At 39.6% G+C, this 72,089-nt stretch overlaps 5 protein-coding genes and 2 pseudogenes across 5 annotated transcripts; all 7 read right to left on the bottom strand.

Annotated features, from left to right (window-relative positions):
* Positions 1–1,861: 1,861 nt before the first annotated feature.
* On the bottom strand, positions 1,862–2,380 carry LOC104423955 (protein HYPER-SENSITIVITY-RELATED 4-like). The gene has a single exon (XM_010036377.2). It carries the CDS (start codon positions 2,378–2,380, stop codon positions 1,862–1,864), a length of 519 nt encoding a protein of 172 aa, XP_010034679.2.
* A 911-nt stretch (positions 2,381–3,291) lies between these two features.
* Positions 3,292–5,486, bottom strand: LOC104422719 (AAA-ATPase At3g50940). Its single transcript, XM_039303959.1, is given in 4 exon segments — positions 3,292–3,840; positions 3,979–4,403; positions 4,751–5,242; positions 5,245–5,486. Coding segments are annotated over 4 exon segments (1,497 nt in total). The 5' UTR covers positions 5,369–5,486; the 3' UTR covers positions 3,292–3,384.
* Positions 5,487–22,095: 16,609 nt separating this feature from the next.
* Positions 22,096–25,059, bottom strand: LOC104423953 (AAA-ATPase At3g50940-like). The gene is made up of 3 exons (XM_039303478.1): positions 24,422–25,059; positions 22,778–23,205; positions 22,096–22,645 (listed from the first exon to the last, which is right to left on the bottom strand). The coding sequence occupies exons 1-3, from the start codon at positions 24,933–24,935 to the stop codon at positions 22,226–22,228; spliced, it is 1,362 nt and encodes a 453-aa protein (XP_039159412.1). The 5' UTR covers positions 24,936–25,059; the 3' UTR covers positions 22,096–22,225.
* Positions 25,060–30,588: 5,529 nt separating this feature from the next.
* LOC104422718 (AAA-ATPase At3g50940) lies at positions 30,589–33,514 on the bottom strand. Its single transcript, XM_039302973.1, is given in 3 exon segments — positions 30,589–30,960; positions 31,095–31,495; positions 32,580–33,514. Coding segments are annotated over 3 exon segments (1,572 nt in total). The 5' UTR covers positions 33,379–33,514.
* Positions 33,515–36,403: 2,889 nt separating this feature from the next.
* Positions 36,404–37,892, bottom strand: LOC120288812 (AAA-ATPase At3g50940-like). The gene is made up of 4 exons (XM_039302972.1): positions 37,871–37,892; positions 37,599–37,731; positions 37,409–37,510; positions 36,404–36,740 (listed from the first exon to the last, which is right to left on the bottom strand). The coding sequence occupies exons 1-4, from the start codon at positions 37,890–37,892 to the stop codon at positions 36,404–36,406; spliced, it is 594 nt and encodes a 197-aa protein (XP_039158906.1).
* A 729-nt stretch (positions 37,893–38,621) lies between these two features.
* On the bottom strand, positions 38,622–40,909 carry LOC120286103 (annotated as a pseudogene).
* A 20,126-nt stretch (positions 40,910–61,035) lies between these two features.
* LOC104423951 lies at positions 61,036–69,293 on the bottom strand (annotated as a pseudogene).
* Between the last annotated feature and the right edge of the window lie 2,796 nt (positions 69,294–72,089).

Genomic DNA, 72,089 nt, shown 5'->3' with positions numbered 1-72,089 from the left:
TATGTGAAATTGGCCAACCCGATCTCATGCGCGAGATATGGTTCGTCGATTTGGAAATCAATATGGCTTGATTTGCTGTGGTGTTACTTAAATTAGTTTTCTTTAAAAAAAAAATCAAAAAATGTAGTTTTAGGGTTTGCATGTTCATAATAGGAATTTTATTTCGAATTTTCAAAAATAAAAAAATCAAATCAATTAATTTAGGTTGCTAGTTCTTTTTTTTAATTTGGATTGCATGTTTAATTATTTGGCAATTATTAATTTCGAAATTTAAAAAAAGGGAAAAAAGGAAAAACACAAAAAAAAAAAAGTCATTATGCATATGTCATGTAGAATTAGGGCATTCTTTGCACGTCATTGCATGCTAAGATTGCATATTATAGGTTTAGATAATTTCTCCTAAATAGATTGCATGCTTATTAGGAAAATAAAAATCATGTGCACGTCATATAGAATTAGTTTCATACAATGCACGTCATTTAGTGATTTTTGTTAGATGCATTTAATTAGAAATTGCCTGTCATTAGAATTAGGTCATTAGATTAATTTAGATTGCATATTTAAATGTTGCATTTCTTTAATTTCGAATCTCATAGAAAATACAAAAAAATTATTATTTAGAATAAATCATCTCATGCTTAGGATAGACTACATGCTTAGTTATGTCATATTGCTTAGGTCATATAACTAAGTCATGTTGCCATGTCATATCATTTCATGTTAAATTAGTGGCATGCATTGCATATTGCATGATTTTCATTAATTAAGTGAAAACAAAACAAAAATTGCGTGTAAATTAGAAATCATATTTATGACTACTGATGTGAATTCTAAACTAACAACGCAGATGCTTTCGTTGCTACGAGGTAAGTCCTGCAATTTATTCATTGCTTTCTTGGATGTTAAATTGGTGGTTTGCGCACCCGCATGATCACCTCACATGTTAGAATTTAAAATCGATTCAAGCTGCCTGCAAAAACATTTTTGAAATTAAAAGAATGGTACCGAAAGGGCATTAGAGAAATCTAGTGTAACCAAGTCCCCGTACCCATAATCTCTGGTTCGTAGAAGTAAAGTAAATCTCCCATTACTTTACTTGGGTTTCTAATCGACCCACCAAAAATAGATTAGTGGCGACTCCTAATTAAAAATCATTTGCATGTTAAGAACTTGAACCAAAAGTCGTGAATTGGTATGGGCTTGGGAGAGCCCGAGTTAAGTCTAGGCTTAACAATCCATTAGCCAAACCCTAGGTGGTTTAAACCCCGAAAAAATTGGGTCGCGACAACCACCAATATGGACTGATTCATGGTGGCGACGAGTAGCCTCCTGAGCTCTGCATTGGTGTGGAGCCCACTCAGTTGTAGCACGGCCGTGAGTAATTAGCAATTGCGGCGACCAGGCTCGATTTCCCCGTTCCAGGGTGTCCGTACAATAAGTACCCTCTTTTCCACGCTTCGCCAGCTCTCCTGTACTACTCCTTCCTCCTTACAAAGCTGTCGAGTTCGCCGATAATCTTCTTCTTGAGCTCTACGTGCATGGCCAGTGTTTGGAATGTTGCCGGGTGGCGTGCCTGGGAAAGGGCCTGTAGAGGAAACAAATTGTGATGGAGACACAAGATTCAGTCTCCTGCTGAAGAAATTGAGCTCATAATCATTGAGAAGAAGGTGCAAGCTGGTTCTAGTGAATTTTGATCTTAATGTTCTTTAGGATTTTACTGATTAACTTTTATGTAGTAAGTACTTATTTTTTACTGGACTTTATATGATACCTCCGACTTAGTCCGATTGAACTAAGAAGTTTTTGTGAATTTATCGTCACAGCTTTTCACTTTAAATTCTAATAGTAGAATTGAACATAGTTAAAGATAATTGGCGTTGGAACCCGGAGTGCATAGCTTCAGCCTCTTGTTCCCCTGCTTTATGGACTTGGCCTCGTCGATGAGGAAAGGCAGATAGGATTTGACCACGATCTCCCTGTTTTTCTTGTGAAAACTAAGCTCGAAGTGCTGAACTTCGTGCTGAACCGTGGAGCCTTGATGGACTTGGTGGCCCGAGTCGACCTGTCTCAACACGAAAACCCAATTGAGTTTGACCCCGTGAAACGTATCCACCGGCATTTGATTCTGGTCCATAGCCAGAGTGAAGTGGTTCTCCTTCGGGGACTTGATCACTTGCACGCGCTGCATCGAAAGGGATTGCTTGGTGGCCAGGAGAACCTGGGCGGCCCCGAAGAGGTCGTTTTGGCTGTACCCATCGTACTGTCCGATGACCATGGTCATTTCGTTGCAGAAGCAACAGAAGAAGCCGTGAATCTTAGAGAAGAGGAAGCCCTGGAATTCGGGAGGGAGGAACAGTCGAACCACTGACTGCACCACCATCACGGAGGCCTCGGCAGACAGCACAGCCTTGGCCACCGCGACGCGGTTCTTGGAGTCGCTTGGAGCAGGGGTCGCCAATCTTTTCAGTTCAATATACGGGGGACAGACGGTATATGACCGGAGGAAATCGGGAGATGACAGTGGCGATGAATAAGATAATCGGAGATCGACCAATTATTGTAGAATTTTTTAGGGTGTGAATGGGAGATCAACAACGAACTCTCTACAAATGCATGGAATTATTGGGCTGGTTCCTGGCCTGGACTGTTCCTAGCCCAAGCCTTGGTAGGCTTTCGTTCTTGCCCCCACGGGGCGCCGCTCTTGGCCTTTTTCTTTTGCGGAGTGATGGCAAATATTGAAACCAGATCGACCAACCCCGTGCGATTATCTTATTCAATGGTCGCATCTCGAGGTAAGTTAGCTCCATTTTAGGATGATCTATTTAAAGCTCTCTCCTTAACTCCCCCCGCATGATGCGAATACGACCGATGCTAGTAGGGAACCTTTCCTAGCTCGTTTTGCTTTTGCGAAACTTGTCGTGTTTCTAAGGAAAGAAGCATGTACCCATGAGATGACTCTAGCAACGGATGACTAGGAACCCATCGAGAATTAGGCTGAGTCCAATTGAATTAGAATCCAAGCTCAGACAAATAATGCTTTCAGCCAACCCAAGTATATTTGAGATTCCGTGGAAGGTCCAAACCATGAGAAAACATTAATGCCACATTATGTGTCCTTGACGCGATATAACTATATAAAGCAAATTATACTGTTAGCATGATTTGAATATTCGATCATGAAAAGATTGCATGGTTGACAAACCATGTAAATCGAGTTCGTCTAAACCGTTGACCATTTGATTTTACCATTTGACTCACATAATTAATAATTTGGATGACCATGTAGTGACTTCATACAATTACTTTATATTCAATGATCACTTTCTTTATAATAATCTAAATTAAAATCAATCAAAACATACCAACATAGTCGATGTTTATTGGTTACTCTTCAATTATTTCGCACTTATCGCTTTCCTCTTCAGTTCCTCCATTTTCTTCAACCAATTGGCACTGGCAAACTTTCTCCTTTATGACTTCTTCATTTTTTTTCCACTTGTGATCAGCGAGGAAGGAAACCAAGTCCTTGAGAGCGACCTCTGGTTCGTCGCTCTTCATCAACTGCTCTGCCACTTCGGCTGGAGTGACTCTCGCTGTTGTGATTGAACTCTCGATTTGATTGAAGAGCTCGTGGTGATCAATCCCAAGATAATTAGAAGCAAGAAGCTTGAATCCACAGGGGGTGCAATAGGACATGTGAACGTGCACGTCCATGCGCCCTGGGCGCAATAGGGCTGAGTCTAGTTTCTCCTTGTGGTTGGTAGTGAAGACTATGATCCGCTCATCGCCACAGCTCGACCAAAGCCCATCGATGAAGTTGAGGAATCCCGACAGCGTCAGCTGTTCCACGATACAAAAATTAATGTCGTAGTGACAAACAAGTTAAATGTCAAGAACAAATCATAAGCATAGCATGCGACAAACTGAAGTAAACCTTGTACCAAAAATGAAAGCCAAAAAGAAAAAAAAAAATGGTACATCTTCTCGTGGATAATCGGTGGACATCATATTCATGCGCGCGGCTCGGGTTTCGGACTTCCTATCTTGCAACTCAATGGTGCAATCGATGTCCTCAACCACCAATATGGAGTGATTCGCGGTGGCAACAAGCAGTTTCCTGAGCTCCGCATTGCTCCGGAGCCCGCTCAGCTCTAGGTCGTATATGTCGAAGTTCAAGTAATTGGCCATCGCCGCAATCAGGCTCGATTTCCCTGTGCCAGGGGGTCCATACAATAAGTACCCTCTCTTCCACGCCTTGCCTACTCTCCTATAATACTCTTTCCTCCTCACGAACCTCTCGAGATCGTCCATGATTGTCTTCTTAAGCTCTAGGTCCATGGCCAGTGTCCCAAATGTCGCCGGGTGGTCGAGGTTCACTGAGGCCCATGCATCTGAGAGAGGACCTGTAGAGGAAAAAAAATGTGAAGCAGATACAAAATTCAGTTTTCTGATGAAGAAATTGAGAGCAGAATAATAGTAGGTAAGAAGGGGCAAGACTGGTTCTGGTAAATTTTGACCTTAATGTTCTTTAGGCTGTCGCATATGAACTTTTCTGTAGCAAATGGTTTTTTTTTGGATAGGACCAATTAATTGCATTTTTACAATGTCTATGGTACTTCTGACTTGTCCATTTGAATAAAAAAGTAACGTCAATTTAGTATATTTACTCCTTTCCACTTTTCTAACAGCAGAATTAAACATCTTTACAGATAATTTCGTCGATTCGAACTTTATGTTCGATGATACTTACCGCCATAGACGCGGACGCGGTCAAAGCTTGGAGTGTGTAGCTTCAGCGTCTTCTTCCCCTGCTTCATGGACTTCGCCTCGCTGACGACGAAAGGCAGGTAGGAATTGAGCACGATCTCCTTGTGTTTCTTGTGAAAAGTGAGCTCGAAGTACTGAACTTCGTACTGAACCGTCGTGTTCCGACCATGATAAACTCGGTGGCCCGAGTCGATCTGTCTCGATGCGGATACCCACTTGAGTTCAACCCCTTGAAAGGTATCCACCAGCGCTTGATTTCGGTCCATGGCCACGGTGAAGTGGTTCTCCTTCGTAGGCTTGGACACCCGGATGCGTGTCGTCGAAGGGGATTGCTTGGCAGCCAAGAAAACCTGAGCTGCCTCAAAGAGCTCGTTTTGGACGAACCCGTCGTACTCGTCGACAACCATGGTCATTTCATTGGAGAAACGGGAGAAGAAGCCGCGGATCCTGGAGAAGAGGAGGCCCTGGAGCTCACGGGGACGATTGTGTGAACCATGGACTGCACCACCATGGCCGTGGCTGTCACGGAGGCCGCAGCAGACAGCACTGCCTTGGCCACCGCGACGGCGTTCTTGAAGTCGGACGGAGCAGGGGTCGTCATCTAAGCAGCTCGGCAGTAGACAGTAATCGGCCGGAGAAAACCGCGAGATGGAATCGTTGATTGGACGAAACCTTTTGGGGTGAATGAGAGAGCAAGGAAGCGAGGGTTGGATCTCTGGAGTTTATAGAGTGAGCTTAGTAACATTTTTTCTTTTTGTGGAGTAAAAATCTCTATGTTTAAGTCAGTCTTTGACAAAGCGACGCCGAAGCACAAATTACTTGAAAATTGGGGTGTTGCCTTCTTGACCGAGCTGGTTCATGAACCCGTTTAAAGTCAAAGTCTTCGCAAAGACTTTAGCTTTGCCCTTTCGAATGCCGTGATATTTCGTCCTTCTTGCACCTTCCTTTACACTTTCCTCGTATCTTTTTTCTTTTCAGGGTGGTGGCAGATGTCAAAGCAACATCAACGAGGCGCATTGTTATCGCGATTGCATTTGTATAAACAGCATATGCACCGATACCATGAAATGTCTAATTTAATGGTCGTGTTTCGATATAAGGCGAAACCACATGTACATCACACGTTCTTGTTTTGACATATTTTGAAGGCATTGGCATTGAGAATGTTCATTCGCATGTAACTTTCGAGTCGGAATATTTTTTAACTATGGAGGTTGTGGGATACTTATGAGCCATCGATTTCATAAATTTGGTGATATTTAGAATGACCTATCTCTAATGATGGTTTTGCCCTTAATTCTCGTGGTAATCTCTGAATATCCGGGGACATCTGGGAGTAATCATCACGCTCTGCATTACGTGTAGAAGTTGGAGGAGTGTTTGACTTCTAGACCTTCTTTTTTCTATGGTCGAAGACTTCTAGATTTCGATCCGAGCTCTATTTATTTTAGAAATGATTCTTTTGTCTAGTTAGGAAGTGGGAACCTTTTCTTTAGTGCGTTTTGCTTTCGCAAAGATTGTTCGTGTTCTTTAAAAGAAACCCTAGAAAAATTTAAGCAAATAATAACCGCATCCGTCCTCATCGCTAGTCAATTGAATTAGGACCACTTACGTGCTCGCTTTCTCAAGGCCATCCCCGGAGCGCCGCGTGTCTCGAGTAATTAATCGGTATATGTCTGAGGGGGAGGGACATAGATCACGCAAACCGAGTTCGTTTAGATTGTTGATCATGTGGAAATTATAATATACCCATATAATCAATGATGCAAGTGGCATTTATCGCATGATTATGCAGGCTAGTTGTGAGAAATTTATTATTTGACCCGTATAATATACTCATATAATTAATGATGCAAGTGGCATTTATAGATTATGCAGGCCAGTTGTGAGAAATTTATTATTTGACTCGTATAATATACCCATATAATTAATTATGCAAGTGGCATTTATCACATGGTACATAGATTATGTAGGCTGAGAAATTTATTATTTGACCCGTATAATATACCCATATAATTAATGATGCGAGTGGCATTTATCGCATGGTACATAGATTATGCAGGCCAGTTGTGAGAAATTTATTATTTGACCCGTATAATTAATGATTCAAATCATGTCATCTCACTTGATTTGTGGATCATAAAATAATAAAAAAATAGGATCATATAGTAATTTCTCATCGATGATTTCTATGCCGAAATCCTCAATAATCACTATCTTTATAGTTGGCTCACTTCCTGGTGTATCCTCGTCAAGTTGTATAATTCATGTACAAAATGAGATTTCATGTGCAAGATAAGTGCGAAAGAGATACTGTGGTAATTCCTTGTGTTGTATCCAAAAACAATGGAATGGAAAAGAATTTGTTTTGGAATATCAAAAACGTCCTCAAAATAGATAACACCATAACGATGCAAGAATTACCAAAAAATATAAATCTATTATAATTGTGTCAATTCAATCCTAAACTTTTTTTTTTTTTTTTTTTTTTGCCAATTTAGTCCTAAACGTTTTACAATTGTGCAAATTCAATCCATCCGATCAAAATTGACTAGCCAACACTGACATGGACACCAGCCAGGGACAGCTGGCCAGTGAACACTGATGTAGCAATTTTTTTTTTTCAATTTTTTTTCTTTTTTTTTTTTAAAATATTTTTCCCTTTCTTCCCCTTCTTCTCCTTCCTCCGGCCGATGCTGACCATCCAGGCGAGGGCTAGCAAGGTTAGCCTCACCGGCCACCGGCGAGGCTCACCCCCACCGGCCACTAGCGAAGGCAAGCCTCGCCCAACAACGGTGAGACCGCCATCGTCAAATCTGGCGAGGCTCGGCCTCGCCCAGCCATGGCAAGGTCGAGCCTCTCTAAATCTGGCGACGGCCACCTTGCCAGCCACTAGCGAGGTCGACCACCTCGCCGCACCTCACCAGCCCCGCCTGCCGGCGGTGCCTAAGCCAGCCAAAGAAAGGAGAAGAAGGGGAAAAAAAGGAAAAAATTAAAAAAAATATCAAAATTTTAAAAAATATCAAAAATTTTAAAATATATATATCAAAAAATTGCCACATTAGCATCCATCGGCTGACATTGACATAATTGTAAAAGGTTTAAGACTAAATTGACCCAAAAAAAAAATTTATAACTGAATTGGCACAATTACAATAGATTATGACTTTTTTGATAATTCTCCCCCATAACGATAGTGCCATGAAGAAAAATGGTAGGAATATCAATAAATACAGGCTAAAACATCAGTTTATCTTATCGTAAGTTTCACAGTTTCCCTTCATCTTCACGTTCTTTTAATATTATAATGCAATTAAGTGTTAAAGAGAGGAAAAAAAAGAAGAAGTGAAATTTGGCTAAAGAAAATAGATAAAATTGTAGAAAGCAAGAAGTTACCTACCCACTCTCTCCACTAAAAAATGCACGACATCCTTAATTATCTCTACTGTACAACAACCAATTTCATCTTCTTCCTCAAATCTGTGATTTTTTTTTCTTGTGTTATTGAAAGAATTGCAATAGGAACTTTAAGAATATGGCTCAACCTATTATGTACGTCAAGATTCAGCCTGTTGATAAGGGTAGGACTGGTTCATTGTCCAGGTGAAATAGTCTCTCCGGAAGTGGTGTCTCCAGGTACAGATGGCTGTGAATCTGTTAGATTCAGTTAATCAAGAATTTGCAGAGGGAGCGGAGATCACATTCTCCACTGATGATGATAGTTTCTCTCACTCTTCTGGGACTGCTTCTGCCTTCTCCTCTGGACCATAGTGGGGATAAGAACGTGCTAAAAGTTGGCGCAAGGGTGACAAGTGCGCTAAAAGTTACGAAAGACACTTAAGTGCCACATTCGAAAAAAAAAAACGGATCACTTAAGTGCCACTCGGCCCAAAATCCGGCCAAAAGGCCGGCGTGGCATTTTTCCGAAGAATTTCCGTGCGAAATGAACCCAAACGACGCCGTTTTGCACGCCGACGTGGCAAATAATGCAAAAAACGGCGTCGTTTTGGGTGACGTGTAAAAAATAATAAAAAAATTAAATAAATTAAATTTAAAATTAGATTTAGTTAAAATATTAAAAAATAAAAATTTTAAAATTAGATTTAGTTAAAATATTTAAAAAATAATAAATTTAAAATTAAATTTAGTTAAAATATTAAAAAATAATAATTTTAAAATTAAAAAAATATAAAAATAATTCAAATAATAATTAATTTAAAATTACATTTAGTTAAAATATTGAAAAAATAATAATTTTAAAATTAAATTTAGTTAAATATTAAAAAATAATAATTTTAAAATTAAAAAATTTAAATAATTAAAAAAATAATTTTCGAATGAGATTTAGTTAAAAATTAAAAAAAATTAAAATTAAATTTAGTTAAAATTTAAAAAAATTATAAAAATAAAAAAATTATTTTAAAATTATTTTTAGTTAAAATATTTTTAAAAATAATTTTAAAATTAAATTTAGCTAAAATATTAAAAAATAATAATTTTAAAATTAAAAAAAAATTAAAAAAGGGGGCCGATGGCTAAGGCTCCCTCAACCACCGGACCCCCTTTTTATTAATTTTATTAATTTTATTAATTTTTTTAAATTTTTAATTTTAAAATTATAATTTTTTAATATTTTGCTAAATTTAATTTAAAATTATTATTTTTTAATATTTTAACTAAATCTAATTTAAAATTATTATTTTTTATTTTTAAAAAATTTATTTTAAAATTTTTAATTTTTAATATTTTAACTAAATTAAATTTTAAATTATTTTTTAAAATTTTTAACTAAATCTAATTTTAATTTTTTTAAATTTTTTAAATTTTTAATTTTAAAATTATTATTTTTTAATATTTTAACTAATTTAATTTTAAAATTATTATTTTTCAATATTTTAACTAAATATAATTTTAAATTAATTATTTTGAATTATTTTTAAAATTTTTAATTTTAAAATTTTTAATTTTTAAGTATTTTAACTAAATTTAATTTTAAAATTATTATTTTATAAATATTTTGACTAAATCTAATTTTAAGATTATCATTTTTTAATATTTTAACTAAATCTAATTTTAAATTTAATTTATTTAATTAATTTATTATTTTTATCCATGAGTCCAAAACGACGTAGTTTTTGCATTATTTGGCCGTGTCGGCATGCAAAACGGCGCCGTTTTTGGCTCGATTCCCGCACGAAAAATGCCACGTCGGCATTTTGGCGGATTTTGGCGGATTGGCACTCAAGTGATCCATTTTTCCGATTTTGGCACTTAAGTGTACGCTTTCGTAACTTTTAGACTTAAGTGTCCTGTGCTAACTTTTGGCACAGGGGTCCTTGTCCCGACCATAGTGATTGGTTCAGCGCATCCGAGTGCAGCTGATAGTCATCTGTGTCTTTGCCTTCATCCTTCTCCTTCCATAGTCATCTTTTTATGATTATGTCATACGGTTGTAGTGAACTTTTCGTTCTGTTTGACAATCTAGAGGTGCTACAGGTCCCTCTTTGCCAATACTGATAATGATGGGCGTTCTAATGGGGATGCGCTGTACATACATTTGCACGTGAGATTAGGCATGCGCCAGGAGAATTCATCCACATATAGATGGTAGGCCTAGAATTACCTCTGGATGAACTAATGGATAATGCATGTGAATAGAAGGCATATGCAAAAGCCGGAGAAATCTTGATGCAAAATTCATTCTGTCGTTGGCTTTTCTTGTAGAAAACTATTTACACAATCACCTCATCGGATATAAATTAGTGGGCATCTTGAATCTTCCATGTATGTTTTTGCTGATTTCTGTGCTGTGGATTAACGATGGCATCAGAATCAAGGCAAGAGTTTTAAGGCACGTTTCTACATGCTACAACAGTACTAATGAACGATAATATACCTTGATCGCCAGAGTGGATTGAGCGCTACGGATTATAACATAGAAAGCAGTGGAAAGGAGCATATCTTAACTTCAGAAGCTGGGCTTAAAAGATTGAACATGCTGTCAAGCATCGCTGCATGTGGTAAGTTCTCTCGATGGCCCTCGCTATCATCGCCGGTTGACTTGTCCCTTGAGCTGGGGAGGCCAGAAAAAGGATTTTCTAGGTACTGATTGAACAGCAGTAGATTCCATCCGAAGAAGAACTGGGAAAGGATTTGAGACTGCTGGCGGCGAGGCCAACCACGAGAAGAGATTAACTCCTGGAACTGCTGCCAACTTCCTGGAGGAGAATGCTACTGTAGACTGGCTGAATGGACCTGAAAATGATTACCTGCATGGAAGGTTCATCCTTTTCGAAGGCAAAACCGTATCATGGGAAGCAGTTCATTCTAGCGGAGGAAATCCTGGAACGAGAAGAAGACATATTCTTCTTGACAATGACAGATTAAGGCATGTGAGTTCTGTGCTGTCTCCGTCAGATGCTGCTCTGCTAGGATCCAAGGGGAACGGAAACGGTTGTTGCATAACAGAGGAAGAAAACGAAAGAGGTCCTGTGGGAGATGCAGGGGGAACAAGATACCGCAGTGACAGTGACAGGAAAGTCGACGAAGTGTACGCTGAGCATACAAAACACACTCATCCTAGAATACCTCTTAATTTTTTTGAGGAAAGACGAACAATGTAGAATACTTTCTCCCTGACACATTGGTATAAAGGAATCGAATCCTCTTGATTCAATTTCTTATGAAGCTATTGCATCAGAGAGATTCAATAAATTAGGCTAGATGAATTAAGAACTTTCATTTCAATACATTAGCATTTCATGGTTGATACTGAGTAAATTAATTACATTTCCACCAAAAAAAAATAATAATTACTTTTTTCGGTGAAATGTCCACACATCTTATCGTAAATTTTATTTCATGTTAGAATTCAAAAATGACTACATAAAAATCAGTGATTCTCTCAAGTATTGCCTATGTTTAAGATCTATTGGATCTTCAAAACAAGTTGCAATCTCACGGCCGGGGGAACGGCGCTGTCCTCAACCGGGGGAACTGGGTCAACCTATGGTTAAGGACAGTGCCATAAGGCATGTCAACCCAGTTGTAGGTATTTAACCTACCCTCCCTTACTCCAGGCATGAGAAGCTATTTTACCTGCCTACTCGATAGTAGCCAGAACCGAAGTCCTGACGTGATGTCTACTTTCACCACCATGAGACTCCCTAATTCATTGTCTATCTTTGTCTTTCCGACAGAGAGGAAATAGGAGGACAGCGCGGGGTCTCTCATCCCAGGGCGGTTTTCCCATTTGTTTCCTCCATGAGCCTTTTAAAGACCTACTCATGTCCAATTGGCCAAGGTTGATAACAATCAAAGAAAGATATTAAGGCAAGTAAACCAAGTTCAATTGTAATTTCCAATGTTTTCACACATCATCTTTCTTTATACAAAAAAATCTATAATAATCTTATTAAAATCGATGGACGGCACAATCCTTATCTCTTATCTAATTTTCAATTAGTTCATAACTTCTGCTTTCCTTTTCACTCCATCCATTTTTTCGACCAATTGGCACTGACATACTTTCTCCTAAATGACTTCTTAATTATTTTCCCTATTGTGATTAACTAGGAAGGAAACCATGTCCCTGAGAGCGACCTCTGGTTCGTCGCTCTTCAACAACTGCTCCGCTACTTCGGCAAGAGTAATTCTAGTTGTCTCGAACAAACTCTCAATATGGTCGGAGAGCTCACAGCTATCGATCCCAAGATAATTAAAAATGAGAAGCTTGAACCCGCACAAGGTGCAATAAGGCATGGGAATGTGCAGGTCCATGCAAATTGGGCGCAATAGGGTTGAGTTCAATTTCTCCATGTGGTTCATCGTGAAGACTACGATCCGCTCATTGCCGCAACTTGACCAAAGCCATTGATGAAGTTGAGGAATCTCGACAATGTCACCTCTTCCATGTGAAAAGTTAAAGTTGTAATGACAAACTTAAGTTAAATGTCAAAGACAGATAATATGCATACTACAAAACAATTGAACTAAACCTTATGCTAAATAAAAAGAAGATCGTACTTGATTTTCTTGCGAAAAAGACGGGTTGACGTAATATCCATGCATGTGGCTTGGGTTTCTAACATCCTATCTTGCAACATCATGGTGCAATCGATGTCCTTCACCACCACTATGGACTGATTCCAGTGTTGATGAGCAGCCTCCTGAGGTTCGCATTGCTCCGGAGTCCACTCAGCTCTAATGGTATATGTCGAGTTTCAAGGGATTGGCCATCCTCGCGACCAGGCTCGATTTCCCTGTGCCGAGGTCCGCACAATAAGACCCTCTTTTCCACACCTTGCCGACTCTCCTGTGGTGCTCCTTCCTTGTCATAAACCTCTCGAGATTGTCGATGAGCTTCTTCCTGAGCTCCAGGTCCATGGCCAGAGTCTCGAATGTCGCCAAGTGGTCGAGATTCACCAGGGCCCACACACCTAAGAAAGGACATGCGGAGGGAAAAATTTGTGATGGAGATTCAACATTCAGTTTTCTGTTGAAGAAATTGAGAGCAGAATTTTAGGAGATAAGAAGGTCCAAGACCGGTTCTAGTGGATGTTGACCTTGATGTTTTCTGGGATACTGCGTATGAACATCACTGTAGCAAGTACCTATTTTTCGACCTGAATAAAGATATCAGAACTGCCAAAACTTTCATATAGTGACCAATTAAGTATCAAAATTTTTTCACTTACTTAAATGTCACAAATTTTAAAAAATTGATCACTTGAGTACTAATTCCAATTTACCTCATGGACACCAGTCATCCAACATGATGATAAAAGTTGTCTAACATGGCTTCACTGGTATGATGTGGACAATTTTTTGATATTTTCAATATTTTTTAATTTTTGCTTCTTTTTTTTAGGGCCAACAAGGGTCACCTGTGACCCTCACCAGCAACGAATCCCTCACCCTTAGCCATGAAGTCCTTGTGCGGCCATTGAGGCCTTGTTGGCTATTGGCGAGGCCACAAGGGCCCTTGCCAGCTCTAGGCAGTCGCAAGCAACATCACCTTACCTAGGATCAATGAGATCACGATGTCCTCGCCTAGGGCCCTCATGACCAGATCTGGGAGAGGGCTGCCTCACCGCAAAGGCCCTAGGCGGGGGTGTCGCAGACTCAACGACTATAGGTGACGCCACCCAAAGCTGGCGAGGGCATCGCGACCTTGCCGTCTACGAGTGAGGCCTCGATGACCTTGCCCAGGGCCTTTGCAACCGAGGGTGAGGGTTTTGCAGTTGACGAGAGTTGTCCGTGACCCTCACCAACCCTAAAGGAAAAAAGCCAAAAAAAAAAAAAGCAAAATCAAAATAAAATCAAAAAAATCCATGTAGGGATGATTTGTCAGAATTAGCATTTAAGTGATCAATTTTACTCCAATGTGATACTCAAGTGAGCGGAAAAAAAAAGAAAAAGTTTTGGCACTAAAGTGAGTATTGTACAAAAGTTCTAGTACTCCTAGTGTTCTTCTGTCTTTTTCGGCCAATCTGATTGAATTGAAAACTTTTGTAAATTTAGTATTTTACTCCTTTCCACACTTCTAATAGTAGAACTGAAAGTAGTTACTGATGGTTTCGTTGATTCCAACTTAATGTTCGACCATAATTACTGCCATAGCCGCGGTCGAAGATCGCAGTGTATATCTTCAATGCCTTGTTCTCCTGCCTTATGGACTTGGCCTCGCTGACGAGGAAAGGCAGGTAGGACTTGCGGACGATCTCCTCATGTTTCTTGTGAAAAGTGAGCTACTGAACTTCCTGCGGCGGCGGCGAGTTCAGGCCTCGGTTGCCCGTCTCAACGCAAAAACCCACTTGAGTTTGATCCCACAAAACGTATCCACCAGCATTTGATTTCGGTCCATAGCCAGACTTAAGCCGTCCTCCTTCGCGGGCTTGGTCATTGGGACTCACCTCATCGAAAGGAATTGCTTGGCAGGCAAGAACACCCGGGCTGCCTGGAAGAGCTCGTTTGGGTTAATCACATCATACTCGTCGATGACGATCGTCATTTTGTTGGAGAAGCAAGAGAGCAAGCCGCGGATCCCGGAGAAGAGGAAGCCTGAGTTCGCGGGGGAGGAATGGTTGAACCACCGACTGCACCATCATACATAATATAATTGAATTGTCAAAACAAAAATTTGATTCTTCTTACGAATTTGATATTGGAAATCTGCACCATCGCAGTGGCCGTGACAGACGCCACGGCAGATGGTGCTGCCTTGGCCACCGCAACAGGGCTACTGAAGTAGCCTGGAGCTGGGGTCGCCGTTCTTTTTCCAGTCCAATCTCTCCGGTATAGAGGGCACTCGACCGGACGGAATCGAGAGATGAAATTGGCGATGAATATGAGAACGGAAGATCGATTTCTTGCTGTGCAGTTCTAGAGGGTGAAGGGGAGACCAGATGATAAGGCAAAGGCCACTTGTCCACAGCACATTCCGATTCAATTTTAGTTTAATTCGGCAGTATATAAACTTGTTTACTGATTGGCTAGAGCAATTAAAGTTGAGTTTAATTGACAAGAAAAGTTATGGGGGTCCAAACGCGGTATCGATTTTGTCAATCACGTACATCTTGAATATTTTTATTTAACGATTCCCCCATGACTCGCGCTGCACCAATGCGAATAGGACCGGCGTTAGTTGGACCCTTTTCTCTGCTTTTGCAAAAGCCAGTCGTGTCATAGGGGCAACCCTAAGATTACGTTTGGCAGTCGGGATAAAATTTGGAATTATCATATCCTATGTTTGATGCTCACTCAGAATAGGATAAAGTCAGATATAAGAGGGATATAGGCAGGATAAAATTATTTCATGAGAGAGGTGTGATAAATGTGGATATAATTTCTAATGTCCATAATAGGAAAGTTATTTTTCTCGAATAACAAACCTATTAAATTAACAAATTTAAAATTATATTTCAATATAAAAAATAATTTGAATTCTAATTTAAGAAATTAAAAATAAAAAATAGAAATTTATTTTAAATTAATCTTATTTAAATTTATTTATTCAACTTTAATTTTATTTTATAATAAACATTCAATATATAAGTTAAATATTTAAATTTATTATATATTTTAGGTATTTTTGTATTTAAGGTATATTAGTATAGTTTATTATTTGATAAAATTTTATTAAATAATGACAAAAGGGAAAAAAAGAAATAATAAAGAAAATAATATAAAAAGAGGAAAAATAAATTAAAATTAATGTTACGAGAGATTTTCACCATCTCTGTTTATGAACATTTAGGTTCATTTATAATGATATGCCATTTATATAATAAAAAAATGTACATGATATGATGTAAATATATTCGACTTTAATACTACGATTCACCAAACAATAGACTGAATATAAAAATATCCTAGGATTTCATATCATATCCAATCCAGTCCTATCCTAATAGAAATCCGGACGAGCAAATGCAGCATAAATGATTACATCAAACATAAATCTCATCTGATTACCCAAGTGATGACCTCATTTGTCCTTACCCCTTCTTAATTAGAATCCAGCTCATCGAAAGGTATCACTAAGTGAATTGACAAATATTGTGAAAGGTCTTTAGTTGATTTTGGTTAGAAAAGTAAAATGACATTATCTAGAGTTATGGAAATTGGTGGCAATTTCTACCGATTATGTAAGATAAAGATTTATTTGCAAAAAAAAAACTTGAGTTCATTGATTGATGGAGATCCCTTACAAGAGTATGATGTGGGTATTTGTAGCTCACTATCGACAATATAGAACAATACTTTTTCAATTCATAGAAAGAAGTAACTTGTTAATCCTATTAGGATTATGAGAATTTACTCCATGCAACACTTATTTATAAGAATTTATTCGGCAATGCTTATATGCAAGAAACAAACATCCTAAGTTAGTGGCAACAAATATAATTACCCAATAGTTATATTTATGTTGATTGCTCATTACTTATGACTTTGTCCATCCATTTCTCAAGTCTAGATGAGAGGTCCTATCAATAACTTTCATGTTGTGTGTGGTCAAAAAGTTCACTAGCGTGTTTTCGATTCTTCAAGTTTGTTGATCGTTTTGATAAAGTGTCTCCATCGACTGAGTTTATCATTTGTCAATAATAATTAAAAGTTTGGTCATTTTTTTATGTCAACATTTATAAAGAATCGAATGATTCATCAACCATTCGATTTTTCAAATTAAATAATCAACGGTCATCAATTATTCAGCAAATTTGATTTTTCCCTACTTAGTTGAACTATTGAAAATAACAAAATCAATAGTGTTAATCAATAGTGTTATGGCATGGTGTCACTTGCAATATTTTTGTTTTTACTAAATTTTCTTTATTTGGAATTACACGGTTTTCGGTTAATTTCATTAGGCCATCTTTCAAAAGGTTGTCAAAAATTTCATTCAATTTATTAATGTTGGACGATTTAACTCAAGTGCGTTAAGCACTAGTCATTATTTTTTCTTTTATTTTGGCAGGGTTTAAAGATCGAGGCTTGTCGAAAACCATTTTTGCCATATTTATGTCAATGTTTCTATTCGAGTCATATTCATACTCCAACTCACAATTTACATTAAAATTATGTTTTGTGTAAAGCATTCATATGGCCCTTCTCTGTGTTTCTTCTAAAAGTTGCTCAAGTGGTTAGTTCAATTCGGAAAGTTTATTTTTCCTGCTTGTTCTTCTATCATTGCGACCAAATGACTTTACCGAATGAGCAATGGGTTCTTCCATTGGAAATATGCATGTTGTCGCCCACATGCTCGATGAAATGTCCATCTGAATTTCCCCTTCTGATTTTCCCATTAGTTGTACAGGAATCTTCAGCAACGGTGACTTGAATAATTGGTTCGACCAGTTAAATCACAGCTAGTATGTAAAGGGTTTATTCGGTATTAGCTTACACTTGTCGTGAGCGTGAGGAAGAGAAAAGTTTAAGCCAATCATCGGCTGTTGTGTTTAACTAAGGGTACGAGGTGAGCAGCCAGTTGATAGGCTTGAGCAGTACTTTTGAAGCCACCCTACCTCACCTCAGGTTTAAGGAGCTATTATACTCTCCTACTCAATGGTAGCTTGAACTAAGATACGAACGTGGTGTCTATCTCCACCACCGATAGGTCCCTTGATTCCCAATCAGGCTTTTCTTCTAGAATGAGTGAGAATATGGGAGGTGACATTGCAGGGTCTCCTACTCCAAAATGAATTTCCCGCCTGTTTCTTTTTTCTTGAGCCTTTTAAGGACCTACTCAAGTCCAATAATTCCCTCTTCGTGACTTGGAGAAAATCTTACTAATCAGCTACCGGTTCAGGAGTTTAATATGCCCATAAAGACGAGTTGCATTAGAGCAAGACATAAGGATGTGAACCCCTTCTTCAATTCACTTTCTATGGGCCTAGTTGCATATGGTCATTTAAAATTTTACAAATTACTAGAAATGACTTCAAAAGCCAAACCCGTTTCATGATTTATGGATGGCCTAGGCCAGACTTTCACCACCATTTTAACACTATCATCTATAACTGAACTCCGAGCTCCCTCACTAACTTAACAAGTCAGTCCATGGAGACGCCTATTCTTCAAAGACCACGATTTAAGGGAAAAAATTGCTAAAAGTAAATCATGAGTCATATTGAACATGGGTTGCCAAATTTGCATTTTAGGGTCCGACTATTTTCGATCCGATTCGAACCAACCTAACTCGTCAACATGACGAGTCTAGTTGTCATATATCATGATGTTGAAAACAAAGAACTTTTTAATAATCTGAATAAAATCAATGGAAACATACCATTACAGTCAATATGTATTATTTATTTTTCTATCAGCTCGCCCTTGCTGCTTTCTTCTTCGCTCCCTTCAATTTCTACGATCAATTGAGACCGGCGAACTTTCTCCCTGATGACTTCTTCATTTTCTTTCCTCTTGTGATTAGTGAGGAAGGAAATCATGTCCCTGAGAGCAACCTTCAATTTGTGGCATTTCATCAATTGCTTCGCTACTTCGGCCAGAGTGACTCTAGCCATCACGATTGCGCTCTTGATCTGGTCAAAGAGCTTGTGATGATCGATCTCGAGATAATTAGAAGCAAGAAGCTTGAACCCGCAAGGGGTGCGATAGGAAATGGGAACATGCAAATCCATGCACCCTGGGCGCAATAGGGTTAGGTCTAGTTTCTCAATGTGGTTTGTCGTGAAGACTATGATTCGCTTATTGCCGTAGCTTGACCAAAGCTCATCAATGAAGTTGAGAAATCCAGACAACATCACCTATTCCATCAGTAAAAAAAATTATTGTCGTAGGTACAAACATGAGTTAAATGTCAAGAACAAATCGTATTCATAGTATGCAGCAATTGAACTACACCTCATACTTAAAAAGAAAGCAAAAAAGAAGAAATTGTACTTAATATTTTCGCTGATAACCGATTAACATCGAATTTATGCTGGCGGCGCGTGTTTCTGAATTCCTATCTTGCAAATGAATGGTGTAATCGTTGTCCCCGACCACCAATATGGATTGATTCGCTGTGGCGACGAGCAATCTCCTGAGGTCCGCATTGCGCCAGAGCTCACTCAGTTCTAGGTCGTATATGTCGAAGTTTAAGTAATTGGCCATCGCGGCGACCAAGCTTGATTTCCCCATTCTAGGGGGTTTGTACAATAAGTACCCTCTTTTCCACGCCTTGCCAACTCTCCTGTAGTACTCCTTCCTCCTCACAAACCTGTCTCGATCATCGATGATTTTATTCTTGAGCTCTAGGTCCATGGCCAGTGTCTGGAACGTCGCTGGGTGGTCAAGGTTCACCGGCGACCATGGGCTCAGGAATGGATCTGTGGAGGAAACAAAGATGGACATACATAATTCAGTTTTCTGTTGAAGAAATTGTCGGCAGAATCATTTATAAGAAGGTGCAAGACTGGTTCTAGTGAATTTTGACTTTAATGTTCTTTAGGATTTTACTTATGGACTTTTCTGTAGCAAGTAGTTATTTTTGGCTGTACTTTTTAAATTGTATGTTTACAATTTATGTGATACTTCTGACTAGTCTGATTGAGCTGAAAAGTTTTTTGTGAATTTAGTATCACTCCTTTTCCACTTCTAATGGTAGAATTGAACATATTTAAAGATAATTACCGTCGGAGCACGGAGTGTATAGCTTCAACGTCTTCTTCCCCTGCTTTATGGACCTGGCCTCGTCCATGACGAAAGGCAGATATGATTTGTCCACGATCTCCATGTGTTTCTTGTCAAAAGTGAGCTCGAAGTACTGATCTTCGCGTGGAGCCGCTGAGTCATGGCCTTGATGAACTCGGTTGCCCGAGCCAACTTGTCTCGACACGAAAACCCACTAGTTTGACCCCATGAAACGTATCCACCAGCATTTGATTGCGGTCAACAATAGCCAGAGTGGAGTGGTTCTCCTTTGTGGACTTGGTCACTCGCACGCGCCGTATGGAAACGGATTGCTTGGCCGCCAGGAAAACCTGGGCCGCCCCGAAGAGCTCGTTTTGGGCGTCCGCTTCATACGGTTTGATGACCATTGTCATTTTGTTGCAGAAGCGAGACAAGAAGCCGCGGAACCTGGAGAAGAGGAAGTACTCGACTTCATGGGAGGTAAACGGTCGAACCACCGGCCGCATCACCATCAAGGTGGCCGTCACGGAGGTCGCAGCAGACAGCACCGCCTTGGCCACCGCGAGGGGGTTCCTGAAGTCGTTCGAAGTTGGGGTCGCCATTCTTTTCAGTCTACTCTGTTTGGTATTAAGATGGTATATGAGAATTGGAGAATTGGAAGTGGATATGTTACCGTCAACGAGAGTCGGTCTTGGATCTAAAAGGAAGAGCCAGCGACATCCTCACGGGAAGTCCCAGCTGGAAAGCACAAAGTTGCAAAACCACGCCCTTCTCGACTAAGCTGATTCATGCACTGTTCTTAGTCCAGGTCTTCGTACCCTTTGATTTTGACATTACAAGCAGATCGACCTCCCATCCAATCATCTAATTCAATGGCTGCATCTCGAGGCAAGGCAACACCCCGCACGTCCCACTTCAATTCAGTTTAATTAGATAGTATAAACCCGTTTATTGACTCACGTGGACTATTTTAAAGATCAAATTTCCAATAAATAGGTTCATTTAGAATGATTTATGGGATAGGTACATTATAAATATTAAAATTTATTATGAAAGTGTAATTGAATTATAAAACTTCTGAAAAGTGCTATTAAATCATAAAATGTATCAAATTATTTTTCTTAACTCTATCTAACTTAATTAATGAAAAATGGTGATGTGACTTTTTTTTTATTACTTTCTATTTCCTAGGTGGCACTCTGGTTGCTAAAACAATGTTATGTTAGTCCAAGTTCATTTTTTTTAATATGAATTTTATTAAAAATAAGAAAACTTTGGGGGAAAAAAAGAGAGGAAGAGGCAGGCAAGGGTTTGTAGCCCCTTTTGTAGCCACTGTCCTACATCACCAGGATGGGGAATGGTCGGCAAGAGTTGCTGGTCCCGTTGGTTGCAAATCCTCACTTGCCCTTTCTACTCTTATTTTTTTAAACATTTTCTTAATTTTAAATTTAATTTAAATATAATTTGTATTTAAAATCAAATTTGAACTAAAATAACGTCATTTTAGCTACATTATTGCCACGGAAGAGAAAAGTCAGCATTTTCCGTTATTCAAATTAGACGGCAATATTGAAGTGATTCCATCGCACTAATTTAATAAATTTTAAGATTTCATTACACTTTCTATAAGTTTCAAAACTAGATTATACTTTCGTAACATGTTTGAGGACTTCTAGTACACTTATTTCATGATTTATTTTACTATCTCTCCTTAACTCCCCCTGCACGATATGAATAACCAGCGCTAATTGGAACCTTTTGTCCCTCATCTGCTTTTGCTAATTCCCTGCATGGAGGATTATCGTATCGAATGAGAATTAGTTGAATACTCAAATAAGTCTGGACCCTCTTTAATATTAAAAGAAAAAGAGAAAAAGAAAATTACTATCTCGCCCATAGTGAATAAAAAGACCGTAATGACCTTGACCCCATTGGTTGGTCTAAATCGGGTAGGTAATGAGCCCAAGCAAATTCAATATTTCATGAAAGGCCCAAAACATGAGATTATCATTAGTGTCTGATTATGTGTCCTTGACGCGATAACTACATGAAGAAAATTATACCGTCGGCATGATATGAATATCAATCACTAGACAATATCACATGGCTCATATATTATATAAACTAAGTTCATTTAGTCTATTTGATCATGTGATTTTATCATTTGACTTAGATTATTAATAATTCGGATGATGATACAATAGCTTTCCATCAATCACAAATGATTGAATCCATAATAATCGAGATATTTATAATAATCTAAGTTAAAATCGATGGAAACATATCAACACAGTCGATATTTATTGTTTATTCTTCAAATTCTTCACCCCCCTCCATTCTCTTCAATCAATTGGGACTGACCAGCTTTCTCCTCAATGACTTCTTCATTTTCTTTCCTTTTGTGATTAACAAGGAACAAAATCATGTCTCTAAGAGCGACCTTTGGTTCATCGCACCTCATCAACTGCTCCGCTACTTTGGCCGGAGTGACTCTAGCCGTTGTGATTGCACTCTCAATTTGGTCGAAGAGCTCGTGGTGATCGATCCCAAGATAATTAGAAGCAAGAAGCTTAAATCCAAAAGAGGTGCAATATGACATGGGAACGTGCAAGTCCATGCGCCCCGGGCGCAATAGGGCTGGGTCTAATTTCTCAATGTGGTTCGTTGTAAAAACAATGATCCGCTCATTGCCACAACTCGTCCAAAGCCCACCTATGAAGTTGAGGAATCCGGACAACGTCACCTATTCCATGAGAAGAAAATTAATGTTGTATGACAAATAGGAGTTAAATGTCAAGGACAAATCATATTCATGGTATGCAACAATTGAACTAGACTTTATACTTAAAAAGAAAGCAAAAAGAAAAAGTGGTACTCGATCTTTTTGCTGATAACCCATCGGCATCCGATTCATGTAGGCGGCTTGTGTTTCCGACTTCCTATCTTGCAATTGAATGGTGCAATCAATGTCCTCAACCACCAATATGGACTGATCCTTGGTGGCAACGAGGAGCCTCCTCAGCCCTTCATTGCTGTGGAGCCCGCTCAGTTCTAGATCGTATATGTCGAAGTTCAAGTAATTGGCCATCGCGGCGACCAAGCTCGATTTCCCCGTTCCAGGGGGTCCGTACAATAAGTATCCTCTTTTCCACGCCTTGCCAACTCTCCTGTAGTACTCCTTCCTCCTCACGAACCTATCGAGATCGTCAAGGATCTTCTTCTTGAGCTCTAGGTCCATGGCCAATGTCTGGAATGTCGCTGGGTGGTCGAGGTTCACCGAGGACCACACGCTCGAGCCCGAACCTTTAGAGGAAACAAATTGTGATGGAGATACAAAATTCAGTCTTCCGCTGAAGAAATTGAGGGCAGAATCACAGTAGATTTTGACCTTAATGTTCTTTAGGATTTCACTTAAAGAATTTTTTTGTAGCAAGTAGTTATTTTTGGGCAGGACTTTAATTTATATGATTCTTTTGCCTAGTCCAATTGAGCTGAAATGTTTTTTTTTTTTTTTTTTTTTGTATTTAGGTTCTGTTCATTTTCCGAAAAATATCATGTTTTTAAAAAACATTTTTCAAAAAGTTAATTTCAAGAAAATGACAATAGTTTTTGGTATTCTATTAAAACTTGAAAATGAAGTGAAATTTTTTTTTTTACCATTCGGTATCTCATTTGATTTTCTATAAAAAAAAATTACCACAAAAATCAAATTTTATTTTTTAATTGACCAAAAAAATTAATGTTAATCTTTTTACTTTTTAAAAAACGAATTTTTTATTTTTATTTTTAAAAAATAGAATTATTTTTTCATTTTCTTTTCCTTCCTCCTTCCTCCGCTGGCATGTACCTTGGCAATGGCAAGCTACTTGGCAACTAGCCAAGACGCAAGTTGGAGACCTCGAGGCTTGGTTGATCCAGGCGAGCCCGAGCTCCACGAGGATTCATGGCTCGCCAAATCTAGGCGAGCTCGAGGTGAGTCAGGCGAGCTTGGGGCTCACCGTATTTGGCCTCGAGCGAGCTCCAATTGGCCAGATTGCCTCACCACAAGTTGGCAAGCTCAAACTTGGTCAGTATTTGACGAGCTCAAGCCTTGTCGCCCTGTGATGAGGCTCAAACTAGCTTGTGGCTGGCAACCAACAAAGGAAGAAGAAAAAGAAAAGGAAAAATAATAAAAAATTAAAAACTCGATTTTTAAAAGAAAAACATAAAAATAAAAGGAAAATGCATTTGATGAAAGAAAGTAAGGTAAAAGAAGTTATGGAAAATATTTTCCTTCTTCTAAAATATTCAAAAAAATTTCCCTACTCTTAAAGGTCTTTTTTTTCAATAGCATAAAATGTTTTTCTTAACTAGTTTATTTTTCACGAATCAAACATCGAAAAATTTGAAAAAAAATTGTGGAAATTATTTTTTGTGAAATGAAAGCCTTAGTATCACTCTTATTCCACTTCTAATAGTAGTACAGAACATATTTAAAGATAACTCCGATGATTCCAACATAATGTTCTGCAAAAATTACCGATGCATTTCGAAGTGTATAGCTTCAACGTCTTCTTCTCCCGCTTTATGGACTTGGCCTCGTCCATGACAAAAGGCAGATAGGATTTGTCTACGATCTCCATGTGTTTCTTGTCAAAAGTGAGCTCGAAGTATTGCTCCCCGTGTTCAGCCGCTGATTTCCGGCCTTGATGAACTTGGTTGCCCGAGCCGGCTTGTCTCGACACCAAAACCCACTTCAATTTGACCCCGTGAAATGTATCCACCAGCATTTGATTCCGGTCAATAATAGCTAGAGTGGAGTGGCTCTCCTTCGTGGACTTGGTCACTCGCACGCGCCGTACCGAAACGGATTGCTTGGCAGCCAGGAAAACCTGGGCCGCCTTGAAGAGCTCGTTTTGGGCGTACCCATCGTACGGTTCAATGACCATGGTCATTTTGTTGCGGAGGCGAAGCAAGAAGCTGCGGATCCCAGAGGAGAGTAAGTCCTGGAATTCGCGGGGGATGAACGGTCGAACCACCGACCGCACCACCATCAAGGTGGCCGTCACGGAGGTCGCAGCAGACAGCACGGCCTTGGCCACCGGGGTTCCTGAAGTCGTCCGGAGCCGGCGTGGTCGCCATTCTTTTCGGTTTACTCTGTTTGGTATTAAGATGGTGTGGGAGAATTGGAGATGGATATGTTACTGTCAACGAGCGTCGGTCTTGGATTTAAAAGGGAGGGCTAGCGACATCCCCACTGGAATACCCAGCTGGAAAGCACAAAGGGACAAAAGTCACAAAACCACGCCTGATGCTTTTTGTGTTACCTACTCGACTAAGCTGATTCATGCACTGTTCTTAGTCCAGGTCTTCGTACCCTTTGCTTTTGACGTTACAATCGGATCGACCAATCCCATCTAATTATCCAATTCAATGATTGCATCTCGAGGTAAAGGCAAAACCACGCACGTTCCACTTCAATTTAATTTAATTAGATAGTATAAACTCATTTATTGATTCGCGCTCACTATTTTAAGATCACATTCCTAATAAATCAGTTATATTTAGAATGATCGATCATTAGATACAATAAAAATCTTAAAACTTATTAAAAAATATATAATTAAATTTTTAAATTTTTAAAAAATACTATTAATTCATAAAACTTATCAATGTGGTGCAATCATGTCATTATATTAACTCCATCTCATTTGAGTCATGAAAAACAATGATGCGGTTCTTTTTATTATTTTCTTTTTCTCCGTGGTACCATCATGACTAAAGCCACGTCATGTTAGTCCAAATTCAATTTTTTAATATTAATTTAATATTAATTATATTAAAAATAAGAAAACTTTGGGGAAAAACAAAGGAGGGAGAGGGGGCAATGGTTTGCAACCCTTTTCGTCGCTACCATCCTAAATCACCGGGATGGGGAATGGTCGGCAAGGGCACCAGCCCCAAGGGTTGCAAACCCTCGCTCGCCCTTTCTGCTTTTATTTTTTTTTAAATTTCTTAATTTTTAATTTAATTTAAATACAATTTGTATCTAAAAACAAATTTGAACCAAAATAACGTCATTTTAACTACGTTATCGCCATGTAAGAGGGAAGTCAGCATTTTCCGTAGTGGAATGATTTGATTGCACCAATTCCATAAATTTTATGATTTAATTGCACTTTTTAAAAATTTCAAGACTCAATTGCACTTTTATAATAAGTTTTAAAATTTGCAGTATATTTTTCTCGTATATGTCCTTAACTTGCCCTGTACTATGCCTTTTGTCCCTGGTTTGCTTTTGCTAATCCCCTGCATGGATGATTATCATATCAATAACAATTAGTTGAATGCTCCAATAAGTCCAAACCTTCTTTAATATTAATAGAAAAAGAGAAAAAGGAAATTTTCTATCTTGCCCCATAGAGAAAAAAAGACCGAAATGACCTTGACCCCAATGGTTGGTCTAGAAATCGGATAAGTAATGAATGTTTTTCAGCCGACCCAAGCAAATTCAATATTTCATGGAAGGCCCAAAACATGAGACCATCATTAGTGTCTGATTATGTGTTGTTGCCGCGGTAACTACAAGAAGCCGTCGGCATGATATGAATATCAATCATTAAAAAATATCACATAGCTTGTAGATCATATAAACCGAGTTAATTTATTCTGTTTGATCACGTGATTTTATCATTTGACTCAAATTATTAATAATTTGGATGAGGATACAATAGCTTTCCATCAATCACTTTTGTGATTGAATCCATAATAATCGAGATTTTTTTAACACTCTTAAGTTAAAATCGATGGAAAGTACCAACATAGTCGGTGTTTGTTGTTTATTCTTCAATTAGTTCGCACTCACCACTTTCTTCTTCACCCCCTCCATTCTCTTCAACCAATTGGAACCGACAAACTTTCTCCTCATTGACTTCTTCATTTTCTTTCCTCTTGTGATTTGCAAGGAAGTAAACCATGTCTTCAAGTCGCTCTTCATCAACTGCTCTACTACTTCGGCCAAAGTGACTGTCGCTGTTGTGATCGCACTCTCGATCTGGTCAAACAGCTCATGGTGATCGATCCCAAAATAATTAGAAGCAAGAAGCCTAAACCTACAAGCGGTGCAATAGTACATAGGAACATGCAAGTCCATGCACCCTGGGCACAAGAGGGCTGGGTCTAATTTCTCAATGTGGCTCGTCGTGAAATCTATGATCCACTCATCGCCACAACTCGACCAAGAAGGTGCGAGCTGGTTCGAGTGAATTTTGATCTTAATGTGCTTTAGGATTTTACTGATTAACTTTTATGTAGCTAGTACTTATTTTTGGCTGGACTTTATATGATACTTCCGACTTAGTCCGATTGAACGAAGTTTTTGTGAATTTAGCATCACAGCTTTTCACTCCTAAATTCTAATAGTAGAATTGAACATAGTTAAAGATAATTGCCGTCGGAGCCCGGAGTGCATAGCTTCAGCGTCTTCTTCCCCTGCTTTATGGACTTGGCCTTGTCGATGAGGAAAGACACATAGGATTTGACCACGATCTCCCTGTGTTTCTTGTGAAAACTAAGCTCGAAGTGCTGAACTTCGTGCAGAACCGTGGAGCCTTGATGGACTTGGTGGCCCAAGTCGACCTGTCTCGACACGAAAACCCACTTGAGTTTGACCCCGTGAAACGTATCCACCAGCATTTGATTCCGGTCCATAGCCAGAGTGAAGTGGTTCTCCTTCGGGGACTTGGTCAGTCGCACGCGCTGCATCGAAAGGGATTGCTTGGTGGCCAGGAGAATCGGAGTCGTCCCGAAGAGGTCGTTTTGTTGTACCCATCGTACTGTTCGATGACCATGGTCATTTCGTTGCAGAAGCGAGACAAGAAGCCATGGATCTTGGAGAAGAGGAAGCCCTGAAACTAGGAAATCAATTTCTCAAGTCTTGATGAAAGCTCTTGTCGATAACTTTCATGTTGTGTATGGAGATAAGTACACTAATTGTGACATAAGTTGTGTACGGCGCTCACTTTGGTGCCAAAAGTCCGCCAGATCACTTAAGTGCCAAATCGGAGGAAAAACAATCACTTTGGTGCCACCGACGACAGATTCCGGCCAAAATGATTACGTGGCTTTTATATTTAAAAAAAAAAAATCGAGAAGCCTTTTAAACGACGTCGTTTTCCGTCTTCCTTAAGAAAACGACGTCGTTTTGCCATCCTACGTGGATAACCTCACAAAAATGACGCCGTTTTTTATTTTATTTTATTTGGAGATTGAAATTAGGGTTTTTTTGTCTGCCATTGCTCATCCGCCGTCGCTCAACCGCCGTCCCTCGTCCACCATCACTTGGCTGTCGTCCCTCGGCCACCGTCACTCAGCCGCCATCCCTCGACCTCCATCGTAGTTGCTTGCCATAGCAAGACAAAAGAAAAAAAAAAAACAAACAGAAAATCCCAAGAGAGAGGGAGGTGTTGACAATGAGGGCGAAGGAGGGGATGGTGGGGCCACGGCCGCCGCCTTCGTAGCAATTGACTTCGTTGACAACCTCCGTGGCGTTCCAGATCTTCGCAGCTACCATTGGCCAGATCGCCTGTGCTTCTGGAGATTCTTCAAGCTCGCGTTTCCTCTGCACCCAACGATATTCCTTGAGAAAAGGCGGTGGTGGGGCTGAGATTTGGGGATTTGAAAGGTTGATAAGGTGATTGAAAATGGGGAAAACTACTGGGGGAGGGCGGAGGCGAATGCGTGGTTTCTTTTCTGGAAAATTACTGGTGTTGCCGGTTCTGCGCTACTGGTGTTGCTAGTTCGGCGCTGTTGGTGTTGCTGGATCTGTTCAAGGAAGAAGACGACACAAAACGGCGTCATTTGGGGATTTAGGGTTTTGAATTTGGGGGAAAGACACAAAACGGCGTCGTTTTGGTGTTAGGATGCCAAAACAACATCGTTTGAAGGCCTAAGTGATCCAATGGAAACTCTGGCGAGCCACATCAGCATAAGAAATTAATAAAAAAAAGGTCACGTCAGATTTTCGGCCGATCAGATCGGCATTGGCACCAAAGTGAGCATTTTTCAAATTTTTTGACACTTAAATGATTCGATAGAAACTTTTGGCACTAAAGTGAGCGCCATACACAACTTATGGCACCATTAGTGTACTTATCCCGTTGTGTATGGTTAATGATTCCACTAGCGAGTTACCTATTCTTCAAGTTTGTTGATTTTTTTGATAAAGTATCCTCATCAACTAAGTTTGCCATTTGTCAATAATAACCAAAAGTTTGATCAGTTTCTTTTTTTTTTTTTTATGTCGACATATTCCCTTTTTTAAAGAATTGAATGATTCATCAACCGTTAGACTTTTTTAATTAAATAATTAAAGGTCACCAATCATTTGGCAAATTTGACTTTTCCTTGCTAAATTGAACTCTTGAAAACAACACAATTAACAGTGTTATGGCTCCATAAATCGTGCCACTTGCAATATTTTTGTGTTTACTAAATCTTCTTTGTTTGGAATTACACGGTCTTTGGTTAATTTAATTAGGCCATCTTTCAAAAGGAAGTCAATTTATTAATGTTGAACGATTTAACTTGAGTGTGTTTAGCACTAGTCATTATTTTTTCTTTTATTTTGGCAGGATTTAAAGACAGAGACTTGTCGAAAACCAATTTTGCCATATTTATTTCAATGTTTTTATCTGGGTCATACTCATATTCCAACTCATAATTTACATTAAAATCACGTTTTGTGTAAAGCAATCATATGGCTCTTTTATGCCTTTATTCTAAAAGTTGCTCGAGTAATTAGTTCAATTCCGAAAGTCGATTTTTGCTGCTTGGTCTTCTATCATTGCGACGAAATGACTACCGAATGAGTATATGGGTTCTTCTCTATTGGAAATATGCATGTTGTCGCCCACATGCTCGATGAAATTTCCATGTGAATTTCCCCTTCTGATTTTCCTATTAGTTGCGTAGGAATCTTCAGCAACCAACGGTGACTAGTATAATAGTTCGGCCAGTTGAATTACAGGTAGTATGTAAAGGGTTTATTCCGATTAGCTTACACTTGTCGTGAGCACGATAAAGATAAAAGTTTAAGCCGATCATCAGCTGTTGAGATATGTAATTCCTTCTTCACGACTTAGTGAAAATCTTTCTGGTCAGCTGCCAAGACATAAGGGTCTGAACCCATTTTTCAGTTTACTTTCTATGGGCCAGGTTGCATCCGGGTCATTTAAAATTCTACAAATAAGTGAAAAGAGTTTAGAGACCGAACAATTTATGGATGGCCCGGACCGGACTTTCACCACCACTTTAACGCTTCTGTCTATAACCGAACCCCAAGCTCCCTCACCAACTCGACAAGTCAATCCATGGAGCCGCCTATTCTCCAAAGACCACAATTTTTAAAAGAAAAAATTGCTAAAAGTAGATCTTGAATCATGTCAAACATGGGTTGCCAAATTTGCATCTTAAGGCCCGACTATTTTTTACCCGACCTGACCTTTCCCAACCCATCAGTATGACGGGGTTAGTTGTCATACATCATCATGCTTAATACAAAGAACTCTATAATAATCTAAATAACATCGGTGGAAACATACCATTGCAGTCGACATGTATTATTTATTTTTCAATCAGCTCGCCCTTGCTGCTTTCTTCTTCACTCCCTCCAATTTCTACGATCAATTGAGAGCGACAAACTTTCTCCTAGATGGCTTCTTCATTTTCTTTCCTCTTGTGATTGGTGAGGAAGGAAACCATGTCCCTGAGGACGATCTCCGATTCATCGCACTTCATCAACTCCTCCGCTACTTCAGTTGGAGTGACTCTAGCCATCGTGATCATGCTCTCAATTTGGTTGAAAAGCTCATGATGATCGATCCTGAGATAATTATAAGCTAGAAGCCTGAACCCACAAGGGGTGCAATAGGACATGGGAATGTGCAAATCCATGCGCCCTGGGCGCAATATGGCCGGGTCTAGTTTCTCAACATGGTTTGTCGTGAAGACTATGATTCACTCATTGCCGCAGCTTGACCAAAGCCCATCGGTGAAGTTGAGAAATCCGGACAACGTCACCTATTTCATTAGGGAAAAAAAATATTGTTGTAGGTACAAACATGAATTAAACATCAAGGACAAATCATATTCATAGTACGCAGATTGAACTAGACCTCATATTAAAAAAGAAAGCAAAAAAGAAGAATTTGTACTTAATCTTGTTGTTGATAACACATCAACATCGGATTCATGCTGGTGGCTCGTGTTCTTGGATTCCTATCTTGCAACTGAATGGTGCAATCGATGTCCTCGACCACCAATATGGACTGATTCGCAGTGGTGACGAGCAATCTCCTGAGGTCCGCATTGCTCCGAAGCCCACTCAGTTCTAGGTCGTATATGTCGAAGTTCAAGTAATTGGCCATCGCAGCGACCAAGCTTGATTTTCCTGTTCCAGGGGGTTCGTACAATAGGTACCCTCTTTTCCACACCTTGCCAACTCTCATGTCGAGGTCGTCGAGGATCTTCTTCTTGAGCTCTAGGTCCATGGCCAATGTCTGGAACGTCGCCGGGTGGTCGAGGTTCACCGAGGACCATGGGCCCGAGAATGAACCTAAAGAGGAAACAAAGATGGAGATACAAAATTCAATTTTCTGTTGAAGAAATTGAGGGCAGAATAATATATAAGAAGGTGCAAGACTTGTTCTAGTGAATTTTGACCTTAATGGTCTTTAGGATTTTACTTATGAACTTTTCTGTAACAAGTAGTTATTTTTGGGCTGGACTTCTAACTAGTTTGATTGAGCTGAAAATTTTTTTTATGAATCTAGACTCGCTTAAAAATATCACGTTTTCGAAAAATATTTTTAAAAAAGCATTTTACAAGAAAATAACGATATTTTCTTGTTTTCGATAGAAATCTAAAAATTAATTGAAAATATTTTTCACCATTCGGTATCTAATTTGTTTTTCTAAGAAATTACGAAAAGAATAAATTTTTATTTTTAATTGACCAAAACAATTAATTTTAGTTTTTATATATTTTTAAAAATTAAATTTTTATTTATTTATTTTTCTTTATTTTCTTTTCCTTCCTCCTTCTTCCTTCTTCTTCCTTCTTTCTCCTCCTTCCTCTGCCACTGCGTGCCTCAACAATGGTTGGCTCCTCGACAACCGACCAAGACGCGAGTCAGGAGCTTGAGGCTATGCTGATCCAAGTGAGCTCGAGCTTCACCAAGGTTAACAAGCTAGAGCTTGCTTGAGGCAAGTTGGGCTCAAGGCATCGCTGGCCTTAACAGCTTGTGACGAGACTCAAGTTGCTTGTGGCCGGCGACTAACCAAGGAGGAAGAAAAAGAAAAGGAAAAAAAAATGAAAAAATCAAATTTTTAAAAGAAGAAAAAAGAAAGCATAAAAATATAAGGAAAATGTGATTGGTGAAAGAAAGTATGGTGAAAAAGTTACAGGAAAGTAGAAAAATTTTACCCACTTTTGAATTTTTTTTTTTCAATAGCAGAAAATGTTTTCCTTAATTAGTTTATTTTCACGAATAGAGAGTTGGAAAACCCGGAAAACATTTTCGTGGAAGTTAGGGAACCTTAATATCACTCCTTTCCACTTCTAATGGTAGAATTGAATATATTTAAAGATAACTCCGATGATTCCAACAAAACGTTCTACAAAAAATTACTGTTAGAGCTTGCAGTGTAAAGTTTCAACGTCTTCTTCCCCTGCTTTATGGACTTGGCCTGGTCCATGACGAAAGGCAGATAGGATTTGTCCACGATCTCCACATGTTTCTTGTCAAAAGTGAGCTCAAAGTACTGATCTCCGTGTTGAACCGTTGAGTTTGGGCCTTGATGAACTCGGTTGCCCGAGCCGACTTGTCTTGACACCAAAGCCCACTTCAATTTGACCCCGTGAAACGTATCCACGAGCATTTGATTCTGGTCAATAATAGCCGCAGTGGAGTGGGTCTCCTTCGTGGACTTGGTCACTCGCACGCGCCGTACGGAAACGGATTGCTTGGCGGCCAGGAAAACCTGGGCCGCCCCAAAGAGCTCGTTTTGGGCGTACCCGTCGTGCCGTTCGATGACCATAGTCATTTCGTTGCAGAAGCGAGACGAGAAGCCGCGGATCCTGGAAATGAGGAAGTCAAAGAGGAAGTCCTGGAATTCGCGGGGGATGAAGGGTCGAACCACCGACCGCACCACCATTGAAGGGAATTGCTTGGCAGGCAAGAACATTTGGGCCGCCTGGAAGAGCTCGTTCGGGTTGATCCCATCGTACTCGTCAATGACCATGGTCATTTCGTTGGAGAAGCGAGACAGGAAGCCACGGATCCCAGAGAAGAGGAAGCCCCGGAGTTCACGGGGGAGGAATGGCTGAACCACTGACCGCACGACCATCATGGTGGCCGTCACGGATGCTGTGGCAGATAGCGCCGCCTTGGCCACCACGATGTGGTTCCCGAAGTCGTCCGGAGCTGGGGTTGCCATTCTTTTTCCGGTCCGATCTATTTGGTACAGGCGGCACTCGACCGGCAGAAATCGGGAGATGAAATTGGCGATGAATATGAGAACGGCAGATCAAAATGAGAAGGCGAAGACCACTTGTCCACGGCACATTCCATTTCTATTTTAATTTAATTAGGTAGTGTGTAAACTTGTTTACTGATTGGCTAGAGTGTTTAAAGTTGAATTTTTATTGACAAGAAAAGTTAGGGGGGTCCTCACGTGGTATCCATTTTACCAATCACTTACACCTTGAAATATTTTATTCAACGATTCCTCCTTGACTTACGCTGCACCGATATGAATACGACTAGTTTCGGTTGGACCATTTTCTCTGCTTTTGCAAAAGCCTGTCGTGTTCTAGGCAACCCCAAATAATTAAGTTTGAAATAAATTTCCTCTGATTGGACCTAACTGGTCCTAAAAGGCTCAAAAGAGACGAACAGCTGAGAGATAAGTCTTGGGATGGAGGGCCCCACAGTTATCACCTCCCGTATTCCTTCTTACTAGGGAAGAAAAATAAAAGTAGGAATTGAGGACATGACGGTAATAAAGGTAGACACGATGTCAATATTTCGGTATTGATTATTATCGGATAAGGGAGTATAATAACTCTCCACGTCTAGGGTGAGTTAGGGCAACTTTAAAACTGTTGTAGCAGCTGAGCTTCACTCAGGTCTTATAACCAACCACAAGTGTTGTATCCCAGGTTGTAACCCAAGTGATGAACTCATCGTCCTCATTGCTTGTTAATTAGATTAAGCTTCATCAAAATGTGTCGAATAAGTGAATCGATAAAGGTTGTGAAAGGTCTTTCGTTGATTTTGGACTGGAAAGTAAAATGACAATGTATTTAGAGTTATGGAAATTAGAGGCAATTGCAGCCGATCATATAAATTACAGAAAAATAAAGGTAGATAAATATGCAGAAGAACTCGAATTCATTGATTGATTGATGGGGATCTCTTACAAGAGTACGATATGGATATTTATAACTCACCACCAATGGTTAAAACCAACAGTTTTATAATTTAAATAAAGAAGTAACTATTTAATCCGATTAGCGATTATGAGAAGTTACTCCGTGCAACACTTATTGGCAAGAATTTATTTGGTAACACTTACCTGCAAGGAACAAAAATCCTAGTTAGTGGCAATAGATATAATCAACCAACAATTGTATTTTTATGTTAATTGCTCGTTGTTGATAACTTTGTCGATCCATTTCTCAAGTCTTGATGAAGGCTCTCGTCAATAAGTTCATGTTGTATGTGGTCAATGACTTCACTAGCGAGTTATCTTTATTGATTGTTCTGATTAAGGGTCTTCATCGATTGAGTTTGCCAATTATCAATAACAACCACAAGTTTGGTTTTTTTTTTTTTTTTTTATGTCAACATATTAAAAGAATTAAATGATTCATCAACCATTCGATTTTTAAAATTAAATAATCAATGGTTATCAATCATTTGGCAAATTTAATTTTTCTCTACTAAATTGTTCTCTTAAAAACAACACGGTTAATTGTGTTATCGCTCCATAAATGGTGCCACTTGCAATATTCTTTTGTTTTCTAAATCTTCTTTATTTGGAATTACACAGCCTTCAATTAATTTAATTAGGCCATCTTTGAAAAGGGAGTCAAAAATTTTGTTCAATTTATTAATGTTGAACGATTTAACTTGAGTGTTCGTGTTGGTATTCGTTCTCCCATGCTTCGATATGATTGAGAGTTTGAATCCTCGCGTTACTAGCGATTTAAGTCGGGGGTTGTTGGACCAACTTCCCTCGAGGTATAGTCGCTATTGGGCTTCCACTACGGAGGCCCGTGAGACCCCGAATTGGTGTAAGCCGACAAGGGCATGCTCCGGCAGATCCTCGGTCACAAAAAAAAAAAAAAAAAAAAAAAAAAAAACAATTTAACTTGAGTGTTTTTAGTCCTAGTCATTATTTTCTTCATTTATTTAGGCAGGTTCTAAGGATCGACAAAGGTAAGACTTGTCGAGCGCCATTTTTCACCACATTTATTTTGATATTTTCATTCTACTCGGACTCATAATTTTCATTAAAACCACACTTCGTGTAAATCATTCATGTAGCCCTTCTATCTCTTCCTTCTAGGACTTGCTCAAGTAATTAGCTCAATTTGGAAAGTCGATTTTTTCTGCTTGGTCCTCTATCATTGCGATGAAACGACTCGACCAAATAAGTGATGGGTTCTTTTCTGTTGGAAATATGCATGTTGTCGCCCACATGCCTGGTGAAATGTCTATGTGAATTACCCCCTCTGATTTTGTTATTAGTTGCACAGGAATCTTCAGGAACGTTTGCTAGTATATAAAGGGTTTATTCGGATTAGCTGATACGTGACTTGAGGAAGAGAAAAGTTTAAGCCGATCATCAGCTGTTCAGACATGTAATTCCTTCCTCATGACTTGGAGACAATCTTACTGGTCAGCTGCCGGATGCGCCACTTCAAACCGATAAGTTGCATTGGAGCAAGACATGGGGGGTGTGAACCCGTCTTTCAATTCACATTCTATGGGCCAGGCTGCATGTGGATCATTTAAGATTTTACAAATAACAGGAAATGAGTTTAAAGCCCAAACTCTTTCATGACTTATGCAAGGCCCAGGCTGGACTTTCACCGCCACTTTAATTCTCTTGTCTATAACTGAACCCCGAGCTCCCTCAGTAACTCGACGAGCTAGTCCATGGAGTCGCCTATTCTTCAAGACAACAATTCATAAAGAAAAAATTGCTAAACATAGAAACCAAGCCAAGTCGGATATGGGTACCCAAATTTACATTTAGGATTGGATTGTTTTCAAATAGGGTCTGACTCGACTTGTTAGTTTGACGAGTCTAGTTGTCATATTATCATGCTTAATACAAAGAACTCTATAATAATTTAGATAAAATCGATGGAAACATACCATTACAGTTGATATGTATTATTTATTTTTCAATTAGCTCACCTTCGCTGCTTTATTTCCTCCAATTTCTACAATCAATTGAGACCACGAACTTTCTTCTTGATCACTTTTTCATTTTCTTTCCTATTGTGATTCGTGAGGAAGGAAACCATGTCCCCGAGAGTGGCCTCTAGTTTGTCGCATTTCATCAATTGCTTCGCAACTTCGGCTGGAGTGACCTTAGATGTTGTACTCGCACTCTCGATCCGGTTGAAGAGCTCATGAGATTGATCCCGAGATAAATGGAAGTGAGAAGTGCCACAACCCAAGAAATTGATGCGCTCCAAAAGTTTCCCAAGTAAAGGGTTGTGACCCATCCATGAACAAATGACTCTCCAGTTTCCGGAAGTCCTAGGGTGTTCTAAAATACTCCTTGGAAAGGGGCAATACGATAAGTGTACATCTAAATAATGAGTGCGATGATTGTGGGTGATTTAAACCCCACCGTTAGATCCAAGAAGAGATATACGGCTATGGTTGGCTTCATACTTGCATAAATAGGTACCTCCTCTCCCTAAATTATATCATCTTACTCACAAGTGAAATATACTAATAATTTTCTTTTAATACGATTTTTGTGAGTTGAGTGTGAGTAAGGCTGACTTGGAAAAAGACCTAATGCCGCACGGGTTAGGGAATATTAGATCAATTGACTCGCAACAAAAGCCTGAACCCATAAGGGTGTAATAGGACATGGGAACGTGCAAATCCATGTGCCCGAGGCGCAATAGGGCTGGGTCTAGTTTCTCAATATGGTTTGTTGTGAAGTCTATAATTCGTTATCACCATAGCTCGACTAAAGCTCATCGACAACGTTGAGAAATCTAGACAACCTTAATCATTCCATTAGGAATTTCTTTTTTTTTTTTGAAGGTACAAACATGAGTTAAACATCGCGGATGGATCATATTCATACTACGCAGCAATTGAACTAGACCTCATACCAAAAAAGAAAAGCCAAAAGGAAAAATTGTGCTCGATCTTGTTGCCAATAACCCATCGACAGCGTTTTCATGCTGGTGGTTCGTGTTTCCGACAACCTATCTTGCAACTTAGTGGTGCAATCAGCGTCCTCGACCACCAATATGGACTGATTTGTGGCGTCGACGAGCAGCCTCCTAAGCTCCGCATTGCTGTGGAGCCTGCTCAGTTCTAGGTTGTATATATCGAAGTTCAAGTATTTGGCCATTGTGGCAACCGGGCTTGCTTTCCCAGTCGGTCTATAAGTACCCTCTTTTCCATGCCTTGCCAATTCTCGTATAGTACTCCCTCCTCACGAACCTGTCGAGATCGTTGAGGATCTTCTTCTTGAGCTCTAGGTCCATGGCCAGCGTCTGGAATGCCGCCAGATGGTGGAGGTTCACTGGCAATCACGCACTCGGGAAAGAACCAATAGAGGATTAGAGAATCGTAGATGAATATGTTATTGTCAATGAGTCGGTCCTATGGAAGTCTGACTGTAAAGCACAAAGGTACAAATGCATGATGCGCTTTTGTGTTACCTTCTCGACCAAGCTGATTCATGCTCTGTCCTGAGTCTTTTCGTACACCTTGATCTTGATGTTAAAATCAGATCGACCAATCCCATGGAATTATCAAATTCACTGAATTTGCATCTCGATGTAAGGGCAAAATCACGGCGCATTCCACTACGATTTCATTTAATTAAATAGCATAAACCTGTTCAACGATTGGCTGGACTATTTAAATATCAAAATTCCAGTAAATCAGTTGCATTTAGAAATGATCTATATAACAATCTCTTCTTAACTCCCACTACACGATATGAATAACCAGGGTTAGTGGAACCTTTTGTCGGTCGTTCTGCTTTTGCTAAGCTTGTCGTTTTCTAGGATAAAAACAAACCCTAAAAGATTACGCAAGTGATAACCTTATCTTCACTTATCGCTCATCGATCCGATTCGAACCATCGTATTTGGGCATTTTTCTTGAGACCATATCCTCAGAGCATAGACCTATGTGAATCTAGTAATTATTCGATATGTGTGCAATGGAGGATTATCATATCAAACTCAAATAAGTCCAGAACCCCTGTAATATTAAACCCAAAGAGAAAATTTCCATCTCGGCAATGGGGAACAAAAAGACCGAAATGACCTTGACCCCAATGGTTGGTCTAAATCGGACAGGGAATGGTTTCAGCCAATCCAAGCAAATACAAGATGTCATGGGAGGCCCAAAACATGAGATATCATCAGTGTCTGATTATAAGTCCTTGACGCGATAACTATATGAAGCAAATTATACCATCCGCACTATATGAATATCAATCGCTAAAAAATATCACATGGCTCATAGATCATATAAATTGAGTTCGTTTACTCTGTTTGATCACATGATTTTACCATTGGACTCAGATTATTAATAATTCGGATTAATACACGATAGCTTTCCATCGATCGCTTTTGTGATTGAATCCACAATAATCAAGATCTTCATAATGGTCTAAGTTAAAATCGATGGAAACGTACCAACACAGTTGATATATTGTTTATTCTTCCAATAGTTCGCACTCGCTGCTTTCTTCTTCACGCCTTCCATTCTCTTCAACCAATTGGGACCGACCAACTCTCTCCTCAATGACTTCTTCATTTTCTTTTCTCTTGTGATTAATGAGGAATGAAACCATGTCCCCAAGAGCGACCTCCGGTTCGTCGCACTTCATCAACTGCTCCGCTACTTCGGCTGGAGTGACTCTGGCTGTTGTGATCGCACTCTCGATATGGCCAAAGAGCTCGTGGTGATCGATCCCGAGATAATTAGAAGCGAGAAGCCTAAACCCGCAAGGGGTGCAATAAGACATGGGAATGTGCAAGTCCATGCGCCCTGGCCGCAATAGGGCTGGGTCTAATTTCTCAATGTGGTTTGTCGTGAAGACTATGATCCGCTCATCACTACAACTCGACCAAAGCCCGTCAATGAAGTTGAGGAATCCAGACAATGTCACCTATTCCATGAGGAAAAAATTAATGTTGTAGGGAAAAACATGAGTTAGATGTCGAGGACAAATCATGTTCATGGTACTCGAACTTATACTAAAAAAGAAAGCAAGAAGAAAAAATTGTACTCGATCTTGTCGCTTATGACCCGTCGACATCAAATTCATGTTGGCGGCTTGTGTTTCCGACTTCCTATCTTGCAATTGAATGGTGCAATCGATGTCCTCAACCACCAATATGGATTGATTCTTGGTCGCGACGAGCAGCCTCCTGAGATCCGCATTGCTCCAGAGCCCGCTCAGTTCTAGGTCGTATATGTCGAAGTTCAAGTAATTGGCCATCGCAGCGACCAAGCTTGATTTCCCCGTTCCAGGGGGTCCGTACAATAAGTACCCTCTTTTCCACGCCTTGCCAACTCTCCTGTAGTACTCCCTCCTTCTCACAAACCTGTCGAGATCATCCATGATCTTCTTCTTGAGCTCTAGGTCCATGGCCAGTGTTTGGAATGTTGCCGGATGGTCGAGGTTCACTGGGGACCACGCACCTGGGTAAGGACGTATAGGAAACAAAATGTGATGGAGATACAAAATTCAGTCTTTTGCTGAAGAAATCGAACGCAGAATCATAGATAAGAAGGTGCAAGGCTGGTTCTACTGAATTTTGACCTTAATGTTCTTTAGGATTTTACTGATTAACTTTTCTGCAGCAAGTACTTATTTTTGAGCTGGATATGATACTTCCCATTTAGTCCGATTGAACTACGGAGTTTTGTGAATTTAGCATCACTCTTTTTCCACTTCTAATAGTAGAATTACCTTTGGAGCCCGGAGTGTATAGCTTCAACGTCTTCTTCCCCTGCTTTATGGACTTGGCCTCGTCGATGAGGAAAGGCAGATAGGATTTGACCACGATCTCCCTGTGTTTCTTGAGAAAACTGAGCTCGAAGTACTGAACTTCGTGCTGAACCGTTGAGCCTTGATGAACTTGGCCCGAGTCGACCTGTCTCGACACGAAAACCCACTTGAGCTTGACCCCGTGAAACGTATCCACCAGCATTTGATTCCGGTCCATAGCCAGATTGAAGTGGTCCTCCTTCGGGGACTTGGTCACTCGCATGCGCGTCATCGAAAGGATTGCTTGGCGGCCAGGAAAACCTGGGCCGCCCCAAAAGCTCGTTCTGGGCGTACCCATCGTACTGTTCGATGACCATGGTCATTTCGCTGCGGAAGCGAGACAAGAAGCCGCGGATCCCAGAGAAGAGGAAGCCCTGGAATTCGGGGGGCATGAACGTTCGAACCACCGACTGCACCACCATCACGGAGGCTGCGGCAGACAGCGCTGCCTCGGCCACCGCGATGGGGTTCTTGGAGTCGTTTAGAGGCGGGGTCACCATTCTTTTGAGTTCAATCTATGGGGAACTGACGGTATATGACCGGAGGGAATCGGGAGATGAAAGTGGCGATGAATTCTCTGCAAATGACGGAATCCTTCTTGTCTGAGGTGGTTCCTGGACTGTTCCTAGTCCAAGTCTTCGAAGACCTTGGTTCTTGCCCCCGACGGTGGGTCCTTCTTGGACTTTTTCTTTCGAGGGGTGGTAGCAAATATTTAAACCAGATCGACCAGCCCCGGGCGATTATCTTATTCACTGATCGCATCTCGATGTAGGTTAGCTCCATTTTAGGATGATTTATTGACCGCTCTCTCCTTAACTCCGCTGCATGATTCGAATAAAGAAATGATTATATGATAATTTTTATTTTATTATTAAAATAACAACCTTTTCTTAATCATAAAAAAATCAAATAATAAATAATTATAGCTTACTCCTTTGAAAATTTATGATTTATAATAAATTGTTATTCTCACAGTATTTAAAGACGTTTATATTAGTAAAGTCCATTCGAATACGACTAATATTAGTGGGGAACCTTTCCTGGCTCATTTTGCTTTTGCCAAACTTGTAGGGTTCCTAGGAAAAGAAGCATGAACTCAATTCTCTTCGTTGCCGATCAATTTCGTGCGCATTTTCTTGAGATTGGGACCATCCTTGGAGGACGTGCCCATGTGACTAAAGCAGAGGATGGCTAGGAATCTATCGGGAATTAGTGCGAGTCAAATGATTGGACTAGAATCCAAGCTCAGACAAATATTTTTTTCTGCCAACCCAAGCAACTGCGAGATTCCGTGGAAGGTCCAAATCATGAGAAAGCATTACTGCCACATTGCCTGTTCTCGACGCCATAAAGCAAATTATATTGTCGGCATGATATGAATGTCGATCACGAAAAGATTTCAGGTGGTTGATAGACTATGTAAATCGAGTTCGCCTAGATTATTGACCATGTGATTTCACCATATGAGCCACATATCTCCCAAAATTCTAAGATTTTTTAAGTGTTTTAGAATGCTCTATGGAGTGGGCGATACATAATTATATACGCATGTAATAAATACAGGTAATTGGAAGTTGGAAAGATGCAATATCTACCGTTAAATCAAGGAGAGATCTACGGATACGGTTTGTCTTGTACTAATATATATATATATAAGAGTCTCCTCCCCTCATTTGTATCATCTTATTCACAAGTATGAGTCGATTGTGAGTAAAATTGACTTGGGAAAAATGTTAAGGCCACATGGGTTAAGTAACGTTAGATTGATCTATCCATGACATTGACATCTAAGATTTCGCCAATAGAACCTCAAATTCTATGATCAAAATATTTTCTGATCTCAAATTATCATGTACTATAGTTCAAGACCTGGTATCAAATCCATGTATTTCAGAATACAAATAACATGTTAATTTGCTGTGTCATGCATCATCTAATCCAAATTTTTTGCATTCCTCATAAGTTTTAGCATAATCCACGACGGTTTATCATCAATCCACAATTTGATATCCCTCAACCTTTATCTTCCTTTTATATTGGACAATTGAGGGTTCATCAGTAGGGCAGATATTGAGAATTAACAACATCATTCAAGCTACATAAGTGAAGCTCTACAGTATTAATATGGATCCCCTGTAACAAGACACTACACGATTGTGCATGGTGTTTTGATGTTGACTCTCAATTAAAACATTGACCACATCTTCATCTATCGTGACATGTCTAGTAGGGAACTTTATCAGGGCAACGGAATGCCCACGATGCATGCCCCTAAAAACACTGGATCTATTTCCACCTCTGCCAATTCCTCTACTAATTTCATCCAAGAAAGTGATATTGGAGAAATCGAATACCAACACATAGTTAGTGCTCGGATCCCGCAAAACACTGACTTTTTTTCCAAATCTTGGATCAATTCTCCGATGTCTCTACATACTTCTTAATCTGTCATAATCCTTCTTTTAGGCTTCCCTTCTTGCGAATGTTTAGACATGGTGTCGAGGTTTGTCGAGCAGAGGCAAAGCAGACCAAGAGAGGAGGTGGAGTGGGTTTTAGATGAGTTAGTCGGATTTCAAAGAGAAGAGCACGTGATGCAGGGGCTTTTCAAACTACCTTTATTCACAAATGCTCTCGTTTATGTATAATCTCGAAGTATTTATTGGTTAGGGAAAATGAGTAAACTTTTATTTTATTTGTAAGCATTTAATAAAAAATGCCCACTAAATATTAGCTAAGTAACCAAATAAAATAAAGTTTACAATTTCCAATATAATGCTTTTCTCGTATTACATGTAATCGGTGCTTTGTGAAGCAAAATATTTCATATAGAGCATCATTGATGTACGTAAGAGTTGCTGAATTAAAATAACGAAATTTCAGTCAAAGCATGGCTTTTCATACTAATGAAACATGGGACTATGAACAGTCAAGAAGTTGACCTAATTGAGGAGTATCTCTATCATACTGGGTATGTGGTAAACTGATTTCTCTGTATATTGTGGTCCAAAATTTGCAGACGACCTTTATGTGCAGGTTCTAAACATTCGCATATGATGTCCAGAGGTACTCCAGTTGGTTTTATGTCCAGTTGAATAGCCGTAACTCCCTTTCTAGTGCCAGCAATTTTAAAGTCCATATCTCCAAGATGATCTTCCAGACCCTAGAAAAGGACATGCTCATCAAACCCTGTAAGTAAAATAGCAATGATCAAGTTAACTTGCAGGATCATTTCTGCGCCGTAACTGTGAAAGATAACTAAGATATACGTGAAAATACACAAATTTTGCAGACAAGGATAATCCTACAGGTGGACATGGTTTTAAAGGATTCTCTATCAAGCATCAACTAAAAGTGCATTGCTTTTCATATAAGCACAAATGAAACAAACAAAAGTAACACTAATCAAAAGTACCGGAACACTGCTATACGTTCTCGTAATGGAATCACGATACTTAAACAATTAGAGACTTTGGTTGAAAATTCAATCGCAAGACTGAGTAAGGGAAAGAGAGAATTGAACACTCAGTTTATAGTGGTTCGGCTTGATTCAAGCCTACGTCCACTCTTCGCACCGATGCGACCCGATTGGCTGGATTCCACTATGATCAAAGAGTTGTTACAGTGTTGATCTTCCTTGATTTCTAGGTGTAGATGATCTACCACACTTGCTCAAGGCGTCACCAAGTATAAACACTCTCGTATACAATTTCGCTTTCGTCTCAACTAACAATCAAAGGATCTTCGACTCTGGAATTTTTCTATCGATCACACACTTAAAACAACTAGAACGTCTTCCTTTATACTCCTTCATGCCATCATAGCCGTTGGCTTTACCAAAGGAATTCCTCCAATCTACCCGTTGGACGGAATCAATCAAGAAGATCATCCGAGCTATATAAGGAATCGATGATAGCCCATCAATCCTGTTCGCCCATACAATCAGGATCTCGGTTTCCAAGAATAGAATAATCCAAGATTATTTCGTCGACCATCGGATCTTCAATCGTTCTTAGATAAGATATAAAGAATCCGAAATGATTATCCAACCAAAGAATCTATCCCGAGAGGATAGGATCAAATCCTCAATCATAAACCTCGACTTTGGATTTCCTTCAACACTTGGATTAGAAAGACTGTCGGTGAGAATAACTTTGAGTCTTGAGTCTTGAGTCTTGAGTCTTGAGTCTTGAGATAACGAGTCTTGAGACTATAAAATCTTGAGACTTTAACTATCGATATCCGAGACTTAGACTCGATAGAAATGTTTTGTCGGCTTCAAAATATTCTCGAAAGATTTCTCCAACAATCTCCCCCTTTTTGATGGTGACAAAACTTTCTTGAAGATTTGAACAACTTTGACTCCGCAAAACATTTCTCAAGCAATATGGCTAACTCATAAAGATTAATAAACAAACTGCATTCTGCATCCACAAGAAATTGGTTAGTCTTTCATGAGTAATACCATGTAACAATACTTGATATAAATGCAACCGGTCAAGCATCAAAATCCACAACCAATTCAGTCTAACACTCAAGTTCAAGTTCTCAAGTCATACTCAAAAATAAACATAACCACAAAAAAGTCAAATAAATAATGTTTGTTAATTGGTTCTCCCCCTTTTTTGTCATCATTAAAAAGGGTGAGAAAGGAGTCATGTTCGCTTGGGGAAAAGTCCCCAATGGATCGGACTAATAATGAGCTACCTCTTCTCTTTGGCATTGGCTTGAAGTTGTAGAGCGAGGTCTTTGTATTTTTCTTCCGAGAGGGCGAAGATGCTTGTCCCATGCTTCAAGACTTTTGTCATACGCATTTCCGAAGAATATTCATGAGGGTGAGATCTACGGAATCATCCGTGGGAATGTATCCGGAAATTGGCTTTCTCCCACGATGGCGGAACGGTCTTGCGATTTGGAATCGTCGTATCATCTTCTTCGGGCAATTCGAGCTTCTTCCGGGTCTTCTGAGATTTTCTTTGATCTTCGCATGAGGTGGAGACCTCTCTTGCTCGCTAACTCCCGTCTCTAGGACATCGAAAGGGGAAGAGTGATGATCAATCTCTTGATTTCCCTTCTCTCTTGATCTTTTACTTCTTCTTTTTCTTCCTCAATCTCGCTTCTGCTGAAGCTCGAATAAGAACGTCTTGTTCTTGTCGATCTTGGAATAGTGGGATCTTCATCATCTTCATCTTCATCCTCATCCTCCAGGATAAGAGTTCTTTTCCTCTTTTCGAAGAAGCACTAAATGCCTTCTTTCCTTTTCCTTTCTTGGGTGGAGATTTCACTTTGAATTTCTCCATTGCCTTAGAAAGTTCTTGCAGACGCATCTTCATTAACATTTTCAACCCTACCACCATCTTATCACACGGTCTAACACAAAAAGTATGTGGCAGTTCAATATTCAGATGTTCGAAGATCTTGGTCACTGCATCAGATAAGGCAATTGTCCTTTGTCTTTTGATTCTGTACATATGGAAAAGAATAGTGTGCGGGAGAGAGAACTTCCGCCCCGAGTTGATCGCATACATCAACTTTGCTTGAAGAGACACGAAGTCTTTGAAGTAGACTTAGGTCTTAGACAATTGATCACAATCTTGTGAAGCACAATGTTGATTTCCGAATAGATAATTTTCTTATCTACATCCCTATCTTTGACAAGAGAGTATAGCGGTCTGTTCAACTCCAACTAATCTCGAATGGACCGAATGAAATTCTATTCGCATCCAAAAGCTAAGATTTGAATAGAAATAAGCCGATTATTTCACCAAGTTGAAGTCACTTCTCTCTTAGGTTCAAGTTGATGGAAAGAAGTCAAAATCGACACTTCTAGGGTTGATTACCCCTCTTTCAACAGGCGTAATACACTTTTTCTTGATCCTTGGATTTAAACAAATCCATCCGATTTCCTTTCGCCTTTGCCGCCACACCCATTCTAGGTTCAAATTCAAGGAACATTTTGTCATCATCATTCGCGTCAATCGATTTTGTCCGGCATACGAGGATCTCTTGGAATGTTCGCAAGAGCTTCCTCTCGCTTTTCCTTTTGGGGCAATTCCCCATTCCTCCATTTTCTTCAGAAAAAGATACTCATTCCCATAATTTTTGTCCTTAAGGAAGTCATCTATGTAGTTCACGGGAGTACCCGTGCTTTTCAATGCACAATAAAGTTTATACAAAAAGGAAGGCTTTTGAACTCTTACGGGTCGGCATCCTCGATTATCTCTTCTTCCAGATTATGACTTTCACTTTGTGGGGCAGGAGATGCTGAATGACGTGGAGGAGAGCGAATCGGACTTTGTCGCCGAGATAAGTCTTCTTCCTCGGTGAGATCGAAATGAGTCGGTCCCTTCTTCATTCTTTGTGGTCCCCCTCGTTCGCGATTCTTGATGATTTCCTTGAAGACGACATCTTTCTTTGTCTATTGGAGGATTCCTTCACTTGCTTTCCCAAGAAAAATGACCACTTTCTCGACGATGAACAAAGAGAAAGCGAGATAGAGAGAAGAGTGCTTTAGGGTTTTGAAGATTTGGGGAAAAACTGTATATATAACTTAGTTTTTGAAAAGGGAAGTTCAATCGGTGCAATGGAAAGTGAACGATTACTTCTTTCAAAATCTATAACGCCAAAATTATTAAACAAAAGATCGTACCTTTTCGAGCTAAATGACAATTAGTACCTTTTAGAAGAAATACAACTTGCGTCTTTATCCACGAATGTTCGAGTCTCAGGACTTAGAGTCTAAGAGATCAGAGTCTTTAGAGTTGGTGAGTCTCTAGACTTTAACTTCTTCAAGCTTCAAAATGTTGAGTCTTGAGCGGATAAAGTCAAACTCGATTCTTCTCCAAAGGCTTTGTGAATATGTGCGCTAGTTGACTTTTTGAATCAACAAATTGGATCGAGATTTCTCCATTTTGAATATGATCTCTAATAAAGTGATGTCGAATCTCAATATGCTTTGCTCTTGAATGAAGGATTGATTTTTGGTGAGATTTATAGCACCGGTGTTGTCACATCTCGATTTCGTGCATGAGTCTTCAATGCCAAAGTCTTGTAGTCATTGTTTTATCCATAGAATTTGCGAAGCAGCTGACTTCCAAGAGCTACATACTCGCTTCGTTGTTGAAAGAGCTATCTTTGTTCCTCGAAACCAAGACACCGTTCTGTTTCCAAGTAGTTGACAAGTTCCAGTGCTCTTTCTATCGATTCGCAACCGCCAGATCTGCATCTCGAGTATCCTAGAAGATTAAAGTCTCCCTTCTTTGGATACCAAAGACCGATGCTTGAAGATGAAGCAACGTATTTGATAATTCGTTTCACAAGCACCGAGATGTGATTCTCTAGGATCCGATTGAAACCTAGCACGATCTGTATACAAACACCGAACAAAATATCAGGTCTAGTAAGATAAAGAAGTGAACCGATCATGCTTCGCATGCCTTTGATCTATTTTCTTCCCTTCTTCATCCTTGTCTATCTTCTGAGAACATGACATTGGTATGTCGATCTTTTGCATTTTTCCAATCCAAACCTTTTGACAAGATCATTCGCATATTTTTCTTGATGGATGAAAGTTCCTTCCTTCATTTGTTTCACTTGGAGTCCAAGAAAGAATGTTAATTCTCCCATCATACTCATTTCAAATTCATCCGCATAGACTTAGAAAATTTCTTGCAAAGACTTTCATTAGAAGATCCAAAATAATGTCATCAACATATATTTGAACAAGTAAAAGTTTTTGTTTTCCTTTTGATAAACAAAGTAGTATCTACTTTACCTTTGACAAAACCATTTTGTAATAAAAACTTACTTAACTGCCGTACCAAGCTCGAGGTGCTTGCTTTAGACCATACGAGCCTTTTTTGGGCCCGAAGACGAGTCCGGCTTCTTTGGGTCTTCAAATCCAGGCGGTTGTTCCACATAAACTTCCTCATGGATAAATCCATTTAGGAAAGCACTTTTTGACGTCCATTTGGAATAACCTGAAATTTTTAACAAGCAAACGCAAGTAATAGACGAATAGCTTCTAACCTTGCAACGGTGCGTAAGTCTCGTCATAGTCTATTCCTTCTTCTTGCGTATACCCTTTGGCCACGAGCCTTGCTTTGTTTCGTACGACTTTTCCTTTTTCGTTCATTTTGTTCCTGAATACCCATTTGGTTCCAATAACAGTTTTACCTTTTGGTTTAGATGTCAATTCCCAGACATCATTGATGTTGAACTGTCTAAGCTCTTTCTTGCATAGCTTCGATCCAGCTTTCATCGATAAAGCTTCTTCTATGCTTTTTGGTTCAATTTCGAGATGAGAGCCACAAAGACTAGATTCTTCATGCCTTTTTGATCTCGGTGCGGATTCCTTCATTAAGTTCGCCAATAATAAGATCTTTGGGATGACTGGATTTGTGTTTCCGGTTAAAGTTGATGATCTCTTTCTTTATTTGATTCTCCATGATCGTCTTGATGATGGACTTCCATCCGAGATGCTTCTTGAGATGTAGACATTTGAAGATCTAGAGCGGATTGATCTCATCGCAAACCGAGTCCTGGATCTGGATTCATCTTCACCGACAAGACCCACCGGAACACTGCTTTACGTTCTCGTGATGGAATATCCAAGGAAGATGCCTTCATCCGATCTTTCTTCAAACTTACCAACTCGATCATTTGCATTTTTCAAAATAAAGCATTTGCAACCGAACACATGAAAGTATGAAACAATAGGCTTCTTACCTTTGAACAATTCATAGGGGTTTTATCAAGAATAGGTCTTAAAAAGACTCTATTTATAATATATGCGCTGAAATGCTTCAGCCCAAAATCGTGAAGAAATTTTACTTTCAATTAAAAGTGTTCTAGCCATTTCTTGAAGAGATCTATTCTTTCTTTCCACAACTCCATTTTGCTCGGTATACGGAGAGGAGAACATGTGATTAACACCGAGATTTATCACGAGAATCTCGTAAAATCTTGATTTTCAAATTCACTTCCATGATCTGTTCTTATACTAGAAATAGCACATCCTTTTTCATTTTGAACCTTTTTAGCAAACTTTTCAAAGTACGAAAAGGTTTCGATTTGTTTGCTAGAAAATATACCGGGTAAAACGAGAGTAATCATCTACAATTACTAGACAATATTTCTTACCTCCAATGCTCGGGTTCTTGTTGGTCCGAAGAGATCCATATGAAGCAACCGTATTACATGATTAGTAGATACATGATTTATTTGTTTAAATGAATTTTTACCCTTTCCCAGAATGCATGGAGTACATAAGTCAGACTTTGGTATGGCAGTTTAGGTAGACCTCTAACAAGCTGCTTTGAAGAGATTTTGGCTAATTGCTTCTTGTTGATATGGCCAAGCTTTCTATGCCATAGAATTGCTTCATCTTGAATTGAAATTAAGCATTGTTCTTCATTTGGCTTTACATCAAGGAGGTAGATGTTTCCATGCCTTCGACCCATGAAAGACCGAGTCGAATCTTTGCTAATTCCGAACAAATGCCTTCTTGAAAGAAGATCTTGTAACTTGAGTATCACACAATTGGCTAATGCTGAGTAGATTGTAGTTGAGTCCTTCCACTAGAGAGACATTGCTTATTGTGAGATTTCCAATTTCGCAATTCCGAATCCCACAATACTTCCTTTGCTATTTCCTCCGAATGAAACTTTTCCACCATTCACTTTAATAAGCTTTATGAAACACTCGAGTCTCCCGTCATGTGTCTTGAGCATCCTGTCAAGATACCACTTTACCTTCTTTTTTTGAGACCTCACCATTCATTCCTGAGTCGATCCGATCAGTCGAGTCGATTGCGCCATTAGACACGGGTTGGCATATTCCTCATCACTCTCTTCACACTCAGTATCGCTCCAGGGTTTCGGCTTTAAGAGCTTTTCGAAATTTCTCAGCTTTTCCTCTTTTCTTTTCGAAGAGGACGGTTGTCTACGATGTGTCCCTTCTTTTTACATTCGAAGCAAACTACTTCTTTGTTTGGTTCCTCATCATCAATGAGACTTGGTCTGCTGTCTCACGAGAACTTTGTTTCTTTGGGATAAACCTTCGCCTTTTCTATTCAGTTTTCGAATCTTCTTATCATGAGGCGAGCTCTCATCATTCATATCATCTTGAAATCTGCATCATCGAATCATCATTTGATTTCGGTGCAATAGATTTCTTACCTCTTGGATCTTCGTCTTCATTAATTCGTTTTCCACTTCGTAAGATCGGAAGAGTTCCAATCGGTTCGTCTACGAGATAATGGCATGATTCTTTGCGTCTCTCTTATTGAAGTCTTTATATGATTCCAATCCTTGGAGAGTCCACGTAGAAGCTTGTTCACCTTCATGGGATCAGAAATTTTTGTCCTTGGTTCTCAAGACCATTGACAATATCTCGTGAAACGACTAAACATGTCAGTTATAGATTCTCCTGGTTTCATTTTGAAGGATTCATATTGACCAAGAAGAATGTTAATTCTGGTCTCCTTCACTCGATCTGTTCCTTCATAAGTGATATGTAACCTGTCCCAGACTTCTTTTGCTGTGACACAAGAAGATATTCTGTTATATTCAGTTGGTGACAAAGCACAATATAAAGAATAAATTGCTTTAGCATCAAGTGCTTGTCTCTTGTTTATTTCTTCTTGAGACATTCCGCTGGTTTCAACGGTTTCTTTTCCTCTTTCAGTGTTTGATGCAGCAGCAATAGTGATTCCTTTTTCCACTACGTCCCATTCCGAGGATCCTTTGATCGTAGGAAAGCTTTCATCTTGTTCTTCCAGGATGTTGTAATCCTTTCCATCGAAGTAGGGAGGTCTGGTATTGCTTTGCCCCTCCATCAGCCCAGGTGCTAGCATACTAGCCATGGATCTTTTACTCAAGTAAAACACTTCAAACAAAGTAAGAACACGGGCTCGATACCAATTGAGATAGCTAGTACGAGTACCTAGAGGGGGTGAATAGGTATACACAAAAAATTTCTCGATGTTTGCACGATACTTAAACAATTAGAGACTTTGCAACATTTGAAAATTCAATCGCAAGACGAGTAAGGGAAAGAGAGAATTGAACACTCGGTTTATAGTGGTTCGGCTTGATTCAAGCCTACGTCCACTTTTTCGACCGACCCGATTGGCTGGATTCCACTATGATCAAAGAGTTGTTACGTGTTGATCTTCCTTGATTTCTAGGTGTAGATGATCTACCACACTTGCTCAAGGCGTCACCAAGTATAAACACTCTCGGTATACAATTTCGCTCGTCTCAACTAACAATCAAAGGATCTTCAGACTGGAATTTTCTATCGATCACACACTTAAAACAACTAGAACGTCTTCCTTTTATACTCCTTCATGCCATCATAGCCGTTGGCACTTACCAAAGGAATTCCTCCAATCTACCCGTTGGACGGAATCAATCAAGAAGATCATCCGAGCTATATAAGGAATACGATGATAGCCCATCAATCTGTTCGCCCATACAATCAGGATCTCGGTTTCCAAGAATAGAATAATCCAAGATTATTTCGTCGACCATCGGATCTTCAATCGTTCTTAGATAAGATATAAAGAATCCGAAATGATTATCCAACCAAAGAATCTATCCCAGAGGATAGGATCAAATCCTCAATCATAAACCTCGACTTTGGATTTCCTTCAACACCGGATTAGAAAGACTGTCGGTGAGAATAACTTTGAGTCTTGAGTCTTGAGTCTTGAGTCTTGAGTCTTGAGATAACGGAGAGTCTTGAGACTATAAAATCTTGAGACTTTAACTATCGATATCCAGACTTAGACTGATAGAAATGTTTTGTCAGCTTCAAAATATTCTGGAAAGATTTCTCCAACACCCATGAGTGCCATACTTCCAACACGAGAGAAGCCATCATACTCGGAAAATAATGCAGAGTGTTCGGACAAGTATGCACATTTTTCAATTAAGCCATGTATGGTGCAAAAATTTTCTTAAGTAGTACAAAATTGTTGGGAATGACTGATCCCCGAAAACCGGATTCGACACTCAATCGAACCCCTAAATCAATGCGGAAGACAAAGCCCGGGAAAACACGTATCACCGATCGTAAAGCACACCACGGATTCGAGCGTACCTTGTTAGCCACAGATTAGACACCAATGCTGAAGATCGAGAATAAATTCTGGTCTTGTTCGATCTGATGGCGCCTTGAAGGGAAGAAAAACGTGCCGTTTGCCTTACTGTTCTTTTTGTCTTTTTGGAGAGAGAGCGAGGGAGAGAACGTACGTACGTTCAGCCAAGCGTTGTCTTCTCTCTCTCTCTCCTCCCTTTTATACCTTCCCCTTCCACAGGCCCTATTCCGTGGGGCGGGCCTTTTGGGCCCAGCATGGGCGAACGGGCCTTAAGCCCAATACATATAAAACCATCATCTCCCACTCGCACATGGTGGGCCGAACATGATTCTCTTTACCTCTCTTCAACATTCATACCGGTGAATAATCCGTGCGACCAGCATACTTTGAGAGCTCGTTGACATACATCTGTTAGGAATATATAGCAGCTCATAATGGGCATCACACTCCGAGTAGATTTAGTATGCAGTACCCTAGATCGATTGATCACATTTATATCTCTCTTGATCTCTTTCAAACAATGATATATATATATATATATATATATTGTATTCACAATTATGATTATCACAAAGACAAGTCACAATTGGTTAACCGGTGAATACAAAACTACAATGTGATTCTCCAAAATCGATCTTCCTCTTTCCTTCAAACTCTCAATTTCAGTTCAGCTTGCTTTTCTAGAAATGCCCCATTAGATCGAATCACTCATGACCATTGGCAACATCCTAAGATAGCAAACACTAAATAGAAATCTTGAAAATAAGTAAGAGTCATGAGGGGACTAAGAAATTGAGGAACTCTCTTCCTCAAGAGTCTCACACGACATAAAAGTTGAGATCAAACTTTTGCCACTCTTATTGGTCGTCTCATGCATACGTAGTATGAAATACGTATTACGGTATTAACTCCTTTCCCATGGAGCGTATGTCTACACCTTTCAATACCGTACAGATGATAGTTCAGACATACCCAATGTCTAACTTGAGTTCACGTATCTACTCATTCACAAAATTCATGAGAACTCACATCGACATCTTAGGCAGATAAAGTAAAACATGTGGGGTATTTTACTTTCGGACATAGTAAGTATTATGTCCTCATCTTAACACCTAGTTAAGGTGACATACGTGTTTTAAGCTTGAGCTCTCGATTATCACCTAGATAATAAGCTTAAAAATAGTCTCATCTCTATTTATCACACAGTAAATAGAGACGATTACCCGTGTGAGTGGGCTAATCTTATATCTGTCCGACATACTTCCTAACTTAAAGTAATGCACTGAGCATTAAGATGCATAAAGATCAAACAAAGATTCATAGGCATTAATGATGAAAAACACAAATTCATCAAATGTGAACTCTTCAGGGAAATTACAATCCAGTACATCAGACTCTACGCAATCCTAGAGATTTCATATGGCCATAAAACACATCTCTAGGTATTGGCTTTGTCATAGGATCTGCTACCATTCTATGTGTAGTATGTACTCTAAGTTCACATCTTTTCGTGCAACCATATCTTTGACAAAATTATACTTGGTATCTATATGTTTGGTCTTGCCATGATATTTGGATATTTAGTGTACACTTTTGCTGCTTGACTATCATGGTTAACCAATAACAAATCTGCAGCACTTCCAATAACACCTAAATGATCCAATAATCTCTTAAGCCAAACATCTTCTTATACTGCTGTTGATAATGCCACGAACTCAGTTTCCATCGTGGACAAGGCTATACACTTTTGTTTCTTACTGCTCCAACATATGGTGCCATTATTCGGTAAGAAAACAAATCCAGAGGCAGATTTCCTTTTATCTAAATCTCCTCCCCAATCAACATCATAATAGCCTTAGAGTCGCAGATCATTTCCTCAATGACTCAGCATATAATCAGCAGTCCCCTTTAGATACCTCAGTATACTCTTAACGGCTTTCCAATGTGCTTGACCTGGATTGGATTGGTATCTGCTCACCATTCCAACTGCAAAACATATGTCAGGTCTTGTACACATCATGGCGTACATCAAGCTCTCAACAGCACTAGCATAAGGAACATATTTCGTTTGTTCCTTCTCTTGTGGAGTCCTTGGACACAAACTATGGCTCAATCCTTCACCTTTTGCAATAGGAGTGTTTATGGGTTTACAATCCCATATCATTCAATTCAAAATTTGGAAGACAACCAACTTTTGGCAGTATTAACAAACTCCATATTGTTTCCGGCAATTAGTATATCATCAACATATAATGATATGATCACAAATTGATCCTTGGATCTTTTGATATATACACAATGATCCTCATCAATCATCGTAAAATCATATGCCATTATGGCATTATGAAAACGTATATACCATTGTCTTGATGACTGCTTAAGACCATATATCGACCTCAAAAGTCGACATACTTTTTCTTCTTGGCCTTTCACTATGAAACCAACAGGTTGTTCCATATGTATTTCTTCCTCTAATTCTCCATTGAGGAAAGCAGTCTTTACATCTATTTGACATAACTCAAGATCCATACCAAACACTATTGCCAGAATTATGCGAATCAAGGTAAATCTCACTACAAAAGAAAATGTATTTTCATAATCAATTTCTTCCTGTTGATTATACCTCTTCGCCACAAGGCGAGCCTTATGCCTTTCTATCGAGCCATCAGCCTTTCGCTTTATTTTGAGAACCCATCTGTTCCCAATAGCTCTGCGTCATTTTGGAAGATCAACCAGTTTACAGACTTGGTTTGACTTCATTGACTCCATCTCCTCTTTTATTGCATAAATCAATTTTTCTTTACTAGGGCAATTCAGAGCCTCATTAATATTTCTTGGCTCATCCTCATCTTGTGGAGCAACCATAAAAGTTTCCCTTTCAATGTCAAAACATCGACGGGGAATACTTTGGCGACTTTTTCGCCGTATGGGAGATTGTACACTTAGTACATCATTCCCAATTATGCTCCCACTCGGATTAGATAATGACGATGTCATCTCATCATGTGGTTGTAATTGAGAATGAGTTGAATTCAATTCATCACTTCTCGTATTACTCCCACTTGGACGAACTCCATTAATATCATTATCTTGATCCAAGGTTTCAAATAGGAAGTAATCTATCCCTATTTCGCCCTTCTTAGGAAATTCATCCACTAAGAATGTGACATCCCGTGATTCAAATTCAGTTATTCTCCCACTTTCCTGCTCACCTATGAACACATACCCTTTCGAGTGTTCGGAGTATCTCATTAAAATACTCTACTTTTATCTAGGACTCAATTTCCCAAACTTGTGAGAGGACATATGAGTATAGGTAGCATAACCCCATGGCTTAAGTAAACTTAAGTCCGGTTTTCTAACTGTCCATAACTCATATGAAGTGGAAATAATTGATTTGGAAGGCATCCGGTTAAGTATATTGGCAGCAGTTAACAACGCATCACTCCAAAAAGTGATAGGTAAGTTAGCATGCGCCATCTTGGACCTAACCATTCCAGTAGGGTTCTGTTTATTCTCTCTGCAACACCATTTTGTTGAGGAGTATATGGAATAGACAACTATCTTTCTATTCCTTTTTCATCACATAATTTTCTGAACTTATCAGATAAATATTCTCAACATCGATCGGATCTAAATACCTTTATTTTCTTGTCTAATTGATTTTTTGTTAGGTTCATAAACCTTCTGAAACAACTTATGATTCAGATTCATGAGAAATCAAATAGATACATCCGAATCGAGTATAATCATCTATTAAAAGTGATGAAGTAAACAGTCACATGCCTTTCTCTCACATTCATTGAACCACAAACGTCATAATGAATTAAATGCAGAGGAACGTTAGCTCTTTTACCTTTTCCAAATGGTTTTCTTGTCGTTTTCCCTTCTAGGCAATGCTTACATATGGACAAATTGACTTATTCAATATTGCCCAACAAGCCCTCTTTGGCTAGTCTATTCATATGTTGTTGGCCAATATGACCAAGTCTAGCATGCCACACATTCACATCATTGTCACATGAAGTAAAAGACGTGAAACAAGGGAATAACATATTGACATCACCACAGTCAACATTCAGTACAATAAAACCATCCAGAAAGTGACCACAGCCATAGTAGTTTGTATCCAAATACAAATCTACACCGTTATTACGGAAGTTCACACTAAAACCAAGCTTAACCAACATCAAAACAGACACTTAAATTTCGACGAATCTCCAGAGCATTTAGAACATCATGTAGGAACAAGTTGCGACCACCACGCATGTTCAATTGGCAGGTGCCAATCACTTTAACTTCAGCTCTGGAGCTATTTCCCACATAGATCCACTTAGTTCAAGTCGGTATTCGTCGGAATTCCACGAAGGATCCTTTATCCTTCGCTACATTGTCTGTTGCTCCTGAATCTACAGTCCACAAAGGATTGGATTCAGCTAATAATGCAGAACTTGACACAAAAGTAAAGTTCTCAAATGTACAAGAGGTGTTTGCCTTCTTTGGCTCACGACAGTCGCGAGCATAGTGACCCTTCTTGTCACAGTTGTAACATCTCACCCTTGACATTTTCTTCACTTGAGGACGTTTTCCTCTCTTGTGTTGGTTAACTCTTGATCTCTTGCAATAAGGACTTGATCCTTTGCATTCCCACATATTAAACGAATCAATACGCTTGCGCTTAGAGCTCAAAACCCTTTATGAGCTAGAACCAGCATTGCAAATATCTATTCTCAGCTCACATGCCGTTAAGCGGTTCTCTACCAGCTCAAGGTGGTGCACAGCATTCTCAAGATCTTCCATAACATGGTCAAGAGCTTCTAGTGCTTCTTGCTTTTCCAGCACATATTGAATCTTCATATTCAATATTTCACAATTGTAGCCGTTCATATCAGCAATTACATTCTTAGTTCTTTGAACCATCGTTCAACACATTAGACATACATGTACGAATAATTAATGCCTATCATTTATGCATCCCTATTTGCATAGACCCATCATATTAATGAATAATTTCAAGTAAGGCTTCAGAATCAAAAGGTCACTATGTTTCCAATCATCCTTAAAAAATCCTAACTCAAAATTATTATTACTATAATTGTCTTATGCAAATAAATTCTATGAAGTTACAAAAAACTTCTATTACTACCCACAGCTAATTACCCACACCAACCAGCAATAGCAAAAAGCAAATAAAATCTTAACATCGAATAAAATAACAATGCTTTCACATGATACAACTAACATATCGGTTGCTACATCAACAACAATCGTGTAGTAAATATTACATAATTAATCAAAGAAATAAATAGGGAATGTCCCTTCTAATCTATCACCAAAACATCGAGAAAAGCGAAGGTACATTTGCCAACCATGGAAAAACTTTTGGAGAGCTCTCATGTTGCCACCAAGGCGAATTCACTCTGCGCCATGTGGTGCTCAATCTTAGGGTTGAAGTTTTGGCCAATTCAATCCTATAGTACTCTCTTACAAAAGCTTCCACTAACCCCCTGTAATCCGGGACCACGTTGACCTCCCATAGCCGATCTAACACTGCTTGCCATTCAGGTGGAAGAGTGTTCATCAAAGCCGGCACCTTCTCAAAGTCCGGCATAAGATAACCATTCCGAGATGATTTCTGTATCATCCGATTGACCTTGACCATGTGTGATACTAAATCACCATCAAGCCACCGATAATCAGCTAACTCTTTCATCAGCCTTTTCGGTCTAGCTCTTCCTTCGTCCGTTCTTGGGATTGCGGTATCCGTGCATAACGCATCATAGTTCGCAACAAATGCGGAACTAAAATGGATCACTTATAATCCATAATAAACAAAATGGAAAATACATAAATTTCCATGATTCATGCAACAAATGCATAATAAAAATGAATTACCTACAACCCACACAGACATAATTGAAAAAAGAAACAAATTCTTTTTTCTTTTTTTTTTCGGGTCAACGGTCAAAGTCAACGGTCAACGGGTCGGGTCAACGGGCGCGCGGGTCGGAGGACCGGTGGAACCGGTCGGGCCAGTTGAACCGGCCGTGCCGGTCTGACTAACCGACCGCACGTGCCGCACGCGTGCACTAGCTGACGTCACGCAAACGTCAGCCGCATGTGCGCGGCATGCGCCAGGCTGATCGGGTCAGGTCGGTCGCCGTCGGGTCGGGTCACCGGCCGGCCAACCGTCGTCGGCGCTGACGTCATCAATGACGTCATCCTGACGGTTATCGACCGTTGGGTGACGTCAGCGGTTGATGTCAGCACGCGTCGGTTTGCCGACCGGTGCGTGCCGTTTCGCCGGTCGCCGGCGCGCACGTGCCGGTTCGTCACCGGCGCGTGTGGCGAATGCCCTGGCCATAGCCAGTGCTTTGGGCTCGTGGCTCCCACGCGCAGCGGCTTGTGGCCGCGTGTGTGGGCGCGTGCGGCGTCGTCCGGCGACGCACGACATGTCGCCGGACTCGTCTCGACGTCGCCTTTCACCCAGTTCCTTCAGAATTTGATTCCGACTTACGGAAACTCAGAAAAAAAAAAAAAAAAAGGGACGTACAGTGCTCGGGTGTCGGGATTTCACGCCCGATCCGTACGGCCGAGAAATTTTACGAAAAATCAATGAAAAAACGTCAAACAGGTCGGGAAACGTGAACTAGGGCTCGATACCAATGTTGGGAATGACTGATCCCCGAAAACCGGATTTGACACTCAATCGAACCCTAAATCAATGCGGAAGACGAAGCCGGGAAACACGTATCACCGATCGTAAAGCACACCACGGATTCGAGCGTACCTTGTTAGCCACAGATTAGACACCAATGCTGAAGATCGAGAATAAATTATGGTCTTGTTCGATCCGATGGCGCCTTGAAGGGAAGAAGAACGTGCCGTTTGCCTTCTTGTTCTTTTGTCTTTTTGGAGAGAGAGCGAGGGAGAGAACGTACGTACGTTCAGCCAAGCGTTGTCTTCTCTCTCTCTCTCCTCCCTTTTATACCTTCCCCTTCCACATGCCCTATTCCCGTGGGGCGGGCCTTTTGGGCCCAGCATGGGTGAACGGGCCTTGAGCCCAATACATATAAAACCATCAAAAATTAATGCTCAGATGCCTCCACAGACAGTTGCCATTGACGTCAAACCAGCAACTACACCACCATCATGGAGGCTACGGCCGACAGCACTGCCTTGGCCGCCACGCGGGGTTCTTGGAGTTGTTTGTGTTGGAAGTTTGTTCGTAAAACAAACTAAGTGCATTTTCCTTTGTCTCACATAGGAAAAGTAAGAGGAAGTGAGCCAATTAATAAGTGTAGGGTTTCTTTAGTGTACCTAAAGAGATGATTGGTTGTGGACTAAACTTCATCATACCCGCATGCGTGCCCACGGTTTAATTAGCACTAACTCCTTTGTTAACCTCTTCAACTTCATACATTTCGAGTCAGGGTCACCATTCTTTTCAGTTTAATTTGTTTGGTATAGGTCACCATTCTTTTCAGTTTACTTTGTTTGGTATAGATGGTATTTGATCGGAAGGGATCGTGAGTTGCAAGTGGCCATATATAAGAGAATTAGAGAATTGTAGATGCATATGTTATTGTCAATGAGTCGGTCTTGCATTTAAAGGGGTGAGCTAGTGACATTCTCCACGGAAGTCTGACTGTAAAGCACAAAAGGACAAACGCATGGAGGAAGTCTGGCTGTAAAGCACAAAGGGACAAACGCCGCATGGTACGCCTTTGTGTTACCTTCTGGACGAAGTTAATTCATACACTGTTCTTAGTCCAAGTCTTCGTAAAGTTTGATCTTGATGTTAAAATCCTATCGACCAATCTCCCACGCAACATCTAATTCAATGATTTGCATCTCGATGTAAGGCAAAACCACGGCACATTCCACTTCAATTTAGTTTAATTAGATAACATAGGCTTGTTTATTGATTGGCGGGACAAGTTAAAGATCAAAATTTGAATAGATCAGTTACATTTAGAATGATTTATTTATCAATCTCCCCTTAACTCTCGCTGCACGATACGAACAAGAAAAACCAGAGATAGTTGGAACCTTTTGCCGTCTTTCCGCTTTTGCCAAGCTTGTGGTGTTCTGGGAAAAATGGTAACCCCTAAATGATTACGCAAGTGAGAACCTCATGGGATTGTGCAAACGACGACCTCATTTGTCTTTTATCGCTGATCGATTGAATTCAAACCACTCTACTTCCTCATTTTCTTGAGGACATACTCAAAACACGGACCTATGTGAATTTAGTAATTAATTGATGTGTGTGCAACGGAAGACTATCAAGAATTAGCAGGGTGCTCAGATCATTATACACCTTGAACCAAATGGTTGGACTAAACCAGATGGATAACGTTTTCGGCAAACCCAAGCAAATACTAAAAAAAAATCATGGGAGGCCCTAAACATGAGAAATCATTACTGTCTGATTATGTGTCGTTGACGTGATATAACTATATAAAGCAAAATATAATGCCGGCATGATATGAATATCAATTACCAAAAAAATATCACACGGTTCATCTAAACTCTTGATTAAATTCACTTAGATTACATGCCATGTTACCATCCGACCCACTTAATTAATGATTTCGATGATCGGGCAATAACTTTCCATCAATTGCTTCTGTGACCTCAATAATCACCATCTTTATAATACTCCAAATTAAATTCGATGGAAACATACCAACACAGTCGATATTTATTATTTATTCTTCAATTAGTTCGCACTTTCCGCTTTTCTCTTCACTCGCTCCATTTTCTTCGACCAATTGGCACCGACAAACTTTCTTCTTGATGACTTCATCATTTTCTTTCCTCTTGTGATCAACGAGGAAGGTAACCATATCCCTAAGAGCCACCTCTGGTTCGTCACTCTTCAGCAATTGGTCGGCTACTTCGGCTGGAGTGACTCTGGCTGTCTTGAGCAAACTCTCAATATGGTTGAAGAGCTCGTGGTGATTGATCCTAAGATAATTAGCAGCGAGAGGCCTGAAACCGCACGGAGTGCAGTAGAGCATGGGAACTTCTACATCCATGAGCCCTGGACGCAATAGAGCCGGGTCTAGTCTCTCCCTATGATTCGTCATGAAGACTATGATCCGTTCATCGCCACAGCTAGACCAAAGCCTGTCAATGAAGTTAAGAAATCTAGACAACGTCAGCTGTTCCATGAGAAAGAAATCAATATCATAGTGACAAATATAAGTTAAATGTCAAGGATGGATCATATGCATAGGAGGCAACACTAGAAGTAAACCTAATACTGAAAAACAATGCCAAAAGAAAAAAAAAATTGTACCGCATCTTGTTGCCGATATGGGGACGACATTGTATTCATGCTTGTGGCTTGGGCTTCCGACCTCCTATCTTGCAACGTGATGGTGCAATCGACGTCCTCCACCACCAATATGGCCCGATTCGCAGTGGTGACAAGCAGCCTCCTGAGTTCCGCGTTGCTCCAGAGCCCGCTTAGCTCTAGGTCATATATGTCAAATTTCAAGTAATTGGCCATTGCCGCGACTAGGCTCGATTTCCTTGTGCTGGGAGGTCCATACAATAAGTACCCTCTTTTTCACGCCTTGCCGACTCTCTATAGTAAGGATAAGTACACTAATGGTGCCATAAGTTGTGTACGGCGCTCACTTTGGTGCCAAAAGTTACCGTCGAATCACTTAAGTTACCGTCCTATGTGGATGGCTTCGGAAAAATTACGCCATATAGCTCATTTGTGATTGAAATTAGGGGTTTTTTTTTGTGTTCATCATCGCCGACCTAGCTTGCTCGGCCATCATCGCTTGGCCACCGTGGGGAGGAAGGAGTACTATAGGGGGATAAGTACACTAATGATGCCATAAGTTGTGTACGATGCTCACTTTGGTGCCAAAAGTTTCTGCTGGATCACCTATAGTACTCCTTCCTCCTACAAATCTGTCGAGATCGTCGATGAGCATCTTCTTGAGCTTTGGGTCCATGGCTAGCGTCTCAAATGTCGCCGGGTGGTTGAGATTCACCAGAGACCACTTACCCGAGAGAGAACCTGTAGAGGAAAGAAATTGTGATGGAGATACAAAATTCAATCTTCTGTAGAAGAAATAGAGAGCAGAATCAGAGTAGATAGTATACAAGAGGTGCAAGACTGTTCCAGTGAGTTTTGACCCTAATGTTCTTTAAAATTTGGGATAAGTGTTCCAGAAGTCCTATAACTTGTCACGAAAATGCATTTCAGTCCTAAAACTTGCAAAAAGTGCATTTAAATCCTAAAAACTTGTCAAATTGTTTCAAACGAGTCCTAAGATCAACGCCGTCAGCCTTTTAGTTAAAAATGCTGCGTGGCATTTAAATAATTTTTTTATTTTCCATGTGAATTTTTTAATTATTTTTTAATTATTTTTAAAAATTAGATTTAAAAACTAAAAAAATCAAATTTATTCATTTTATCTTATTTTCACCAAAAAATTTAAAAAAAGTTAAAATATTTATTAAAAAACGTTTTAATTAAAAATAATTTTTTTAGTTAAAATATTTATAAAAAACATATTTAAAAAGTTATATTATTTTTTTAATTTGTTTTAAAAATTTAAAAATAAAATATTAAATTTTCTTTTTAGTTTTTGTTGAAAATAAGATAAGAATAAATTTAATTATTTAGTTTTAAATCTAATTTAAAAAAAAATGGATAAAAATTAATTAAAAAATAAACCTGGAAAATAAAAATTATTTAAAATGCCACGTCAGCATTTTTAACGGAAAAGACTAACGGCGTCAATCTTAGGACTCATTTGAAACAATTTGACAAGTTTTAGGACTTAAATGCACATTTTGCAAGTTTTAAGACTGAAATGCATTTTCGTGACAAACAGAGGACTTCTGGAACACTTATCCCTTAAAATTTTACACGTGAACTTTTCTGTAGCCAATACTTATATTTGGACTTGACCATTTGATTGCAACTGTCTACGATACTTCCGACGAGTCCCATTGAACTAAGATGATTCTGTGAAATTAAACATATTTAGAGATAACCTCGTTGATTCCAACTTAATTGTGGACGAAAATTACCGCCTTTGGAGTTCGAAGAGTATAACTTCAACGTCTTCTTCTTCTGCTTGATGGAGTTGGCCTCCTCGATGATGAAAGGCAAATAGGAATCGACCACGATCTCCCTGTGTCTCTTGTGAAAAGTGAGCTCGAAATACTGAACTTCGTGCTCAGCCATCGGGTTCCGGCCCTCAGGAACTTGGTAGCCTGAGTTGACTTGTCTCGACATGAGAACCCACTTGAGTTTGATCCCGCAAAACGTATCTAATGAAGAAGTTTATGTGCACAGAAGAAATAGGAAATCTTAGGATGAAGGAACAGTAGAGAGATATTGAGATGGAAAACTTCTTTCTATTATTTTCTTGTATCTCTTTCAATCACGAGAGTTAGCCTTTTATATACAATGGCTATCTCACGGAAACGATTTACAGGTATTGAACAGTTGAAGAAAAGATAACTAACTAACAGAAGCAAAAAACTAACTAACTTCCAAAACTGAAGTACACCAAACTAACTGCCGAGACTTGCCAAGACTTGCAGCATTATACAGAGTGTTCGAAACAGGTTTTCTTCTCATTCTTCTCAGCAGCATTTATATTCTCTACTTCCTCTTCTTCATATGTTTTCTCTTCGTTGCTCTTGTATATATTACTTCCCTGTTCTTGCCTTTTGTTCTTCTTGATATCGTAATAGCATCGATGCAGGGCTTCGTTCTTCTTTGTTCTTAACATTCCCCCTCAAATTAGGAATGGGTGAGAAACCAATTCCTAATTTGATTTGTAGCTGATAGTGTGTAATACGAGGAAGAGATTTTGTGAATATATCGGCAAGTTGATAGTTACTTGGAACATAATTCACTTGTAGTGACCTTGAGGAGACTTTTTCCCTAACAAAATGAAAGTCTATCTCAATGTGTTTGGTGCGAGCATGTAAGACAGGATTGATAGTAAGAGAAATGGCTGATTTATTGTCACAAAAGAGCTATGTTGGACGAGTCAATGAGCATCCTATGTCACGAAGGACAAAGCTGATCCAGGTAAGTTCAGCAGATGTAGAAGCAAGAGCACGATACTCAGCTTCTGTAGAGGATCAACTGACTGTGGATTGATTCTTTGCTGCCCAAGATATGAGATTGGAGCCAAGGTATGTACAAAAACCTGTTGTTGATCTTCTTGTTTCAACACATCCTGCCCAGTCTGCATCTGAGAACCCATACAAGTGGAGAGAGCTTCGAGAGTGAATGAAGACTCCAAGACTTATAGTGCCTTTGACATATCTCAAAACTCTCTTGAGTTTATGTAAGTCTGCAATAGTGAGTTTCTGTAATTTCTGACACAGCTGATTTGTAGCATATGCAATGTCAGGTCTTGTTAAAGTCAAATACTGAAGGCCACCTACTAAGCTTCGATACTCGATAGGATTGGAGAGGGGAGTAGAATCATTTATTAGAATAGTTGGTTTTTGTGATATAGGGGTGGTAATTGGTTTGCACTCAAGCATATGAGCTCGAGTAAGAAGATCACTGGCATATTTAGTCTGGCAAAGAAACAGGTGATCAAAAGTAGTTTTTTAACTTCAATGCCAAGAAAGTAATGTAGTGGGCCAAGGTCTTTCATATAGAACTGAAGACTTAGAGAATGGATAAGGTTGGAAAGTAACTGAGAGGAGCTTCCAGTCAGGATAATGTCATCGACATATAGTAGTAGAAGAATGGTGTCTGTATCAGTATGATAGATGAATAAGGATGGGTCAGTTGAGCTGCAAAAGAACCCATATTCAAGCAGAAAGTTGCTGAACTTGTCAAACCAGGCTCGAGGAGCTGGTCGAAGTCCATAGAGAGACTTCCTGAGGAGACATACATGATGAGGTTTCTTGGGATCTTCAAAACCATGAGGCTGCTCCATGTAAACTATCTCATTCAATGTACCATGTAAGAATGCATTTTTGACATCTAGTTGATGGATTGGCTAGTGTTTCATCATGGCTACAAATAGAACTATACGAATTGTAGCATGTTTGATGACTGGACTAAAAGTTTATGTAAAGTCAATGCCTTCTTCCTGATGAAATCCTTTAGCAACCAGTCGAGCCTTAAGTCTATCAAGGCTACCATCTGCTGCAAGCTTTGTTTTAAATACCCACTTACAGCCAATGACATTTATTTGACCAATTCGAGGGATTAATTCCCAAGTTTTATTCTGATAAAGTGCATCCATCTCTTCTGTCATTGCTTTATACCAGCCTTTATGTGCTAAGGCTGATTTGATTGTTTTTGGTTCAGTAGGTACTTCATATATAGCAAGACATGTATATCGAGGATTGGTCTTGATAATGCCAGACTTAGACCTAGTCTCGCATAGGGTGTGTAGGTAATGTACCTTGTGAATTGTCCCGATTATTTGAAGTGTGTTGTTCCATATCTGGTCCATTTGTTGTCTCAGTTATGGGAACGGGTATTTCAACTCGTTGTGGACTATTCTGAGTAGTGGTGGACACTTGATCCATAGGAAATTCAGCTGGAGAAATAGAAATTGCTTGTTCTGTGCATTCAGGTAAGACCATTCCATTTGTTTGCTTAGCTGTGGATTCTTGTTCCTAACCTGTGTACTGAGAAGTTGAATGTTTTATGTGATCTGTAGTGGAGGAAGCTAGGAACTGCTCTTCTTCTGTCCACAACTTATACAAATGTGTGTAGGAAGGATAAACGATTGCTAATTTCTGAGAGAAATGGAAGAAATTCTCATCAAATACTACATGCCGACTAATGTAGACATGACTAGTAGTAGGGACAAGACATCGATATCCCTTATAGTGATCACTGTATCCTAGAAAGACACAGGTTAGTGACTGTGGATCAAGCTTGTGCTGTGCATATGGTCGAAGACAGGGATAGCAAGCACAGCCAAAGGTTCTGAGATGGTCATATCTTGGCTTATGCTGATATAATTTGCTGAAGGGAGATTGCATCTGTAATTTTTGAGTAGGAAGAATGTTAACAATGTAGTTGGCTGTTACAAATGCATCTACCCAAAACTTTAATGGAATTTTTGCATGGTATAGCATAGCCAAACCAAGTTCGACTATATGTCGATGTTTCCTTTCAGGTATTCCATTCTGCTCAGGTGTATATGGACAGGAGATATGCTGTTGAATGCCACAGTTCTGTAAGTGAGTTCTGAATTTTTGACTAATAAACACTCCTCCACCATCACACTGGAAAGTCTTGATTTTACAGCTATGCTGATTTTCTACTAATTTTTGAAACATGAGAAAAATACTATAGAAATCTGACTTCAGCTTTAATGGATATATCCAACTGAACCGAGAGAAATTGTCAACAAAAATGACTACTTGAAACTCTGAAAAGATTTAACTGGAGAAGGTCCCCAAATATCACAGTGAATTTGTTCTAGAGGTTTTGTAGCTGTAGAATTTGATAATGGAAAAGGTAGAGCAGTACTCTTAGCTATTTGGCAGCTTCTACATACAGACTGTGGTTCTTTGTTGTACTGAATCAGATTTTAATTCCTCAAATGCTTCAAGATATTTTTGTATGAGCCAATCGTTGATGCCAGATACTTTCTGCAACAATTCTTTGTCTTTGAGTGAAGTAGACTTCTGTAGCATGAGAGTCTACTCTGTACAGCCCTCTAACCTTCCTTCCTAGCCTCATGGTTGTGTTGGTGGTGCTGTCCTTGATATACACACCAATTTTGTTAAAGATAAAGGAACATGGGTAGTCATCAATTAACTTTGACAACGATAGAAGATTTTCTTAATCTCGGGGACAATCAGCACATCATTTAGAGGCAAGGCATCAATTGTAGTATTAAGTATTGCATTACCAATGTATTTGATAGGTAAACACATACCATTGCCTATCATGATCAGTATCAGCATTGTTATTTTAGAAAGACTATGAAGTATACCAGCATTAGAGGTAATATGGGCTGTTGCTCCAATGTCTGGAAACCATTCTTGATCATTTGCCTCCTCAATATGTAGTGTTGCTAGTGTTGTTGGTATCTCCTCAGCTTGATAGGAGTTATCAAACCGATACCAACAATGTAAGGCATCATGACCCGGCCTCTTACAGATTTGACACTCAAGTCGAGTGTGTTATGCTGCTTTCTCCATCTGCACCTTTTTGTGAAGAGTTGAATTTGATGCAGGATATGACCTGGTATCAGAATACCTTTGTGCTAATACATTGTATGGTCTAAATCCTTGAACAGGACCCAAGCCAGAGGAGGTATTGAGTTGTTTGAACTGCTGATTTTCTTGTTCATAGTTTGAGTTATTATTTCTATAACTCATGTTTCTTCCAGGATAACCAAAGTTCCTGTATCTGGCATTATATGTTCTTCCTCTTCCATAATCTCTTCCTCCACGATTATTTGTTCTTGATCCTCTAAGAATAGTATTATGTTGTATATATTCTCTGTCAGCCTCTTCTTTATGTATAGCTTCAGTTTTCCTTTGGCCATAGTAAGCTAGGTTAGGACTAAACTGATTTAAAGAATAATTCTGTAACCTGGCTTTGAATCTTTCTAAGTGTGAGATTACTTCATTATATTCTGGTTGGGGCTTTAAGCAATAGATTGTAGTTTTAAAACTTTCATACTCAAATCCCAGGCCTTCCGGAATTCCAAATAGTTTTGTGATTTCATCAACTGGTTTCCTATGGCATTCAATCGATCACATATTGACTTGTACTCCTTGAGGTATGCTGATAATGTTCGTTCACGTTTCTGGCAAACCTGCAGTTTTCCTCTTAACTCGAACTCCTTAGCTATTGACTTTTGTGTGAACCGATTTTGAGTTTGCCAAACTTCGTAAGCAGTATTTAAGCCAATTATCAAGCTGAGTATATTTTCTGATACAGCACCACTAATCCAAGAAGATACAAGTTGATCTGTTTTTATCCAAATCATTATAATCGGGATTAGGAACCTCGGAAGTTTGACCTCATTCTTCAACCTGCAATGTCTTTGCGGGTGGTGAAATTTCCCCATTCACAAAACCAAACAAATCTTGGCTCCTTAAGAATTTATAGAATTGAGCTTGCCACGAAGGAAATTATCCTCGGCTAATTTGATGGTAACAAAATTCGAGATATTAACATGAATAGGAAATGGATATCTCAAACTTCTTGCTGCCATTCTATTCTTCCCGATCTTTGATCAAGTCTAGTTGCAACACAAATTCTCTTGGTTTGCAATACGCTGCAACAAGTATATTGCTGATGAAGATTTAGATGTGGATGAAAAGTACCAACTCACGAGATCTTGTTGGAAGATACGAGATATCTTGAGAGATCAATGAAGCTTCAAATCTAACTTCGATCTAATGTAGATTTAACTATTTTGTGCAGCATCAAGATGATTTCTTTAGGATGTAGCAGCTCTGATACCATGAAGAAGTTTATGCGCACAGAAGAAATAGGAAATCTTGGGATGAAGGAACAGTAGAGAGATATTAAGATGGAAAACTTCTTTCTATTATTTTCTTGTATCTCTTTCAATCACGAGAGTTAGCCTTTTATATACAATGGCTATCTCTGGAAACGATTTCAGGTATTGAACAGTTGAAGAAAGGATAAATAACTAACAAAAGCAAAAACTAACTAACTTCCAAAACTAAAGTACACCAAACTAGCGACGAGACTTGCCAAGACTTGCAAATTATACGAGTGTTCGAAACAAGTTTTCTTCTCATTCTTCTCAGCGGCATTTATATTCTCTATTTCCTCTTCTTCATATGTTTTCTCTCCGTTGCTCTTGTATATATTACTCCCCCTGTTCTTACTGCCCCTGTTCTTACTGATATCAGTAATAGCATCAGTAGAGCTTCTGTTCTTGCTGTTCTTAACATCTACCAGCACTTGATTCCAGTCCATAGCAAGGGTGAGTTGGTTCTCCTTCATGGGCTTGGTCACTCTGACTCGCCGCACCAACAAGGATTGTTTGCTAGCCAAGAAGACTCGAGCCGCCTGAAAGAGCTAATTTTGGGCGTAACCGTCGTAGTCTTCGACGACCATGGTCATTTTGTTGGAGAAGTGAGACAGAAGCTGCGGATCTCGGAGAAGAGAAAATCTTGGAATTCGTAGGCACAAGCGATCGAACCACCGGCGCACCGCCATCACGGTGGCCGTCATGGAGGCGTGGTAGCAGCAGCCGGCCTTCACCACCGCTGACGGTGTTCTTGAAGTCGATTACGAGTTGGGGTCTCCATTCTCTTCAGGTCAATCTATGGGGGACGGAGTGGTATTTGAGCTGGTTCTGGACATTCCTAGTCCAAGTCTTTGTAGACTTTTGCTTCTTGCCCGACGACCCCGTCCTTTCCCCTTTTCTTTTGAGGGCAGTGGCAAATATTAAAAATCAGTTTGACCAACCCCCGCAATCGTTTTACTCGACGATCGCATCTCGGTGTAAATTAGTCCCATTTCAGAATGCGTACACTCTCTCCTTGATTCCCGCCGCACGATGCAGATGCGACCGTCTGCTACTGGGAACCTTTTCTAAGCTTGTTTTGCTTTTGCAGAGCTTGCCGAGCTCCTAGGAAAACGAACATCAACCTCATTTCTCCTTTTCCGTTGATCAATATGATTCGAATCGCCGTAAGTGCGCATTTTCTTTTGGCCATCCTAGGAGCACGAACCCATGCGACTATAGTGATTAATCGGTTTGCGTGGGTGCAATGGAGGAGGACTTTAAGAATCCAAGCCGGACAAATATTGTTTTCAGCCAACCCAAGCAAACACGAGACTGTGGAAGGTGCAAACCATGAGAAAACATTAGTGTCAGATTATGTGTCCTTGACGTGATATAACTACATAAAGCAAATTATGTTGCCGGGCATGGTATGAATATTGATCACGAGAAAAAGTGGCATGGTCGATAGCCCATGTAAATCAAGTTCATCTAGACCGTTGATCATTTGATTTTACCATTTGACCCACATAGTTAATGATTTAGATGATCATGCAGTAACTTCATACAATCACTTCATCCTCAATAATCACTATCTTTATGATAATCTAAATTAAAATCAATTGGAAAATACCATCTGAGTTGATATTTATGGGTTATTCTTCAATTATTTCGCACTTTCGCTTTCCTCTTCAGTCCCTCCATTTTCTTCAACCAAATGGCACCTGGCAAACTTTCTCCTTTATGACTTCTTCATTTTCTTTCCTCTTGTGATTAACAAGGAAGGAAACCATGTCGGAGAGTGACCTCAACTGCTCCACTACTTTTGTCACTCCCCGATCCTTGGGCATGCACCCATCCCTCATCTTGGTCGATTAATAGCGACATCCTAGGACACATCGCCGACCCTTTCTTTTTAATAAGCATGCGGAAACATATAAATGATCCCCAGACAATAAAACAATGGGATAAGAAAGTATGACTAAATTCCGAACTTTCAAAAACAACCACACTTGTATACATTGCAAACCAGTGCACATGTATATATGGCGTACTACTACGCCGGATTCAACTTAAACAAGTTTAGAATCAAGGTCTACAAGCAGGGGTGGGGGTTTCACAAACTACGGGTACTCGTCCTCCTCTTCATTATCCTCCACACTCTAACTGGAGCCTCAGCCAGGACTACACGAGTTTCGAGATCTTCAAAATCCAGTCACATTTGCATCTAGGGACCTTAAATGTTGTCCCACAACTAGGATGAGACTACTACTAATATTGTCTTGAATTCCACAAAAATTCAATCGAAATCTAGGAAGACTTGAAGATTGCAAGCTATTTGTTTCCTAATATCTTTCCTAGATTTGGGTTTTAAATTTGATAATATCTTTATGGTAGAATTCCTTTCCTACTAGGTTTAGGAAAGTGGGAGATATATTTATTTTCAGCATTATACCTTGTACTCTTGTGATACGCTCAAATAAGAAATCGTCTCTCTCTCCCGTGGATGTAGGCGGATCTTTCGCCGAACCACGTAAATCTCCGTGTTCTTAATTATTCTTGTTTACTTTTCTTCTAGTTAGGGTGTTCTTCTGCACAACAATTGGTATCAGAGCAATCCAAGTTCTTTGTTCTTGTATTGCGACTTCTAACTAGATGGCTGGAAAAGGTTCAACCATTCGATTTGATATTTGAGCGATTCTTTGGGAAGAATAGTTTTACACTATGCCGGAGAAGGATGAAGGATCTGTTGATTCAACAAGGTTTATCAAAGGTTCTTCTAGGAAGATCAAACAAGCCGAACACCATCGCTGATGATCATTAGGCTGACATGGAGGAGAGGGTGTGTAGCGCAATCCGATTGAACCTATCGGATGAGGCCCTTCAATATGTAGTGGAAATCGAATCACTCCGGAGGTATGGCTCAAACTCGAAAACATTTATATGACAAAATCTCTTACGAACAAGTTGTTCTTGAAGAAGAGATTGTATTCACTTCGATGAGTGAAGGAGGAGATCTGTTGGAACACCTTAACGTGTTCAATAAGATGATTAGTGAACTTACAAGCTTGGAGGTAAAGTTTGAGGATGAAGACATAGCGCTTCTACTACGGCATCATTGTTGGATTCGTTTGACCACTTGGTGACTACGCTCCTTTATGGCAAGGAAACCCAGGGAGATCGGAGGTGGCTGCTGCCCTAATTTCAAACGACACTCGGAAAAGGGCAAGAAGTTCAAAATCTTCGGGAGATGGACTCTTTGCAAGGAGAAAAACAATCAAGGAAGAGGA

This window comes from Eucalyptus grandis, chromosome 10 (assembly GCF_016545825.1).
Source record: "Eucalyptus grandis isolate ANBG69807.140 chromosome 10, ASM1654582v1, whole genome shotgun sequence".
Lineage (NCBI taxonomy): Eukaryota > Viridiplantae > Streptophyta > Magnoliopsida > Myrtales > Myrtaceae > Eucalyptus > Eucalyptus grandis.
This window is presented reverse-complemented; position numbering and strand designations above follow the sequence as displayed.

Bases quoted from the DNA above. Each gene is read 5' to 3' on its own strand.
- LOC104423955 (XM_010036377.2), bottom strand. From the start codon at position 2,380: ATGGTGGTGCAGTCAGTGGTTCGACTGTTCCTCCCTCCCGAATTCCAG.
- LOC104423953 (XM_039303478.1), bottom strand. From the start codon at position 24,935: ATGGTGGTGCGGTCGGTGGTTCGACCGTTCATCCCCCGCGAATTCCAG. The intron at 23,206-24,421 runs GTAATTTTTGCA...TTTCCTCTAAAG, and splicing joins ATACACTTCGAAATGCATCG to GTTCGGGCTCGAGCGTGTGG. The intron at 22,646-22,777 runs GTACCACTTTTT...CTCATGGAATAG, and splicing joins GTTATCAGCAAAAAGATCGA to GTGACGTTGTCCGGATTCCT.
- LOC120288812 (XM_039302972.1), bottom strand. From the start codon at position 37,892: ATGAATCAGCTTGGTCGAGAAG. The intron at 37,732-37,870 runs GTAACACAAAAG...CGTGATTGCCAG, and splicing joins GAATCAGCTTGGTCGAGAAG to TGAACCTCCACCATCTGGCG. The intron at 36,741-37,408 runs GTTGTCGGAAAC...CCCCTTTCCAAG, and splicing joins ACCACTAAGTTGCAAGATAG to GAGTATTTTAGAACACCCTA.